Source organism: Salmo salar, chromosome ssa01 (genome assembly GCF_905237065.1).
Source record: "Salmo salar chromosome ssa01, Ssal_v3.1, whole genome shotgun sequence".
Classification (NCBI taxonomy): domain Eukaryota; kingdom Metazoa; phylum Chordata; class Actinopteri; order Salmoniformes; family Salmonidae; genus Salmo; species Salmo salar.
Window position 1 is genome coordinate 66,344,061 of NC_059442.1, and position 72,089 is coordinate 66,416,149.

Genomic DNA, 72,089 nt, shown 5'->3' on the forward strand with positions numbered 1-72,089 from the left:
TGAATTCTCTCTTTTGTTCCCTGAAAATCAGTTTCAAATAGCTGCAATGTGATGTGACGTACACTTCATATGACGGTTGAAGGTTGTTTGTAATTTTTCAGGCAGTAGAGATCCTAACAGATGACCATTACGGGAACATGACTCTATCCAAACGGACACCAGCTTCACTGAGTCCTCTAAAATATGTTATTTGCTTGATACAGATTCATAAGTATGTCCTCCATCATCTGTGCAAGACTACATTGACATCTGAAGAGATTTCATTATATGTTCCCCTTCATTTAGTAATGATACATTACGGTCATACAATATCATAAGAATTAGAGCACGTATAGTATCATAAGTCTTAGACGGTGGTACAATACAAATTGGATAAAGTAACATATCATACATTTAAGTCATTTAGTAGACACTCTTATCCTGAGTTAATACATTTTCATATTGGTCCACCTTTGGAAATGAACCTACATCCCAGGCGTGGCAGTGCCATGCTCTACCAACTGAGTCACACAGGACCTTGGAGGAACGTCCTTGGAGGAAATAGTCTTTATCTGAGACCAGGTTGCTTGTTGCATCATTCTAATCTAATCAACCTAATAACTATGACACACCCCTCACTATTGTCATTGGTTGCACTAATTTCACTGTTTGTCTACTTAACCTGTTTCAAGCATTCATGACATCACCGTGAAGAAGGCACAGTGATGTCGAAACATTGGTGGTTTACACAATAAATTACTGGGAGTTTATATATACAGTGCCTTGCGAAAGTATTCGGCCCCCTTGAACTTTTCGACCTTTTGCCACATTTCAGGCTTCAAACATAAAGATATAAAACTGTAATTTTTTGTGAAGAATCAACAACAAGTGGGACAAAATCATGAAGTGGAACGAAATTTATTGGATATTTCAAACTTTTTTAACAAATAAAACACTGAAAAATTGGGCGTGCAAAATTATTCAGCCCCTTTACTTGCAGTGCAGCAAACTCTCTCCAGAAGTTCAGTGAGGATCTCTCTCTCTCTATATTAATAAATATATATATATATATATATATATATATATATATATATATATATATATATATATATATATAGAGAGAGAGAGAGAGAGAGAGAGAGAGAGAGAGAGAGAGAGAGAGAGAGAGAGAGAGAGAGAGAGAGAGAGAGAGAGAGAGAGAGAGAGAGAGAGAGAGAGAGAGAGAGAGAGTTAAATGCAGAAGACACATTTCGGTTTAATGCATTCAGCAACTGACTAGGTATCTCCTTTCCCAATCTTTGGAATGCTAGACAGTTGTGGTATGTTTTTTTTACTACACTCATATAGCAGTCAATATAAACTGAAACCCATGAGCATACAACATATTAAAGGATAAGAGCAACACAATACAAAAATAAGAGTAAAAAATTGCATCAATAATGTCCTGAAGTCTTAAAGCGACTCATTAATCAATGAGCAGAAATATGGGACTGGTGACCTCATGTACTTTTCAGTTCTAGACTTGAATATAGTCAGTTTGTTTTGGTTGCGGGTGTTCCTGCCTGTCACCATGATTCGGGCAGGGGGTAGCCAAGCTCTGAATTTAGATTTTAGGAGGCAGGAACATTACACCCACCCATCCTCCCCGACCAACCTCCTATTGTTTCTGTCTTAAAGGAGACGTTCACTTTATTTCAACCAAATCTATATTGTAAATGGCATGCTATTTAAGTGCCCAGATACTTTCTTTGCAATCTCACATGTTTTTGAGAAACTTTCCCCATCAGTGATATACTTCCTCATGCTCGTTCAGCAGTTCTAGGGGCACAGAAAAACACCAACAAAGGCTCCAAAAACACCCAAGTACGTCATTTTCAAAACGGCAACGCTATTAGTATAGTGAAGCAGGTCTTTATAGATGTTTTATTAATCAAATTGTGTAATTTCGAACATTATCTGCAATGTTATTTTCCATGGCTTTAGATATGTGATTATAAGAGCGTTGTACTGTTGAGGTACGCTATTTTGCCTGATTATGCCTTTTCACTGAAGGTAATTAGACGTTCTCCACTTAGATAGTGGGCCATGGTATAATCCAAGTTGTGGCAAAGAGGGAAGATCCTATAACGCTGCGTTCATGACATCTCATATACCAGCACACGACAAGGAAAGAATCCACTTGAACACCCCTCCAACTGGTAATTACTAGTGAGAAACTCGTCATTCATCCTCGTGCTCTGAGTTTCCCAATTCCACCTCTCTGATGTAATTTGTCAACAAAAAAGACAGCAAGCATGGCAGCATATTCAGTAGTTGTTGTTTATTGTAATTGATTTGATTCCCATTGGGGACCAGTATGGAAAAACGTATGCACTTGGATAAGAATGCCTGCTTGAATGGTAAAAATGTTTGCTTTTTATGTGTGTGGTCAAAAAAGAGCCTTCTAATGCCCGTGATGTTTGATGATATTTCCTAGTTCAAGCACTAACTCGTATTTACGACTTCACAACTGTTAATTACCACCTTCACACTTGGTTATGAACGCGGTTTAAATATGTTTGGTAACTTTTGCCAGTTTTGGAATTGCTCTTGGGGAGGCTGGTCAGAGCCTGGTAGACCCTGCACCTGTGCCAACCAAGTATGCTAGGATACAGTATATTGGCATATGGCAGGAATAGCTGTTTAGGCCTAATCCTTTTTATTTTGGACTCTTTCAGGGTTTTTGTTTGTTTTTTTGAAAGTGTTCCAAAATATTTTTGCCAACCTCAATTTTGTATCACTTACCAATTAATAAACCTAACTTTGTGTCATGACTAGATTTAAACAGTGTGCACCTTTTCAAGGGATGATAGGGCGCTAGCAATGTAGACACTAGTGTAGGGACCTACAGTAAGAACTCACTAGGCAAAAACTGGTTAAATCAACATTGTTTCCACATCATTTCAACCCCAAAAAATCTATCTATGTGATGATGTTGAATCATTGTGGAAAACTGATTGGGTTAACAAAAAGTAACTAATGTAAGGGCATTTCAGGGTTTTTCCACTCAACTTGTAACCATCTTTTTTTATTTCACCTTGAATTCATGTTAGTTGACAATTTAACCAAATGTAAATGTTGAACTGATGTCTGTGCCCAGTGGGGATGTTCATTGTATTGCTCTGATTATTGTGGCTGTCCAGTATACTTTATTTCTTCCCTTGGTCCCTCCCTCTCTTCAGTCTCCCTGACTCGGTTGCAGCGCGAGAGACGAGATGGATAGTCTCTGAACGTTTGCGATCAATCCAGTGGTAGACTATAATGGTTGAGAGCTATCCAAAACAACGCAGTTGTGAATTCATTATAATGTTCCTGTGTAAACTTGTCTACCTTACCTCATTGAGATAAAACTTAGTAAATGTTTTATTACCAGAATGGATATGGAATGGTCATGAAGAGCGCGCAAAGGAGTCGCATTGATTGATTCATCGGATCGTGAATGTGAGTAACATCAATATAATTTATTGCTCTGTGAGAATATGTTAGTGGATGTAAATCAATTCATGGGTACATTTAACAGTTTTTACCCAGATATGTAAACCAAACTATGTTTGTTGTCTTACTGTGGCATAATCATGACAGCATTATCTCGTAGGCTACTTCTATTCCACCTAGAAATATGAACCCTATTCAGAAGTTGTACTATAGCTTTCACTCCAACTTGTGATGTATTTTATAAAAAATATAATGGAACCTGCACTTGCTTCTGAGAACCAAAGATTTAGCAGAAATTACGTTTTTTATGAATTTGCTTATACTGAATTGATTTAATTGATTTCAATGCCCCTGCCAGTATTGATCATTTAGTGACAGTGACCAATTTGGTGAGCTATTAACATTTGAAAGTAATTTTCTTGGAATTGAACTAGAGTTTCAGCACATGAAGAGGAGCTAGTTAGTTTAAGGATTTGTGTATGTACTCCAACAAGAGATTGCATTAGAAGACATCTAAAGACAAATCGCTGCTCTTGGGTTGAACTAAAAGTATACAGATTCAATGAATATTACATCCACTAACATATTCTCACTTTACACTATCAAGCCCAAGTTAAATGCCAAATTGCACTTTTACCTCCACAACCATGATATATTACAGTGGTGCCTGGTCAAATAGGAGCTGTGTCAGAGTTGTTTCTAAGCTCTTCTCCTGAGGCAGACTTATTTTTCCTCAGTGAACAGCTGCAGAATATCTCTCAGTGCCATTCCTTGGGATTTAATCCACTCCTAGTCCACCAGACACCAAACTACAAAAGGCTATTTCATGAGGCGAAATTAACAAGTTAACTAAGAAACAGTTCAGAATGTCCTTATTGTCCTCAGCAAATCTTCTTTCTCACAATAATTGTTTACTTTATGTCGGACTGCACAGGCTTAGGGTAAACGCACGCACGCACGCACGCACGCACACACACACACACACACACACACACACACACACACACACACACACACACACACACACACACACACACACACACACACACACACACACACACACACACACACACACACTCTGTCAGGCTGCTAGGCAGGATGGCAATACCATATCGTATTACAGTAATCACCCACCAGTATCCAGAGGTGTTTGATGTCTGAAGCAGGGGTACGATCTGCCAGATGTCAGCGCAAAATGTCCTTCTGACATTTTGTCCACTTCTTCTCCCCCTCTTGTTCGGGAGCTGTGGTAGACTATTGCTCAGGGCTCTGACATGAGGCCATGGCAGATAGACAGATGACCTTTGGATAAACCTGTCTCTGTTGACTCATGTTGACATACACTTAATGTACCTTTGAGCAAAGAATACAAAAAGTTGTGTCTTGCTCAAGTGCGCATCCACAGAGTTTTCCACCTTGTCAACTCGGGTATTCGAACCAGCCCCAATGCTCTAACTGCTAGACTACCTGCCGAGAGGGGGGTGGGGAAGTTGGTGGACCTCACCTTAACTCTGTCTCCCCAGACCCTGTTTTTCCCAGTATGCGTCATACCCTGGAGGATGACTCACTATACTAGAGGTTTCGTGGTCATCCATAGGTTGAGCAAAGGTCTGGAGCTTTTGAGATGCCAAGGCTATGCTTCTCTTGGCACTTGTTTAAAGCATGCAAAGAAAGATTGCTATGGTGAAGCTTACCCTGCCATCCAGGGCAAATTGGGGGAAAATACTTCCAGTCATTTTAGGAATAGCTTTTGTTTGTGTGCGCCCGCCAGTTTGCCTTGGAGGACCACACTCAGAACCATAGCAGTGGTGATGACGGTGTGTGTCTCTAAGCAGTTTCACAGTGAGACCAGCCAACCACACCGCTGACACCAGTCCAGGGAGGAGGAGGTGCCAGGTGGAATGATAGACTATCTGATAGAAGCTTCAACATCACTGTTACTTTATATCTTTGGTGTGAGACTTTGCATCTACACAGTGCCACCTTCGTCGAGTACAGTAATACGTACAGTAGACCTCCTTGGAAAGCTTCTGCTCTTTTCAATCCTCCATGTACTGTAGCTACATCCTGGGATTGATTCACTCTTAGAAAAAAAGGGTTCCAAAAAGGTTCTTCGGCTGTCCCCATAAGAGCAACTTTTTTGGTTCCCGGTATAACCCTTTTTGGTTCCAGGCAGAACTCTTTCCTACATGGAACCCTTAAAGCTTCTATCTGGAACCAAAAGGGTTCTACATTACCTAGAACCAAAAAGGGTTCTTGAAAGGGTTCTCCTATGGGGACAGCCAAAGAACCCTTTAAAAGAAAATTCTAAGAGTGTACCCAGCAAACTGGGAACGTTCCCATAACATTAGCTAAGATTCCCATTAAGTTCTAGTTAGGGCTTTATCAAACATTAGGATGATAACGTCCTAAATATAATTTTTCTTCAAAAAATGTTTTGAATGAAACATCCTTGGAATGTTCTCCTAACATTCACTAAAATGTTGTACACAACATCTGTAACAACCACCACAGAACATTCCCAAAAATGTTATCATTAGGCTTCTAGGTAATGTAATAACACAATGTACAGTAATGTTTTCCCAGTAAACCAAAATTGGTTCTGTGAAAGTTCCCAAAACATTCGTTAGGTTACGGAAAATGTTCTCATAACACAAAAACTGTCCAGACGTGCTGATGATTATACAATGTTTGTATAAAACATTCACCTGATGTTGCAAGAACGTTTCTAGAACACATTTAATCTGTTCTTTAAAAGGTTCCCAGAATGTTTCATTAGGTTGTGGGAAATGTCTGGTGAGAACATTGTGGGGACTTCACATAAGATATGTTCCCAAAACATTAAAACCGTCCAGTTGTGTGGATGATTCTACAATTTTCTTTTAGAGTGCAAAACACAAAAACAAAATCAACATGTGAAGTTCATAGGAGCATATCATATTGGATGTCAAATGAAAGCTAATAGTTTTAGATACATCTTTCAACTATTCTCTATCTTACAAATGAGGCTTCAATAATGGCTTTGATTTCTGGTCAAACAGATGGAAAAGGGGTCTGTCACGGTTGTGTGGAGAGACGGACCAAGGTGCAGTGTGTTCGGAGTTCCACATAATTTATTACTGAAACTTACCAACAACAAAAGATTTAGATGCACTATTGTAAAGTGGTTGTTCCACTGGATATTATAGGTGAATGCACCAATTTGTAAGTCGCTCTGGATAAGAGCGTCTGCTAAATGACTAAAATGTAAAAATGTAAATGTAACAAAAGGAGACAAACAACGAACCATGATGACAGAGGTGCTACATGCACTAACTCAAAACAAGATCCCACAAAAACCAGTGGGGAAATGGCTGCCTAAATATGATCCCCAATCAGAGACAACGATAAACAGCTGCCTCTGATTGGGAACCATACCAGGCCAACATAGACATAAAACAACCTAGATAACCCACCCTAGTCACACCCTGACCTAACCAACATAGAGAATAAAAGGCTCTCTATGGTCAGGGCGTGACAGGGTCTTAAAAAACATCTACCAGGAAAAGTCTTAAAAGGTATCAGAAATACATCAAAATACAATATTATTGACTTAAAGACCCCTGGCAACTAATATCAACACATATTTAATTTTGGAGAAATTGTTTACCTTCTGTAAATGTAAGAAATATTGCCATGTGCATTGTAATTCCGTTACCAAAAACCCACATATTTTAAAGTTATTTTCTCATTTCTCTCCCTCATGAGGAAGGATAATAATAGTTCACAGAAGTAACACATATGGTAGACCTACCAATTAATTATAGTGATTTTACTGATATAAATGTTGTTTATTAAATATTAAGTGATTAAAACTCATGATAACCAAAAACTCTGAAACAAAATTACTGCAACTGAATTACTACAATGGGAAATCATAATAGTCACAAACCACAGTTGGGTCACCAGTAGTAAAATCACTGTGGAAACCAAGCCAAGCCAGTAAAAAAGCCATATTACAAACTATGTTTTGATATTTGCATTGTTTGCTATATAGCCCATTCGTTCATTTGCCATCGTGATATACAATAAGGCCGTGACAACAAAAAGTCCACAGCCCCACAGTGGAGGAATAAATTCAACTACACATACGTTTGTTTCATCACAAAACCGGAGAGCAACATCTGTCCGGTGAAGTCCACAAAGCAAATGTTGCATGTAACAAACAGTTATATGACCTGCAGCATGGTCAAGCAAGTTAATGTTTTTTGCAGTTTACTGAACATCTACTGATTTAGAACCACAGTTACCCCAAGTCAGCAAAAAGACACCAGGAGCACTGCCTCTGATATTCCAGCACCATTTCAACTTTAACATTTTAACAACAAATATGCTTAGTTTAATACACTGAAAACAAACGTAAAGATACCTAAAACAATTTAGTCCAATTAATGTTGCTAATGTGGCTGTCCATGGTACTGATTTCTGTCGGTCTGTGAGTGTGTGTGTATGTGTGTGTGTGCGCAAGTGCAAAAGTAAAAAAAAAAAAAAGTGGGACTAGTTTAATGTCAATGCCTTCCTCCTCTCTTTCATGTTGGCATAACGGTCTATGGTTCTATACACTTTTACTTTTTGTTTTCATAGGCTGCCTAGCTAAAATGCTTGCAAGCCTAACTTACTCGCATGGGCAACAATGACCAGTTAAGTTAGCTAGCTAGTTAACGTGAGCCTACTAGGCTACATCTAAGCTACATATTGAACTTCAATTGTCTCAGGCCAGTGGCACAATATATAAATGTATGGTTAGATCAGAATCGCCGTCATAATCATAAGCCTGTAAAGAGAAATAAGTAAAAGAAAATCTGCATCTATGGCTTAGGAAAGGGACGATTTAGCAAGGTAGCTACTGCAGGACCAGAAACAGACAAGTTTTTCTGACAATTATGAAGTTTTGCTCAGGATGAGATTTAATTGGTGTGAAGCCAAATCCAAACTGGCCTCCCTTGGGGGAGCATTTTCATGCGCCAGGACAACACACAGTTGAGCTCAGCTCAATTATTTTGTAAATTTTTTATCAAAGTTGTATTGCACTGTATCCAATGACTTATGAAAGCTTACTTGGTAGGTCGATGTCCTCATTGTGGTTTTGCAGACGTGTTTAATACATTTTATGTACACATTTTATTAGACTACTTATGAAATGCACATTGTTATATTAAGTAACACATGCTTATGTTCCCTCGACTCCAACCTCATTCAATGCATTGAACGGATGTGGGTGGAGCAATGTCTACTGTACATAAGGGTGCAAATTATAAACACTCACAAAAGCTCTGACGAAGGCCTTGAGGCCGATACATAAAGCTTAATAAAGAGCAGTGATATTAGCAAGAGCAGTGTGCAGTTTCTTCTTTTTTCTCATCTTATTCAATTGTTGCCATGCAACTGCGGCAGAGATAGCTCAGATGTACGAGTGCCTTTAGAATTGTTTTGCACGGGAGGCCAAATGCTTGATTGCATGCATCAAACGCTACTGCGGCAAAATGTCATACTCTTTTGTTCCAGACAGCATCAGATACATGAGCTACACATTCTGAGACATAGGGGTGCTCTTTCCCTCACTCGGATGATTTCTACAGTGAGATTTAGCCACTTGTGAATTGACGGAAAATTATGAAAACACAGACGAAAGAGCAATTATTATAAAATAAAAGATATTGGTCAAATATTTTGGGATGCCTGGCTTCCCTTGTCATCCATGAATACACACAACTGTGGGTCACCTGCTACAGTCCGCTCTTCCACTGGCATACTTATGTTCAGCTCATAACTGTTTTCTTTGTCTTTTTGTTGCCTGGTGGTCAAACCTAGAGTGTTAGAACAGTCTGGACAACCCCTCCCTCTCTCTCTGCCTCTCCAATAAATGTCACCTCGCCCAGCTCTTACTGACACCTACCCATGAGCCTCCTCTTTTTCCATTTACTGTAACCAGCATTCTCACCCACTGAGAACCAATCGACACCGGACATCCACAGACGTTGAACATTTGGACCGGATCTATCACAAACGTATGTTTCACAAGTTTGGATAGCACAGTATATAGTACAATACAACAAAGAGAAGTAGAGTATTGTAGAGTAGATTACAATATATTGTACTGTATGCTACTGATTTTATTTTCATTTTATTTCACCTTTATTTAACCAGGTAGGTCAGTTGAGAACAAGTTCTCATTTACAACTGTGACCTGGCCAAGATAAAGCAAAGCAACACAACTACAAAGAGTTACACATGGGATAAACAAACGTACAGTCAATAACACAATAGAAAAGGTTTATGTTTAGTGTGTGCAAATGTAGTAAGATTAGGGAGGTAAGACAATAAATAGGACATAGAGGCACATTAAAGACAATTTAGCATTAACACTGGAGTTATAGATGTGCAGAAGATGATGTGCAAGTAGAGATACTGGGGTGCAAAATAGCAAAATAAAAAAATAAAACAATATGGGGATGAGGTAGTTGGGTGTGCCATTTACAGATGGGTTAGGGTTAGGAGTGGAGTGTTGTATGGCATTGAAGCTCGTGTGGAGGTTTGTTAACACAGTGTCCAAAGAAGGGCCAGATGTATAGAGAATGGTGTCGTCTGGGTAGAAGAGTTGGATCAGAGAATCACCAGCAGCAAGAGTGACATCATTGATATATACAGAGAAGAGAGTCAGCCCGAGAATTGAACCCTGTGGTACCTCATAGAGACTGCCAGAGGTCCGGACAACAGGCCCTCCAATTTGACACACTGAACTCTGTTTGAGAAGTAGTTGGTGAACCAGGCGAGGCAGTCATTTGAGAAACCGGGGCTATTGAGTCTGCCGATAAGAATGCGGTGATTGACAGAGTCGAAAGCCTTGGCCAGGTCGATGAAGATGGCTGCACTGTACTATCTTTTATCAATGGCGGTTATGATATTGTTTAGGACCTTGAGCGTGACTGAGGTGCACCCATGACCAGTTCGGAAACCAGATTGCATAGTGGAGAAGGGACGGTGGGATTCGAAATGGTCGGTGATCTGTTTGTTAATTTGGCTTTCGAAGATTTTAGAATGGCAGGGCAGGATGGAAATAGGTCTATAACAGTTTGGGTCTAGAGTGTCTCCCCTTTGAAGAGGGGGATGACCGCGGCAGCTTTCCAATCTTTGGGGATCTCAGATGATATGAAAGAGAGGTTGTACAGGCTAGTAATAGGGGTTGCAACAATTTCGGAGGATAATTTTAGAAAGAGAGGGTCCAGATTGTCTAGCCCAGCTGATTTGTAGGGATCAAGATTTTGCAGATCTTTCAGAACATCTGCTGTCTGGTTTTGGGTGTAGGAGAAGGGGGGGGTTTCTGCGGGGAGTGCAGAACTGTTGGCCAGGGTAGCCAGGTGGAAAGCATGGCCAGCCATGGAATAATGGTTATTGAAATTATTGATTATCGTAGATTTATTGGTGGTGACAGTGTTTCCTGCTGGAATAGTGCCTCAGCAACCTGGAGAGCGGAAGTTAGAACAGAAAGAGGGATAAAGCGGACATATTTTGAGAATCTGTCAACAACCAGAATAGTGGTAAAACCATCAGAAAGGGGGAGATCCATTACAAAGTCTATGGACAGATGTGACCAAGGCCGCTGAGGCACGAAAAGGGGAAGAAGTTTAACTGCTGGAGCGTGCCGGGGAGATTTGGATTGAGTACATACCGAACATGAGTTGACATAGTGGGCGACATCATGCACCAAGGTGGGCCACCAGTATTTATCGGAGAGTGATTGGAGGGTGCGGGTGATACCTGGATGTCCAATGGAGAGGGAAATGTGTGCCCAGATCAACAGCCGATCTCTCACCTCCGTGGGTGGGTAGATGCGCTCTGGAGGGCAGGTGGCAGGAGCGGGTTCCCTCTCCAGAGCCTGGCGGATGTCCACATCTACGTCTCATAACACGGGGCCAACGATACGGGAGGACCGCTTGATGGGTTGGAGGACACTCACAGGACCCTCCACCGACGTGGAAGCACAGGGTGCAGGAAGCAGGTCTTCCGTCCCCAGGCGGTGATTCTCATCTTTGACCAGGTGATAGTGGGGTTATGAAGTTGGAGCCACGGGAGGCTGAGGATGACTTTGTGTACGGGTGCGGTGATAATTAAGAAGGAAAGGCTTTCCTGGTCCTTGGGCCCCACGCTGAGGGTGAGTGGTGCTGTGATGTGAATAATTGTGTCGGATCTCAGCTGTCTGCACCCCGGAGAGGTGTGTGGCCCCCACCTCCATGGTTCAGGCTCTGCCTCAGGATAGCCAAAGGAGGGAGGCGAGTGGCTAGGTGGCCACTGGCGCTCCTGAAGAATGTTATCCAGACGGATGGCCATCGAGATGAGAGCATCCAACAATAGGTTGACATCTCAATATGCCAACTCCGTCTGGACCTCCTTGCACAGTCTACTGTGGAATAGAGTGCAGAGCACCGGCTCATTCCATTCGCTGGCCCTCTGAACAAAGGTCAAAGACCACCCTGAACAGAGCCATGAACCTCTCATAGGAACCCAACTCATCCTCTCCTCTCTCCCAGACAGCCTTAGCCCACTCCAACGCCCATCCAGTCAGCAGGGAAATGACGGTGGCAATCTTGGACCTCTCGTGGTGGGGGCTCCCGTCTGATAGGCTAATTAGAGGGAGCACTGGAGTAGGAAGCCACGGCATTTCAATGGAGTACCGTCATACTTCTCCAGAAGGGAAAGTCGGGCATCGCTGACCTGGGTGGATGACTGAGTAGGCTGGGGGACTGGCTCACTGTGACGACCTTTGGTAGGAGGCCCTCCGTCAGAGGTATGAAACACCTTGCTGGTGGTGTCGAGGCGGTGGAGAACAAAGAGGACCTCTTTCATGGTCGTACCCAGTTGAGCCAGCTAGTCATGGTGTTGGTGGAGTAGATGACCCTGTTCCTCAACCGTCTAGAAGAGGTTGTAGTCATCTGCTGCTTCTGTAATTTCTGAGCTAGTATTCTGTAAAGACAACGCATGGAGTCAGGAAGCAGGTGCAGATGGTGAGTTTAATAATAATGAACATAGAGCATTACAAAACAAGAGAAGTATCTGGTCATGAAAATAGAACCAATACTGCCTGATGACTGAGGTTTGTGAGGGCTATATGAAGGGAGAGTAATCAGTGTTCTAGGACCGGTGGTTAGTAGACCGGCGACATCTAGCGCCGGAGGGAGGGAGCAGGAGTAGGCGTGACAACTGTACTGTACTCGACTGTACTCTATTGCAATTTTAGAGTAAAAACAAAAAAGATCTCAAAGCATAATTCCGTTACCTTGGAATTGCCCCAATGGATTGTCTGTTGCCTTCTTATGCTTTCCACATTCAGTTGTACTTTCACTGCTTTGGGATACCCCCTGTCCCCATCTGTCCTCTTTCCCCTGTTTTCTTCCCCCTGTCCTCTTCCCCCCTCACTGGAAATGCACATGTTAAACAGTAGTAGGAACCTTTCAACATTTCTCTGCTTGTTATGATGTGTCACGGTCCCACACTTCAACAGAAACATAGAGCTCAGCTCAAAACCACAGCTGGGTGCCAGATGTCTCAGTACTGGACTGCAATGACTGGTCCTGAACTAGTCAAGACCTCATAGATGAAAATAGTGTCCGTTGGGAATTACTCTATTTACACTAGGCTAATTCTCCTTATCGCTCAAGTTATGGGAAATGGAAAACAACATGGCCCTTTAGTCACCTTCAAGCCCCCAAGTTCTTTGTCGTGTCATATGTTATGTTATAGTTGCTGCCGGTAAGTCTTTAGTTGAATAAATATTCAAGCCATATCAATGGGGTTGTGAGTTCATTAAAACCTCTTAAGGATCTACGGGATCGGTGTCCCTATACCTGGATGGTTGTTGCTAATGTGCGCTAATGTGACTAGAATGACATTGTAAGTAACAGCAAACTTTCCAGGACATAGACATGTCTTATATGGGCAGAAAGCAGTAGCTATTACAGTGAGAAAATAGCATACTATTGTTTGAGGAGAGTGCACAACAACAAAAACGTTTTATCGCAGCAACTGGTTTGATACATTCACCTCTGAAGGTAAATAATGCACTTACATTCAGTAAGTACATTGCTCTGATTTGTCATCATGAGGGATAAAATTATCTCAGAGATAAAATGTAGCATAGTTTTGTTTGATAAAATAAATTTTTATATTGAAATGTAGGAACTGGGTTCTACAGTTTGAACCCCTGATGTCTTTCTCTTGTATTTCAAAGATCATGGAACCAAAAAAATATAGAAAACATTTATATATTTTTTAATCTTTTACTGGATCTAATGTGTTAAATTCTCCTACATTGATTTCACATTTTCACAAACTTCAAAGTGTTTCCTTTCAAATGGTATCAAGAATATGCATTTCCTTGCTTCAGTTAGATTTGGGTATGTCATTTTAGGCGAAAATTGAAAAGAAATGTCCAATTGTCACGCCCTGACCTGATAGAGACGGTTTATTTCTCTATTTTGTTAGGTCAGGGGGTGGGGTGGGCATTCTATGGTTTATATTTCTATGTTTTGGCCAGGTATGGTTTCCAATCAGAGGCAGCTGCCTATCATTGTCTCTGATTGGAAACCATACTTAGGCAGCCCTTTTTCCCTCCTTGAGTTGTGGGATCTTATTTTTGTACTGGTCGGTATAGCCTGCAAGACGTGATTGTCGTTTATCATTGTTTATTATTTTGTTTAAGTGTTCTGATTTAAAAGAAATTCAAGATGAACATTTACCACGCTGCACCTTGGTCTGCTCCTTTGGACAGCCGTTACACCAATCCTTAATTAATTTACAGACACAACAATCATACTGCACATGTCAGGAGTTCAAATATTGAAGATTATTGTTGTTCTATCTTCCTTCAATTATCAGACATGACAGTGAAACCCATATTTCAGTAGAGAATCACTCTTTTTCTGTAACTAAAATAATGGTGGGAAAAGGTAACCAAATCTGACCCAATGAGGTAAATTAATCAGACTTACAGATCTCTGTGTTCTTCTAAGAACACATTTTGATTTCCCTGCCAACATCTAGTCAGACTGGCTGTGGGCCAGGCCTACAACTAAGTACACTACCTGGATGCACTTATTCTCAATGGAGGATGATGAATGCTGTTATTCCAAAGCACTTCATGCCTTATTACCACTGCGCCTAGTTTTTACTTATGGTTTTGCTCTTGTGCAATGGTTCAGTGTTTTTATGCTGTCTCTTCCCCATTTCCAGAGAATAAAACTCTCTGGTCTACTGCCAATAGCCCCTCACAGAGTCTACTGTACCAAGACATTCCTCTGGAAGTGGTAAACATGTAGATAGCTATATAACTCTTCTGTCTGACTGCTCTGCTAAGTCTCTGGAACAACAGAGTATTAACAGATAGATGGACTGCACAACAGTCAGGCAAGAGTGATCTACATTCAGTCAATGGGAGAGGAAGGAGAAATGTAGAAGGGGTACAGTATATGGGGTATAAGGGGAGAGAGGGAATCACCTTGGCCTGGGCTTTGTGGTGGAAAAGAGAAGACTGCTAGATATTGGAGGCAAAATTTTTCATTTAATATTATATCTGAAATAATGACATTATTTATAACCTACTCTCTGTAACATTTTATTTCCTACATCTTTTTAGAAGTCAATCCTCCCCAAAGCAGATCTTTGTGAAGGCTGTGAATACTGAATATATAATATTTTTCACACTCCTATTCAAGAACACGAAGATGGATGAAGTCGAATACTTTAAAGGAAGGAGACATCCACTATGACAGCACATTTTGTATTTGAAAGCCTACCTAGGAATCCCTCTGGGCTGCTGCCTGTCACATTGTCCCACAGCACAGAGAAGGGGTGAAGAGGGGTGTGTGTGTGTGTGTGTGTGTGTGTGTGTGTGTGTGTGTGTGTGTTTGTGTATGGATGTGACTTGACTTTTTGGAGATTTTGTTATGTTACATCCTTATTCTAAAATGGATTAAATAGCCCCCCCCCATCAATTTACGCACAATACCCCATAATAAGCATAAACTCTTCATTTTAAAATTTCTGCAAATGTTTAAAAACAAAAAAAACGGAAATATCACATTTACATACGTTTTCAGACCCTTTACTCAGTATTTTGTTGAAGCAAATTTGGCAGCTATTACAGCCTTGAGTCTTATTGGGTATGACGCTACAAGCTTGGCACATGTGTATTTGGGGAATTTCTCCCATTCTTCACCGCAGATTCTCTCAAGCTCTGTCAGGGCCACTCAAGCTCTGGCTGGGCCACTCAAAGACATTCAGAGACTTGTCGCGAAGCTACTCCTGCGTTGTCTTGGCTGTGTGCTTAGGGTCGTTGTCCTGTTGGAAGGTGAATCTTCGCCCCTTTCTGAGGTCCTGAGCGCTCTGGAGCAGGTTTTCATCAAGGATCTCTCTGTACTTTGCTCCGTTCATCTTTCCCTCGATCCTGACTAGTCTCCCAGTCCCTGCCACTGAAAAACATCTCCACAGCGTGATGCTGCCCCCACCATGCTTCACCGTAGTGATGGTGCCAGGTTTCCTCCAGACGTGACGCCTGGCATTCAGGCCAAAGAGTTTAATCTTGGTTTCATCAGACCAGAGAATCTTGTTTGTCATGGTCTGAGAGTCCTTTAGGTGCCTTTTGGCAAACTCCAAGCGGGCTGTCCTGTGCTGTTTACAGAGGAGTGGCTTGCGTCTGGCCACTCTACCATAAAGGCCAGATTGGTAGAGTGCTGCAGTGATGGTTGTCCTTCTGGAAGGTTCTCTCTCCACAGTTTCTTTATCTGTTAATCAGTTATGTGGAATAGAGTTCCATGTAGTCATGACTCTATGTAGTACAGTACGACTCCCATAGTCTGTTCTGGACTTGGGGACTGTTAACCTCTTGGGGCTAGGTGGGACGCTAGCGTGCCACCTGTGGTGCACTCCATCAACAGCAGGTGCATTTCAAGAGCGGCAAATTTGAATCCAAATAAATGTCAAAATTCAAATTTTTCAAAAATACAACTATGTTACACCATTTGAAAGATAAACATCTCCTTAATCTAACCACGTTTTACGATTTCAAAAAGGTTTTACGGCGAAAGCATAAATTTAGAGTATGTTAGGACAGTACATTTACAAGAGTTGTGTGTAATGTTTTGTCAAGTCAAAGACAGGGTCACCAAAACCATAAAACCAGCTAAAATGATACACTAACCTTTTACAATCTCCATCAGATGACACTCCTAGGACATTATGTTAGACAATGCATGCATTTTTAGTTCTATCAAGTTCATATTTATATACAAAAACAGCGTTTTACTATGGCATTGATGTTGAGGAAATCGTTTCCCTCCAATAACCGGCAGTCAAGTCAGCGTCAGAAATTAAATAATTAAAATTAGAAAACATTGGTAAAATATTATATTGTCATTTAAAGAATTATAGATTTACATCTTTTGAACGCAATCAACTTGCCAGATTTAAAAATAACCTTACTGGGAAATCACACTTTGCAATAATCTGAGCACTGTGCCCAGAAAAATACGCGTTGCGATACAGACTAGACGTCATGTTGGGGAGATCTAAAATCGAAAATACTATGTAAATAATCCATTACCTTTGATTCTCTTCATCAGATGTCACTTCCAGGTATCACAGGTCCATAACGAATGTAGTTTTGTTCAAAAAAGCTCATCATTTATGTCCAAAAATCTCCGTCTCGTTAGCACATGATGTAAGCCAGCCGGACTTCTCGTCATGAACGAGGGGAAAAAATATATTTCCGTTCGTTCAAACATGTCAAACGTTGTATAGCATAAATCATTAGGGCCTTTTTAACCAGAACATGAATAATATTCAAGGTGGACGAATGCATAGCCTTTTATAACGTATTGGAACGAGGGTACCCAACATGAAGTAGCGCGCCAGGTGTCTAATGGGACATCACCGTTCCATGGCTCTTGTTCGGTCAGATCTCCCTCCAGAAGACTCAAAACACTTTGTAAAGGCTGGTGACATCTAGTGGAAGCAATAGGAAGTGCCAAAATATTCCTAAACCCCTGTGTTTTTCAATGGGAGAGGTTTAAAGTCAATACAACACATCAGGTATCCACTTCCTGTCAGAAAATGTCTCAGGGTTTTGCCTGCCAAATGAGTTCTGTTATACTCACAGACACCATTCAAACAGTTTTGGAAACTTTAGAGTGTTTTCTATCCATATATAATAAGTATATGCATATTCTAGTTACTGGGTAGGATTAGTAACCAGATTAAATCGGGTACATTTTTTTTTATCCAGACGTGCAAATGCTGCCCCCTAGACCCAACAGGTTAAGAGACCTCTGGTGGCATGTCTTGTGGGGTATGCATGGGTATCTGAGCTGTGTGCTAGTTGTTTAAAAACTTCTTAAGGATTGGCGTTCCGTCAACGGGACAGTTGTAAATCACGCAGTGCATTATATCAAGATTGCACATTTTAGAGTAACAATAAATGTCGGTACATAGAAGTGTCTTATATCAGCTGAAAGCTTAAATTCTTGTTAATATAACTGCACTGTCCAATTTACAGTAGCTATTACTGTGAAAAAAGACCATGCTATTGTTTGAGGAGAGATCCTAACAACAAAACAGTTTCTTCAACGCGATAGGTTTGATGAATTCACCTCTGAAGGTAAAATGTGTACTTACTTTCTGAAATCTTGCTCTGATTTATCATCCAAAGGGTCCCAGAGATAACATGAAGTGTTGTTTTGTTAGATAAAATCCTTTTTCATGTCCTAAAAAGGTCCATATAGCACGCACGATCGCTTTTGTATTTCCACTCTTTTAATTTGCTAAGAAAGGAATCTGGGAAAATCTCACCCTAAACATTGATTGAACGAGTCAAATCACATTCGTATCTATTCCTCAGAGATCCTAGAATGTAACAAGACTTCACCATTTCATTAGCCGTATCCTATAGGACACCATATTTGGTCAGAGAGCGATGCCTTCATGTCACGCCGATGACGCGGGCGGCCATCACTTGAACAACTGTATCTTTCTGAAATAAGCACCAATCGGGGTCAAGCTAGATAGCCAATGAGCTGGGCTTTACAGGACTATCCCGAAACCATATATATGTCGTAAAATGTAGCTTCTAACCTTCTACGACAGCATGCCTTTTCATTTTGGACAAAAATTACAAGGATATTCAGAGTTATGAAGTTATGAAAACTGGTTGTTTTGCAAATGTTGAACTTATAATATGGCTACTAATACTTGGAAAGCAAAATCAAACTCCAAGAATACAGATTTGACGATATTCTTGCAGAAAAATGGAATATGAATGCGAACGTCTCCTTCACGATTTGCCCAAATGTACCTGGGGACTTCACACTAAAAGTCTTGAGGATCAGTCATACTCCAAGTTATCCATCTGAAACTTTGCACATACACTGCTACCTTGCTTCAGGGCCTGAGCTACAGGCAGTTAGATTTGGGTATGTCATTTAGGCGAAAATTGGGAAAAAAAAGGGTCTATCCCTGTCATGTCCTGACCAGTATAAGGGGTTATTTGTCATTGTAGGTTGGTGAGGGCGTGGCAGGGGTGTGTTTATTTTGTGTTGTCGGGTTTTTGGGGGTATTGTTCTATGTTTTGTATTTCTATGGTTTTTCTATGTTGTATATTTCTTTGTGTTGGCCGGGTATGGCTGTCAATCAGGTACATCGTTGTTGCTGATTGGGAGTCAAACTTAGGTAGCCCTTTTTCACCTGTCGTTTGTGGGAAGATGTTTTTGCATAGCTGTGTGTGTAGCCTGCAATACTGTGCGTTCGTTCGTTCGTTTTCTTGTTTTGTTTTGTTAAGTGTTCAATAAAAGTTAAGATGAGCACTCAACCCGCTGCGCCCTGGTCTACTCCGTACGACACGTGTTACAATCCCTAAGAACAGACAGCTCAGTGCTTTCAACAGCTCAATACCTCTCACAAAGACAAGTAATGATGAAGTCAATCTCTCCTCCACTTTGAGCCAGGAGAGATTGACATGCATATTATTAATGTTTGCCCTCTGTCTACATCCAAGGGTCAGCCATGCTGCCCTGTTCTGAGACAATTGCAATTTTACTATGTCGCTCTTTGTGGAACCTGACCACACGACTGAACAGTAGTCTAAGTGCTACAAAACTGGAGCCTGTAGGACCTGCCTTGTTGATAGTGCTGTGAGGAAAGTAGTGCAACACTTTATTATGGACAGACTTCTCCCCATCTGAGCTACAGTTGTATCAATATGTTTTGACCATGACAGTTTAGTCACCTCAACTTGTTCAATTTCCACATTATTTTTTACAAGATTTAGTTGGTTTAGGGTTTAGTGAATTATTTGTCCCAAATACATTGCTTTTAGTATTTGAAATATTTAGGACTAACTTATCCCTTGCCACCCATTCTGAAACTAACTGCAGCTCTTTGGGGATCTTATCCCGATATCGGGATTCATTGTCAAGAGACCACGGCGGGAAATTCAAAAACTGCAAGAATCTAATAATTTCAATTTCTCAAACAATCAACTATTTCTCACAATTTGAAAGATAAACATCTCCTAAATCCAACCACATTGTCCGATTTCAAAGAGGCTTTACGGCGAAAGCATAAAGTTAGGTTATGTTAGGAGAGTACATTGAAAATAGCTGTGTGTAATGTTTTGTCAATTCAAAGACAGGCGTCACCATAAGCGGATAACCAGCTAGAATTATGCACCAACCTTTGACAATCTTCCTCAGATGACACTCCTAAGACATTATGTTACACAATACATGCATTTTTTGTTCCATCAAGTTCATATTTATATCCAAAAACAGCATTTTACCGAGCGGTGAAAATCAGATTTTTTTTCTCTCAAATGCTTCCGGTGAACAACGTTACAAATCACAAAATTACTATTCGATAACATTGGTAAATTATATTATTGTCATTCAAATATTCATAGTTTAACATTTCGTAAATGCTACTGTAATGCCAGATTTCAAAATAACTTTACTGGGAAATCACAATTTGCAATAAACCGGGTGCTGTGCTAAGAACAATAGGCTAGGCTATACAGGTTAGCACCATCTGTAACCATGTAATATCAAAATTACTATTGTCAATATTCCCTTACCTTTGATTATCTTCATCCATTGGCACTTCTAGAAATCCCAGGTCCACTACAAATGTGGTTTCTTTTGACAAAGTTCATAATTGATGTCCAAATAACTCCAAGTTGTTCCATGTTGTTAGCGCTTCGGTAGGCTACTAAAAAGTAGCGCGGGGGGAGTCACGGCGAAAAGTAAAAAAATAATCTATTTACATTGTTCAAACATGTCAAACGTTGTTTAGCATCAATCTTTAGAGCCATTTTTAACGTGAAACATCAGTAATGTTTCAACCCGACCTCTCCTGTGTCTTGAAAAACGTCTTTGAAAAATGTATCGCATCACATGATTGCGCAGGTGCAGCCAATAATGAAGTGACGACATCCCAGGGAGGTCAACTTCTCTTCCTTGTCATCCGGTCTCTGTTCATCATAGACGCTTCAAACAACTTTATAAAGATCGTTGACATCTAGTGGAAGCCGTAGGAGTTGCGAAATGAATCCTTTCTCACTATGGTATCTATAAAACAATGACACTAAATAGTACAGTCACAAAATTCATTTTTTTTTGATCTATTTTTCACAGGTTTTTGCCTGCAATATGAGTTTTGTTATACTTACAGACACCATTCAAACTGTTTTAGAAAATTCAGAGTGTTTTCTATCCGAATGTGTTAATAATATGCATATCCTAGCTTCTGAGTTGGTGTAGGAGGCAGTTAAAAATGGGCACATATTTTTTTCAAAATTTCTCAATACTGCCCCCGAGCCTCAACAGGCTAAATTTTGCAGTAATTTAAGTTGCTGTAGTAGCTGACGTGTATAGTGTTGATTCCTCTGTGTAAATAGACACATTGGCTTTACTCAAAGCCAGTGGCATGTCGTTAGTAAAGATTGAAAAAAGTAAGGGGCCTAGACAGTTGCCCTGGGGAATTCCTGATTCTATCTGGATTACGTTGGATAGGCTTCCATTAAAGAACACCCTCTGTGTCCTGTTAGACAGGTACAGTTGAATTTGGAAGTTTACATACACTTGTTGGAGTCATTAAAACTTGTTTTCAACCACTCCACAAATTTCTTATTAACAAACTATAGTTTTGGCAAGTCGGTTAGGACATCTACTCTGTGCATAACACAAGTAATTTTTCCAACAACTGTTTACAGACAGATTATTTCACTTATAATTCACTGTATCACAATTCCAGTGGGTCAGAAGTTTACATACACTAAGTTGATTGTGCCTTTAAACAGCTTTGGAAATTCTAGAAAATGATGTCATGACTTTAGAAGCTTCTGATAGGCTAATTGACATCATTTGAGTCAATTGGAGGTGTACCTGTGGATGTATTTCAAGGCCTACCTTCAAAGTTAGTGCCTCTTTGCTTGACATCATAGGAAAATCAAAAGAAATCAGCAAAGACCTCTGAAAAGAATTGTAGACCTCCACAAGTCTGGTTCATCATTGGGAGCAATTTCCAAACGCCTGAATGTACCATGTTCTGTACAAACAATGGTACGCAAGTATAAACACTATGGGACCACGCAGCCGTCATACCGCTCAGAAAGAAGATGCATTCTGTCTCCTAGAGATGAACGTACTTTGGTGCGAAAAGTGCAAATTAATCCCAGAACAACAGTAAAGAACCTTGTGAAAGATGCTGGAGGAAACAGGTACAAAAGTATCTATATCCACAGTAAAATGATTCCTATATCGACATAACCTGAAAGGCCGCACAGCAAGGATAAAAGCCACTGCTCCAAAACCTCCATAAAAAAGCCAGACTACTGTTTGCAACTGCACATGGGGACAAAGATCGTACTTTTTGGAGAAATGTCCTCTGGTCTGATGAAACAAAAATAGAACTGCTTGGCCATAATGACCATCGTTATGTTTGGAGAAAAAAAGGGGGAGGCTTGCAAGCCGAAAAACACCATCCCAACCATGAAGCATGGGGGTGGCAGCATCATGTTGTGGGGGTGCTTTGCTGCAGGAGGGGCTGGTGCACTTCACAAAATAGATGGCATCATGAGGTAGGATATATTGACGCAACATCTCAAGACAGTCAGGAAGTTAAAGCTTGGTCACAAATGGGTCTTCCAAATGGACAATGACCCCAAGCATACTTCCAAAGTTGTGTCAAAATGGCTTAAGGACAACAATGTCAAGGTATTGGAGTGGCCAGCACAAAGCCCTGACCTCAATCCTATAGAACATTTGTGGATAGAACTGAAAAAGTGTGTGCGAGCAAGGAGGCCTACAAACCTGACTCAGTTACACCAGCTCTGTCAGGAGGAATGGGCCAAAAGTCACCCAACTTAATGTGGGAAGCTTGTGGAAGGCTAACCATAACATTTGACCCAAGATAAAAATATTTTAAAAGGCAATGCTACCAAATACTAATTGAGTGTATGTAAACTTCTGTCCCACTGGGAATGTGATGAAAGAAATAAAAGCTGAAATAAATCATTGTCTTTAATATTATTCTGACATTTCACATTCTTAAAATAAAGTGTTAATTCTAACTGACCTAAGAAAAATATTTTATTGTGAAAAACTGAGTTTAAATGTAATTGGCTAAGGTGTATGTAATCTTCCGACTTCAAATCAAATCAAATTTATTTTTATATAGCCCTTCGTACATCAGCTGATATCTCAAAGTGCTGTACAGAAACCCAGCCTAAAGCCCCAAACAGCAAGCAAAGCATTTGAAAGAAGCACGGTGGCTAGGAAGAACTCCCTAGGAAAAACTCCCTAGAAAGGCCAAAAACCTAGGAAGAAACCTAGAGAGGAACCAGGCTATGAGGGGTGGCCAGTCCTCTTCTGGCTGTGCAGGGTGGATATTATAACAGAACATGGTCAAGATGTTAAAATGTTAAAATGTTCATAAATGACCAGCATGGTCAAATAATAATAATCATAGTAGTTGTCGAGGGTGCAACAAGCACGTCCGGTGAACAGGTCAGGGTTCCATAGCCGCAGGCAGAACAGTTGAAACTGGAGCAGCAGCACGGCCAGGTGGACTGGGGACAGCAAGGAGTCATCATACCAGGTAGTCCTGAGGCATGGTCCTAGGGCTCAGGTCCTCCGAGAGAAAGACAGAAAGAGAGAAAGAGAGAATTAGAGAGAGCATATTTAAATTCACACAGGACACCGGATAAGACAAGTGAAATACTCCAGATGTAACAGACTGACCCTAGCCCCCGACACATAAACTACTGCAGCATAAATACTGGAGGCTGAGACAGGAGGGATCAGAAGACACTGTGGCCCCATCCGATGATACCCCCGGACAGGGCCAAACATAACCCCACCCACTTTGCCAAAGCACAGCCCCCACACCACTAGAGGGATGTCTCCAACCACCAACTTACCGTCCTAAGACAAGGCCGAGTATAGCCCACAACGATCTCCGCCATGGCACAACCCAAGGGGGGGGGGCGCCAACCCAGACAGGAAGACCACGTCAGTGACTCAACCCACTCAAGTGACGCACCCCTCCCATGGACGGCATGGAAGAACACCAGTAAGCCAGTGACTCAGCCCCTGTAAAAGGGTTAGAGGCAGAGAATCCCAGTGGAAAGAGGGGAACCGGCAAGGCAGAGACAGCAAGGGCGGTTCGTTGCTCCAGCCTTTCCGTTCACCTTCACACTCCTGGGCCAGACTATACTTAATCATAGGACCTACTGAAGAGAAAAGTCTTCAGTAAAGACTTATAACCTCTTACATCTAGACGTTCCGCTAGCGGAACACCTGCTCCAATATCCAATGATAGGCGTGGCGCGAATTACAAATTCCTCAAAAATACAAAAACTTCCATTTTTCAAACATATGACTATTTCACAGCATTTTAAAGACAAGACTCTCCTTTATCTAACCACACTGTCCGATTTCAAAAAGGCTTTACAGCGAAAGCAAAACATTAGATTATGTCAGCAGAGTACCAAGCCAGAAATAATCAGACACCCATTTTTCAAGCTAGCATATAATGTCACAAAAACCCAGAAGACAGCTAAATGCAGCACTAACCTTTGATGATCTTCATCAGATGACACACCGAGGACATTATGTTATACAATACATGCATGTTTTGTTCAATCAAGTTCATATTTATATCAAAAAACAGCTTTTTACATTAGCATGTGACGTTCAGAACTAGCATACCCCCCGCAAACTTCCGGAGGAATTTGCTAACAATTTACTAAATTACTCACGATAAACGTTCACAAAAAGCATAACAATTATTTTAAGAATTATAGATACAGAACTCCTCTATGCACTCGATATGACCGATTTTAAAATAGCTTTTTGGTGAAAGCACATTTTGCAATATTCTAAGTACATAGCCCATCCATCACGGGCTAGCTATTTAGACATCCGGCAAGTTTAGCACTCACCAATATCAGATTTACTATTATAAAAGTTTGATTACCTTTCGTTGTCTTCGTCAGAATGCACTCCCAGGACTGCCACTTCAATAACAAATGTTGGGTTGGTCCAAAATAATCCATCGTTATATCCGAATAGCGACGTTTTGTTCGTGCGTCCCAGACACTATCCGAATGGTAAAGAAGGGTTGCGCGCATGGCGCAATTCGTGACAAAAAAATTCTAAATATTCCATTACCGTACTTCGAAGCATGTCAACCGCTGTTTAAAATCAATTTTTATGCCATTTTTCTCATAGAAAAGCGATAATATTCCGACAGGGAATCTCCTTTTCGGCAAACAGAGGAAAAAAATCACAAAGACGGGGGCGGCCAGGTCACGCGCCTAAGCCCACAGTCCCTTGATCGGCCACTTGAGAAAGGCGATAATGTGTTTCAGCCTGGGGCTGGGATGACGACATTCAGGTTTTTCCCGGGCTCTGAGCGCCTATGGACGACGTAGGAAGTGTCACGTTAGAGCAGAGATCCTTTGTAAAAGATAGAGATGGCAAAGAAGTTCCAGAAATGGTCAGACAGGCCACTTCCTGTAAAGGAATCTCTCAGGTTTTGACCTGCCATTTGAGTTCTGTTATACTCACAGACACCATTCAAACAGTTTTAGAAACTTTAGGGTGTTTTCTATCCATATATAATAAGTATATGCATATTCTAGTTACTGGGTAGGATTAGTAACCAGATTAAATCGGGTACGTTTTTTATCCAGCCGTGAAAATACTGCCCCCTAGCCATAAGAGGTTAAAGGTTGAGACTGAGTCTGCGTCTCTCACATTGGTAGGCAGACCATTCCATAAAAATGGAGCTCTATAGGAGAAAGCCCTACCTCCAGCCGTTTGCTTAGAAATTCTAGGGACAATTAGGAGGCCTGCGTCTTGTGACCGTAGCGTACATGTAGGTATGTACGGCAGGACCAAATCGGAAAGATAGGTAGGAGCAAGCCCATGTAATGCTTTGTAGGTTAGCAGTAAAACCTTGAAATCAGCCCTTGCCTTAACAGGAAGCCAGTGTAGGGAGGCTAGCACTGGAGTAATACGATCAAATTTTTTGGTTCTAGTCAGGATTCTAGCAGCCGTATTTAGCACTAACTGAAGTTTATTTAGTGCTTTATCCGGGTAGCCGGAAAGTAGAGCATTGCAGTAGTCCAGCCTAGAAGAAACAAAAGCATGGATTATTTTTTCTGCGTCATTTTTGGACAGAAAGTTTCTGATTTTTGCAATGTTACGTAGATGGAAAAAAGCTGTCCTTGAAACAGTCTTGATATGTTCTTCAAAAGAAAGATCAGGGTCCAGAGTAACGCCGAGGTCCTTCACAGTTTTATTTGAGACGACTGTACAACCATCCAGATTAATTGTCAGATTCAACAGAAGATCTCTTTGTTTCTTGGGACCTAGAACAATTATCTCTGTTTTGTCCGAGTTTAAAAGTAGAAAGTTTGCAGCCATCCACTTCTTTATGTCTGAAACACAGGCTTCTAGCGAGGGCAATTTTGGGGCTTCACCATGTTTCATTGAAATGTACAGCTGTGTGTCGTCCGCATAGCAGTGAAATTTAACATTATGTTTTCGAATGACATCCCCAAGAGGTAAAATATATAGTGAAAACAATAGTGGTCCTAAAACGGAACCTTGAGGAACACCGAAATTTACAATTGATTTGTCAGAGGACAAACCATTCACAGAGACAAACTGATATCTTTCCGACAGATAAGATCTAAACCAGGCCAGAAGTTGTCCATGTAGACCAATTTGGGTTTCCAATCTCTCCAAAAGAATGTGGTGATCGATGGTATCAAAAGCGGCACTAAGATCTAGGAGCACGAGGACAGATGCAGAGCCTCGGTCTGACGTCATTAAAAGGTCATTTACCACCTTCACAAGTGCAGTCTCAGTGCTATGATGGGGTCTAAAACCAGACTGAAGCGTTTCGTATACATTGTTTGTCTTCAGGAAGGCAGTGAGTTGCTGTGCAACAGCTTTTTCTAACATTTTTGAGAGGAATGGAAGATTCGATATAGGCCGATAGTTTTTTATAATTTCTGGATCACGATTCGGCTTTTTCAAGAGAGGCTTTATTACTGCCACTTTTAGTGGCAGTAATAAACTGTAACTCTTTATCCACAATTTTTCAGGGGTTGTAAAACCATAACACATACGTTTTTCCAGCAGTAGACTATGATTGGTAATTTCAAAAGCCACACTGAAGTGAACAAAACAGCCCCCACAATATTTCTATCATAAATTTCTCTCAGCCAATCATCAGTCATTTGTGTAAGTGCTGTGCTTATTGAATGGCCTTCTCTATAATCGTTCTGAAAGTCTGTCATTTTATTAATTGTAAAATAGAATTGTATCTGGTGAAACACCATTTTCCCAAAAGTTTCTAAAGGTTGGTAACAGAATGATTGGTCGACTATTTGAGCCAGTAAAGGGGGCTTTACTATTCTTAGGTAGCGGAATTACATTTGCTTCCCTCCAGGCCTGAGGGCACACACTTTCTAGTAGGCTTAAATTGAAGATATGTCAAATAGCATTGCCAATATCATCCGCTATTATCTTCAGTAATTTTCTATCCAAGTTGTCAGACCCCGGTGGCTTGTCATTGTTGATAGACAACAATACTTTTTTCACCTCTTCCACACTGACTTTACGGAATTCAAAATTACAATTCTTGCCGTTCATGATTTGGTCTGATATAGTTGGATGTGTAGTTCAAGTGCATTTGTTTCTGGCATGTCATGACTAAGTTTGCTAATCTTGCCAATTAAAAAATCATTAAAGCAGCTGGTAATACCATTCGGTTTTGAGATGAATGATGGAGCTAAGTTAGCCTTTTTTCACAAAGTTTCACTGAAGCGTTTTACTTTCATTCTTTAAGTAATATATCTTTGTTTCATAGTGTAGTTTCTCTTCTTTTTATTCAGTTTAGTCACATGATTTCACAGTTTGCCAATCGGTTGTGCAGCCAGATTTATTTGCCATTCCTTTTGCCTCATCCCTCTCAACCATAAAATGTTTCAATTCCTCATCAATCCACAGGGATTTAACACTTTTTTCAGTCATTTTCTTCATGGGTGCAAGCTTATTAGTAACTGGGATATGCAATTTCATAAATGTGTCAAGTGCAACGTCTGTTTGCTCCTCATTACACACAACGAACCAACAAGTATTATTTACATCATCAACATAGGAATCACTACAAAACTTATTTTATTACCTCTTATACACTATATTATGCCCAGCCTTTGGAACTTTGGTTTCCCAAGATATGATTTGTCATCTCCCGTCTGGATTACTGCAACTCGCTGTTGGCTGGGCTCCCTGCCTGTGCCATTAAACCCCTACAACTCATCCAGAACGCCGCAGCCCGTCTGGTGTTCAACCTTCCCAAGTTCTCTCACGTCACCCCGCTCCTCCGCTCTCTCCACTGGCTTCCAGTTGAAGCTCGCATCCGCTACAAGACCATGGTGATTGCCTACGGAGCTGTGAAGGGAACGGCACCTCCATACCTTCAGGCTCTGATCAGGCCCTACACCCAAACAAGGGCACTGCGTTCATCCACCACTGGCCTGCTGGCCCCCCTACCTCTGAGGAAGCACAGTTCCCGCTCAGCCCAGTCAAAACTGTTCGCTGCTCTGGCACCCCAATGGTGGAACAAGCTCCCTCACGACGCCAGGACAGCGGAGTCAATCACCACCTTCCGGAGACACCTGAAACCCCACCTCTTTAAGGAATACCTAGGATAGGATAAAGTAATCCTTCTAACCCCCCCCTTAAAAGATTTAGATGCACTATTGTAAAGTGGTTGTTCCACTGGATATCATAAGGTGAATGCACCATTTTGTAAGTCGCTCTGGATAAGAGCGTCTGCTAAATGACTTAAATGTAAATGTAAATGTATATGGCTACTATATTGTGATCACTACATCCGATGGGTCTGGATACTGCTTTCTAGCACATTTCTGCAGCATTAGCACAGATGTGATCAATACATGTTGTTGATTTCATTCTTGTGCTGTTTCTAACTACCATGGTAGGTTGACTGATAACCCGAACCAGGTTTCAGGCACTGGTTACAGTTTGAAGCTTTCTCTTGAGTGGGCAGCTTAAATGAAAGCCGGTCAATATTTAAATCACCCAGAAAATATACCTCTCTGTTGATATCACATACATTATCAAGCACTTCACACGTTATCCAGATACTGACTGTTAGCACTTGGTGGTCTATAGCAGCTTCCCACTAGAATGGGCTTTAGGTGAGGCAGATGAACCTGTGGCCATATTACTTCAACAGTATTTAACATGAGTTCCTGTCTAATCTTTACAGGAATGTGGAAAAAACAGCAACACCTCCACCACTGGCAATTCTGTGGATTGGGCATGGAGAGAGACCAGGGGGAACAGTCAGAGGGACAAACACTGACAGTTGGAATATGTGATGGAATGGAGTAGGGAGTGGTGTGCGTGCGTGCATGTGTGTACCTTGGTGGAAAAATGTGTGTGGGCAGTGACACAGGGAGAGAGACCTACTCTAATGGGATCCTGGAAGCTGAGAAATTAAAACATGAGATTTGGGGCTGAAGGGTTTCGATGGCCCTGAGTCTGTAGGCATCTGGCTTGTCACTGCATATCATTAAAAGGTGGAGATCTGCTGCATCCCTCATGGCTGAGCTATTTTTTCAGTTTTCGGTTGTGTATTCAGGTTCATTCAGTGCCCTCCTTTGTGTGGTGGGTCAGGCGGGTTTTACATTAACTCATTCCTCAGCAGCAGGGTTGAACTCTAACCCAGATGGAGTGGATCATAGGGATGCCTGTCCACATCCCATTAATCACACTTGCAATGTCGAGTGGTAACAACCTCTGTGTGTGTGTGTGTGTGTGTGTGTGTGTGTGTGTGTGTGTGTGTGTGTGTGTGTGTGTGTGTGTGTGTGTGTGTGTGTGTGTGTGTGTGTGTGTGTTATTTTACCAGGGAAGATATTGAGACCTAGGTCTCTTTTTCAAATGTTCCCTGCACATTACAAATATACACATACAAAAACACAGTAATGGGAAGCACATGTAAAACATCACAAATCACGCAGAAAAACGAACATTCCTCCACAAATAATTCCCAAATCAATACTCTAAACTGCCCGAACGGCACCAGAACATTAAGATGAAATGTATCTAGAATGTTGTTATTGTAACAATGACGCCGGGAGTCAGGTGGTGGAGTGACACCATAAATTCTGAGCGTACTCCGCCCAGAGAAGGAATTGGGCCCACTCCCCCTGCCAGTGACTCCTCAGGAACCTCCCCAGCTCCTGTTTAATCCTCTCCACCTGCCAGTTAGACTGAGAGAGATCGGGATAAAATGTCAGGATTTTGAGAATTTGTCCACAACCACCAAAATGGTGGTGAAACCATCAGAAGGGAGATCAGTGACAAAATCAATGGACAGATGAGACCATAGACGCTGAGGCACGGCAAGGAGTTTCCCTGCTAGAACGTGCCGGGGAGATTTAGTTTGTGCACATACGGAACAGGAGTTGACATAGCGAGTGACGTCCTGCGCCAATGTAGGCCACCAGTACTTTTCGGAGATAGATTGAATAGTGCGGGTGATACCTGGATGTCCAGCGATGATAGCTGTGTGTGCCCAGGTCAGCAACCGATCCCTTATCTCCGTAATAATGTATATTTCCTCAGGAGGGCAGGTAGCGGGTGCGGGTTCCCTCTCCAGGGCCTGGCGAATGTCCACATCTACGTCTCAGACCACAGGGGCTACGACTCGAGAGAGGGGAATTATGGGTGCACTCAGGGCAGGAACCTCTCCCGAATTGTAGAGATGGGACATCGGCTTTGGTGTTCTTTGAACCTGGGCGATATGTCAGAGTGAAGTCAAATCTAGTGGAAAAAAAGGGCCCACCTTGCTTGGCGTGGGTTCAGCCGCCTCGCTGTCTATATGTACTCCAGGCTCCGATGGTCAGTGAGCATGAGAAATGTGTCCTTGGCATCCTCAAGCCAGTGTCTCCACTTCTCTAATGCCAACTTCACCGCCAGGAGCTCCCATCGCCGTCATCATATCATAGTCCCTCTCTGCAGGGGACAGTTTTTTAAAGTAATATGCACATGGAAACAATTATGTGGATTACCTTGTCGTTGGGACAGGAAATCCCCCACACCAACTTCTGTAGGAGCCACTTTCACCACAAAGCGTAGGATCTGGGTGTTTGAGCAACGGGGCAGAGGTGAAACGTCCCTTCAGTAGGCAGAAGGCTTCGTCAGCTGCAGAACTTCACCCCAATTTACAGGGACCACCCTTGAGGAGAGAGGTGAGAGGAGAGCGCTAATGTTCTCGATGAAGTGGCGGTAGAAGTTGGCAAACCCCAAAAACCATTGTAACCCCTTTATTGTGGTTGGGACTGGCCATGACCTGGCAGCATCTACCTTCTTACCATCCATCATCACTCCTTGCGGGCTGATCTGGTAACCCAGAAAGGAGACAGCCTTCTGATGGAATAGACCAGGATGTCGTCGATATAAACGAACACCTGGCATCCGAGCATGTCCCGAAACACCTTGTTAATGAATGCCTGTAACACTGACGGAGCAGTCTGGCCATCCTGCCGTAGTTGGAGTAGGCGCTCACTCCCCTCTCTGCCCTCTGGTGGATGATCAAAGATTCCTCTGAACAGAGCCATTAACCCCTCATAGGAATCCAGCTCCTCCTCTCTCCATGACAGCCGTAGCCCACTCCAACACCCGTTCCGTCAGCAGGGAAATAACCATGGCAACCTTGGACCTCTTGGTGGTGGGGGCTCCCATCTGATGAGCAAAATAGTGGGATCCCCGCTGTAGGAAGCCACGGCATTTGGATGGAGTCCCGTCATATTTGTCCGGGAGGGACAAATGGGCATCGCTGATCTGGGTGGACTGCTGGATCAGCTGGGGTGCTGGCTCGCTGGGTCGACTCGTGGTAGAGAATCCTCCGCTTGTTGGATGTGACGCCCCACGGGTAATGTCGAGACGTTGAGGAACGCGGAGGACTTCATCCATAGCCGAACCCCTGATGCTCCAGCTGGTTGCGGTGTTGACGAAGTAGATGTCCCTGTTTGCCGACCATCTGGGAGGTCTTGATTCCCCGCTGCTTCCATTTGTTGAGGCAGTATTCTGTAACAATGACGCTGGGAGTCAGGAAGCAGGTGCAGTTGGTGAGTTTAATAGAGAACATAGAGCGATACAAAACAAGAGACTCGTCTGGACATGAATACAGAACCAATACTGCCTGAACGGTGATGCTAGGGAGTGCTAGATAAAGGAGAAGTAATCATGGTAGTGATGGGGCGCAGGTGTGCGTAATGAGGGTTGCCAGGACCGGTGGTTAGTAAACGACGTCGAGCGCCGGAGCGAGGGTAGAGTTGACATTTATAGCAATACGGTGTATTAAAACTAAACCTTGTAAACAAAAAGGGAGTAATGTATAGATCTACGGGTCATTAGCAAAGTCCAGCCAACCTTTTGATACAGGTTGCAGTGATGACTATCGAAATTGTAATGCGTGCGTGCATACGTGTGTGTGTTAGCAGAATCTTAGAATCAGGACAGCAGCACACAGCCAAACTATGAATGAGATGCTACGGAGTATGCCACCCCGCACTGACCCTCAACCCTCCAACAACACAAACACACAGAAGAGAGCAGTTGGTGAGTGCCAACTCTCAAGCTGTGTTTGTGTGTGTAGACTAAACAAACTCTTGGATTTGACTCCCTGAAATCTCTGCAAAGGAGGCATGCCAAATCATCACCTCACCAAAAGACTCACTCTGACCCAGATATCTGCCAAAGACAGGACCAAGCAGGGTTGAATATTCCAGCTTTCATCTTTAAATCTCCTCTCCTTCCACCATCCCCACCAGTACCAGTACCACCACTGTCCTCTCATCCCATAGACACAGTTTATGTATGCTCTGCTTGCTTGCTGGATACTGCATACTGGACCTACACCTTGTGGAGATGACCTCAAACACATAGCATTGTTTGAGTCGTTGTATTTTTAACTCAGCTCAAAAGCATATAGACATTGTGAGTAATATTGACTCACATAAACTTTTGGAACATTGAGCACTCATGGGGGATACAAACATATGTTAGGATATACACAAGGATTTTAGGTTATGGTATAAATCACTGGGGGTGTGTGTTACTTTATCAATCGTTCCATTCCACACTCTGCCTGTTTCCCACACAAGTTCCGTCACAGATCGATTCCAGACGCTTTTATTCCCATGGGGTTAATAATGCTGGTCTTGCCCTCTCCCCCCTCTTCTTGTCGTCTCTCTTCAGAAATCAAGCCTACAGTTTGGGATGTTGGCTGCTGGCTCTGGCAGACAATAACCTTCCACAAGCTTTAAAGAGAGGACAGGAGACCCCCTTCCTTCCTTCATCAGCAACAGCAGGACCAGGAGAAGAACACATTCAGCTGAGACCTTGAAAATAGGATACAAACCTTCATAGGCTATAGACCATCACATAATGATAGGGGAGAGTGGGGTAAGTTGAGCCAAAGGGGTAAGTTGAGCCAAAGGGGTATGTTGAGCCAAAGAGGTGAGCTGAGTCAAAGGGGTAAGTTGAGCCACTCTTGTTTCAAGGACACTATGCACAGAATTAATTATTTGACCAAATATTTAGGAAGAGGTCATCATTTCATGGAGTATGTGAAGGAAGAAACCACACAGAAAAAGTGGTAAGCAAGTTAGATAAAAAAATTATTTTTACCAACTCAAATGAATGTATTGTGTTAGAGGTTTCATGATACTTGTATCTAAACCAATGTAGATAATTTTAAGATTGTTCTATACATCAGTTGGGGTCTCAATATGAGGTTCTAAACCTAGCATGAAAGTGCATTATTGTGGCTGTGTGGGCTAATATAGTAAAAATGATTGCTTGGTATAAGTTGAGCCAATGGTTGAGCAAATTGAAGTGTTTTCTTCCAAGGCGTAATGCAAGGCATTATCCTTGGGATATGAGATAACAAAAGGGCCTGGACTATGTTAAAGGTGTAAAAAAAATGACAGTGTTTGTTAGGTGTTAAGCCTGTGTTAAAAGATGCTTAAAATTATTAAAAGACAAAAAAGTGATTGTGGTTGTGATGAATTGTTTTTGGGAAATAAAGATAGATATTGTTTTATAAAGGTAGTGGTCATATTTTATTCAGTACAGATTTGTAGGTGGCTTAACTTACCCTGCCCCGTGGCTCAACTTACACCATACCTGTGGTAAATTGTGCCAAGTGGCCACTTTTTTTGGACAAGATATGTTCTCAAAACTAATATTTACACAAATTCCGATTATTTCTAGGGATGCACAACATCCTGAAATATATGTAGAAATCTTTGTTAGAAAGGATACTATATATCCCTTGAGGGAGTGATGCTGAATGTAAGAAATTGCTCAACTTACCCCACTCTACCCCACATTGAATAAGCCTTTTAACTAAATCTATTTATAATTGCTGTATGTTATAGGTTGTATGATGACACATCGCTCAAGTAGAGTGTAACCTAACATTTTTGACAGCCAGTGCTAGAAATATGTGACTATTTAAAATCACTGAAGTGTTTAGTGGCCTCTGTTTAATGATAGAACAACCATAATGCAATGAGGAATAACACTGTAAATTCATTGAATGTACCAAGTGTAATTCACTGTTACTGGGCTGGGATTTCATTTCAACATCCAGAGGGATTGTTCATTTGTATAAACTCTGGAAAGAAAAGAAAACAGAATGATTTATGGTTCCAGGAAGTGTGATGGAAGTGTTTTTAAAGAATTTTGTCAGTCCTGTGTCTGGAATGATTCAGCACACAGGTCCAGTAATAATACTTGCATTCTCTATCTAAAAGACTGCCGCGCTGCTTGTCCACCTGTATCAATAGTACTGTTGATGTCACAAGAAAACCTTTAATCTCCAAATCATAACATTTTCTTGGATCAACCTTTCATTTACCCGTAGAATAGAGGGAAATGTGTTCTAAAATGTTAAGGTTTATTTTAGCCTATAGGCAAAGGACTTTGATAAATAAGCCCTAAATTCAGAAGATGAAGGTACAGACAGACCATTTTGCTTTCACCTTGGAAGCTTTTGTACCCACTGTTTGATCCTTATACCTAAAGCAGGAAAGCATTACCCGACAAGAACACACTCTCTGCTATGAGCTTCCTGAGAGGTTGTGATAAGTAATTAGAGGGGTCAGACTTGCTAGTGGAGGACGCAGAATTAATGTTACATTAATTCAGCTGTGAGCTGTTTATGACAAAGTCCACAAAACACTACACCATTGAAGGGGAAAACCAATCACAGAATAATTGACCATTTCAGTGTTCAAAATGTTCCTCTGTTTTAAAAACGGTTAAAAAAGAAATATAATTATCTCTGGTTTGACAGGAGAACACTACTGAAGGCCAGACTGTGGTGCTACAGTACCTGTTGTGCCTACAGCAACATTTGGAGCAGCCATGATGGATAAACCCTCTACTGCTCCTCCACACACCTCCCATCCCACAATAGATGTGCCTTGACGGCCCCGATCCCTCCCCTCTGACATCTGCATCCCCCTCTCCACAGCCCTGTTCCATCCTGTCTACATAATGTCTCTTACAGACTACAAAAATGGTGCCATTCTTCAAACGGACTACAAATATGGCCAACTCTGCCCAATGGAAGTTGACAACTACAGGAAAAGACCCACAATGCCTTGTTTGGACGATGTGGATGACGGTCACATAAGCCTGACCAGTGTCCTGGAGGTGAGCCGGGTTCCTCTGTGGCCATTGGGCCCCCTGAGGAGTGTCACAAAGGTCAAGGTTATCAGCTTCCTGCTCGGACTGACGTTGACCTTCCTCATCATGGCTTCTTACGTCTTGACCTTGGATAAAAAGGGTCTGATGCTGACACCGCCACCGTTCCACCTCAGTGCTATAGTCAACCCCAGCAGCACCATCTCCCCTAACCTGTCCTCTACCAAGGACTATGTCAACATTAAGCTCCTGGTGAAGTGCATTACAGCTAAGCTTGAGTTCAGCCCAAGGAAGCTGCCTCTTCTGAAGGACGTTGTCAATAGTGACTCTCATGTGAGTATGTGTCTGGCCTGTTGTTTCATGTGTGCTATTTTGTTTCAGTGCAGAAATTCTTTCAATCATAATATCAATTAAGATAATAGCATCATTACATTGTCTAGGACTGTTTGAAAAGTATTTGACGTTGTATCTGTTTTGCACTTCCCAGTTGTTTTCCATTATTCCTCGTCAGTTCCTCCCCAATATCAAGAGTCCATGCTGGTATGAGGAGCTCTCTGGGAAAACCAAAGTGGATCCTTACAGGAAAAACTTGTATGCAGTTCGCTCCAAGAGCTTCCGGACTGTCTGTGACTACCTGAGGAATAATTTCCAGGAACACTTGTCCCACAGTGTCGACGACAAGCAATACCGCCTGCGCTGTCTGCCCTATTTCTACATCATTGGCCAGCCCAAATGTGGCACAACGGACCTGTTTCACCGACTGCTGCTACACCCGGAGGTCAAGTTCACCACCATGAAAGAGCCCCACTGGTGGACAAGGAAAAGGTTTGGTAAGCCCTAGTCCCCCTGTCTTCACGTAGATAGAGCTGCCCAAAGAATTTGACTTCCATTGATTTGGATGGAAAACCTTTACATTGGCCTCAACAGACTTTTCACCCTGCCAAAATACATTTCCAGGGGGAACCACCAGTAATGTGTGGATGAACTTATTTCTATTAATATTCATATTACATATATTTTGAGATAATACATTGTGCCTCTTTTCCCAATGACTGTGCCTAAATGTACATGATGTACACTAGTAACAATATAACTGAATGAAAACCCAAAGAGTTCCCTCTGTTTTGATCATCTCCGCTTATAATTTCCCCTACAGTTATTTTTCAATACCTTTGTACAGGGTGAGTAAGTGTTGTTCTAGGCCTCTACTGTAGTGTGCGGGTGATAGATGAGACCAGGTCCAGCCCCTCCAGCCTAGTGTCTGTTGTAATTCCTTTAATTGAATAGAATGCTTCATGGTAGAGTCTGAGAGGCAGCGTAGGTGTCGGATCACACTCTAAGGAGAGCCATACTGTAGATCACACAGAGTGCATTGATTGCCGACTCCATCGCCAAGTGGATATGTGGGCGTTCAAAGCAGTGGGGGAAATGGTTGAAGATGTTGATCTTTCTGCTGACAATGGATCAGAAAGGCAGCTACATCGGGTCTCCTGTGGCGACATAGTCGGAGGTCTTAATCTTCTCTGAGCTCTGACTGGTGTGAAAATATGGAAGGAACTTACAGTCAAAATTATCACCTTACGCTGGCAGAGAAGTTTTGTTGAAAAATATGATTTGCTTTTGAGAGGGTCTAGAGTTATTATAGATCATAGATGGAAGTGGTAGTAAAATAAGATTGAATGATGAAGTCATTGACCATGATGTTGTTTTCCCTTGTTGTGCAGGTATCATCCATCTTAAAGACGGCCTCCTGGAGCGCTTCCCTGTGGAGGACTACCTGGACCTTTTTGACCTGGCTGCCTACCACATCCAGCAGGGAATACTGGGGAATACCTCTGGAGACGACAGCCAGCGACACCTCATCACAGGTAACACACAGGTCGTCATATATGTACTGTAGGTCATTTATATATACAGGACACATCTTGAATAATAATTTAGATAATTTGAAAGTCTTTATAAACTCTTGGGTTGCACTCAACAAAGTTAATCGTAGAGGCTGGCATCTTCACTCTTTTCAAGAAAGTTAGTCATGGAGGATGCCGTCTTACTCTCTCTCTCTCTGTGTGTGTGTGTGTGTGTGTGTGTGTGTTTGTGTGTAAATAAAAAAAATAAAGAGAACACTTAAACAGCACAATGTAACTCCAAGTCAATCACACTTCTGTGAAATCAAACTGTCCACTTAGGAAGCAACACTGATTGACAATAAATTGCACATGCTGCTGTGCAAATGGAATAGACAACAGGTGGAAATTATAGGCAATTAGCAAGACACCCCCAATAAAGGAGTGGTTCTGCAGGTGGGGACCACAGACCACTTCTCAGTTCCTATGCTTCCTGGCTGATGTTTGGTCACTTTTGAATGCTGGCGGTGCTTTCACTCTAGTGGTAGCATGAGACGGAGTCTACAACCCACAGAAGTGGCTCAGGTAGTGCAGCTCATCCAGGATGGCACATCAATGTGAGCTGTGGCAAGAAGGTTTGCTGTGTCTGTCAGTGTAGTGTCCAGAGCATGGAGGCGCTACCAGGAGACAGGCCAGTACATCAGGAGAAGTGGAGGAGGCCGTAGGAGGGCAACAACCCAGCAGCAGGACCGCTACCTCCGCCTTTGTGCAAGGAGGAGCAGGAGGAGCACTGCCAGAGCCCTGCAAAATGACCTCCAGCAGGCCACAAATGTGCATGTGTCTGCTCAAACGATCAGAAACAGACTCCATGAGGGTGGTATGAGGGCCCGACGTCCACAGGTGGGGGTTGTGCTTACAGCCCAACACCGTGCAGGACGTTTGGCATTTGCCAGAGAACACCAAGATTGGCAAATTCGCCACTGGCGCCCTGTGCTCTTCACAGATGAAAGCAGGTTCACACTGAGCACATGTGACAGACGTGACAGAGTCTGGAGATGCCGTGGAGAACGTTCTGCTGCCTGCAACATCCTCCAGCATGACCGGTTTGGCGGTGGGTCAGTCATGGTGTGGGGTGGCATTTCTTTGGGTAGCCTGACTGCCATTAGGTACCGAGATGAGATCCTTGTGAGACCATATGCTGGTGCGGCTGGCCCTGGGTTCCTCCTAATGCAAGACAATGCTAGACCTCATGTGGCTGGAGTGTGTCAGCAGTTCCTGCAAGAGGAAGGCATTGATGCTATGGACTGGCCCGCCCGTTCCCCAGACCTGAATCCAATTGAGCACATCTGGGACATCATGTCTCGCTCCATCCACCAACGCCACGTTGCACCACAGACTGTCCAGGAGTTGGCGGATGCTTTAGTCCAGGTCTGGGAGGAGATCCCTCAGGACCATCCGCCACCTCATCAGGAGCATGCCCAGGCGTTGTAGGGAGATCATACAGGCACGTGGAGGCCACACACACTACTGAGCCTCATTTTGACTTGTTTGAAGGACATTACATCAAAGTTGGATCAGCCTGTAGTGTGGTTTTCCACTTTAACTTTGAGTGTGACTCCAAATCCAGACCTCCATGGGTTGATAAATTGGATTTCCATTGATTATTTGTGTGATTTTGTTGTCAGCACATTCAACTATGTAAAGAAAAAAGTATTTAATAAGATTATTTCATTCATTCAGATCTAGGATGTGTTATTTTAGTGTTCCCTTTATTTTTTTGAGCAGTATATATATATTATGTATACGTTTATGTGAGGAGGAGGTGTTGTGTGATTCAAATCAAATGTTATTTGTCACATGCGTCAAATACAACAGGTGTCAACCTTACAGTGAAATGCTTACTTACAAGCCCTTAACCAACAATGTAGTTGCTCCCTTGTGGCTCAGTTGGTAGAGCATGGTGTTTGCAATGCCAGGGTTGTGGGTTTGATTCCCACGGGGGACCAGTATGTAAAAAAGGAAAAAAATGTATGAAATTTATGCATTCACTACTGTAAGTCGCTCTGGATAAGAGTGTCTGCTAAATGACTAAAATGTTAAAAAAAAATGTAGTTTCAAGAAAAACCCCAAAAAAGTAAGAGGTAAGACTAACAAATAATTAAAGAGCAGCAGTAAATAACAATAGTGGGGCTATATACAGGGGGTACCGGTACTGTGTCAATGTGCAGGGGCACCGGTGTTGAGGTAATTATGTACATGTAGGTAGAGTTATTAAAGTGGCTATGCATAGATAATAACAGAGAGTAGCAGTAGGGGGGGCAATGCAAATAGTATTGGTAGCCATTTGATTAGCTGTTCTAGAGTCTTATGGCGTGAGGGTAGAAGCTGTTTAGAAGCCTCTTGGACCTAGACTTGGTGCTCCGGTACCGCTTGCGAAGCGGTAGCAGAGAGAACAGTCTATGACTAGGGTTGCTGGAGTCTTTTACAATTTTTAGGGCCTTCCTCTGACACTGCCTGGTATAGAGGTCCTGGATGGCAGGAAGCTTGGCCACGGTTATGTACTGGGCTGTACAAACTTCCCTCTGTAGTGCCTTGCGGTCGGAGGCCAAGCAGTTGCCATACCAGGCAGTGATGCAACCCGTCCGGATGGTCTCAATGGTGCAGCTGTAAAACCTTTTGAGGATCTGATTACCCATGCCAAATCTTTTCAGTCTCCTGAGGAGGAATAGGTTTGTCGTGCCCTCTTCACGACTGTCTTGGTGTGCTTGGACCATGTTAGTTTGTTGGTGATGTGGACGCAAAGAAACTTGAAGGTCTCAACCTGCTCCAATACAGCCCCGTCAATGAGAATGGGGTCGTGCTCGGTCGTCCTTTTCCTGTAGTCCACAATCATCTCCTTTGTCTTGATCACGTTGAGGGAGAGGTTCTTGTCTTTGCACCCGGTCTCTGACCTCCTCCCTATAGGCTGTCTCATCGATGTCGGAGATCAGGCCTACCACTGTTTTGTCGTCAGCAAAGTCAATGATGGTGTTGGAGTTGTGCCTGGCCGTGCAGTCGTGAATGAACAGGGAGTACAGGAGGGGACTGAGCACGGGGACCCCGTGTTGAGGATCAGCATGGTGGATGTGTTGTTTCCTACCCTTACCACCTGGGGATGGCCCGTCAGGAAATCCAGGATCCAGTTGCAGAGGGAGGTGTTTAGTCCCAGGGACCTTAGCTTAGTGATGAGTTTTGAGGGCACTATGGTGTGGAACTCTGAGCTGTAGTCAGTGAATAGCATTCTCACATAGGTGTTCCTTTAGTCCAGGTGGGAAAGGGCAGTGTGCAGTGCAATAGAGATTGCATCATCTGTGGATCTGTTGGGGCGGTATGCACATTGGAGTGGGTCTAGGGTTTCTGGGATAATGGTGTTGATGTGAGCCATGACCAGCCTTTCAAAGCATTTCATGGCTACAGATGTGAGTGCTGTGGGTCGGTAGTCATTTAGGCAGGTTACCTTCGCTTTCTTGGGCACAGGGACTATGGTGGTCTGCTTGAAACATGTTGGTATTACAGACTCAGACAGGGAGAGGTTGAAAATGTCAGTGAAAACACTTGCCAGTTGGTCAGCGCATGCTCGGAGTACACGTCCTGGTAATCTGTCTGGCCCAGCGGCCTTGTGAATTTTGACATGTTTAAAGGTCTTACTCACATCGGCCGTGGAGAGCGTGATCACACAGTTGTCTGGAACAGCTGATGCTGTCATGCTTCTGGTTGGGGTATGTACGTACAGTCACTGTGGTTTGACGATGTCCTCGATGCACTTATTGATAAAGCCAGTGACTGATGTGGTGTACTTCTTAATGCCATCGGAAGAATCCCGGAACGTATTCCATTCTGTGCTAGCAAAACAGTCCTGTAGTTTAGCATCTACTTCATCTGACCACTTTTTTTATAGACCTAGTCGCTGGTGCTTCCTGCTTTAATTTTAGCTTGTAAGCAGGAATCAGGAGGATAGAGTTATGGTCAGATTTGCCTAATGGAGGGCGAGGGAGAGCTTTGTAAGTGTCTCGGTGTGTGGAGTAAAGGTGGTCTAGAATTTTTTTCCCTCTGGTTGCACATTTAACATGCTGACAGAAATGAGGTAAAACGGATTGAAGTTTGCCTGCCTACTAGGAGCGCTGCCTCTGGATGAGCGTTTTCCTGTTTGCTTATGGCAGAATACAGCTCATTGAGTGCGGTTTTAGTGCCAGTCTTTGTCTGTGGTGGTATGTAGACAGCTACGAAAATTACAGATGAAAACTCTCTCGGTAGATAGTGTGGTTTTCATCTTATCATGAGATACTCTACCTCAGGCGAACAAAACCTTGTGACTTCCATCGATATCATGCACCAGCTGTTGTTTACATAAATGCATAGGCTCCCGCCCCGTGTCTTACCAGAGGCTGTTCCGTCCTGCCGATATAGTGTATAACCCGCCAGCTGTATGTTCTTAATGTCGTTGTTCAGCCACGACTCGGTGAAACATAAGATATTTAATGTCCCGTTAGTAGGATATACATGCTTTCAGCTTGTCCCATTTATTTTCCAGCGATTGAACGTGAGCAAGGGCAGATTAGCCACTCATTGCCTGATCCTCACAAGGCATCCCGATCTCTTTCCGCGAAACCTACTTCTTCTTTTCCAGCGAATCACGGGGATCTGGGCCTGGTCGGGCATCCGTAGTATATCCCTCGCGTCCGACTCATTGAAGAAGAACTCCTTGTCCAACTTGAGGTGAGTAATCCCAGTTCTGATGTCCAGGAGCTCTTTTCGGTCATAAGAGATGGTAGCAGCAACATTACGTACAAAACAAGTTACGAACAACACGAAAAGACAAACAAAATAGCATGGTTGGTTAAGAGCCAATAAGACACCAGCCATACCCTCCGGCGCCATCTTTGAACCCTTTTACAAACGTCATTCAGTATTCACTGCCAATTCAGAACCTTTTAACATATTGGAGCAGGAATGTGACCCTGATTAACACCAGAATACTTATTTTCTCCTCTCCTATGGACATTTAAGATTTTGACATATTTAATTTGATAAAGCCAACATAAGATTCAGTGTTATGTAGGAGGCTACTACTGCTGTGTTATATTCACTTTTAAGTGATATGACATTATACAACAGGTGGGTCTAATCATGGATGCTGATTGGTTAAAACCATGTTCTAGCCGGTGTCTTTTCCACAAGGCTATGATTTTCAAATGCCTATTCACTGTTGCATCTCACTGCACAATCCATTGTCTCATCAGTCCAGCCAGACAATTTCTAAAGTTGATCTCCTCTATAAAAAGCATATAGACATTATCTCCCATGTCTTTTAGACTAGAATTTGGTTTTCAACAGCAGAGATTTCTATAAACCTTGCTGTCTGTTTCTCCGACATTTGCAACATTGTTTCAATATTGAAATTTGATCTCCAGCTGTCCCAGAGTAATGAACTTGCCGGGAGTCAGGATGAGACAGACAGGCAAGAGGATTTTTTTAGCCAGTCGAAATCATGGATCAGCATCCTTTTTATGGATATATACAAAGACATGTCAATACAAAAGCAGAAAAAAAAGAAACAAACTGCATCTAGTTTGCTATCTTTCCAGCTTCAGTTTGAAGTGATTGTGTTGTTGTGTAGTTGGCTAGCTCCTCTGAACAGTGTCCTGGCACATTTTCTATGCCAGGTGCAAATCAAGTCTGAGCTCATTAAGCACATTTTCATCAACAGTTTTTACTGTAAAAAAGAAAAATCACGACAGCTGTGATAGAAGCAGGAAGTTTCGGTACAATTGCATAAATGCAGACAGATAATTTGTTTGTTCGACATGGTGGGATCTTTTTGTGTCGGTAAAATGTTTTATGCGAGAAATGGTGGTGGAAATGCCTTTATGTGCAAATACTGATATATTAACCATCATATCGAAGTAAACTGAGTTACATGATGACATGGTGTGTGGTCCTCCTCCCACTACGACTCGAGAAACCATGCATTTATTAGGCTATAGATTAAATAAATGATGAACTTCACAGGGTGGTGAAAGTGCACAGTATGAGCATGATGCTGATTTCCAATAAATGTTGAGGGTCTTATTCTGGTGACATGAAGATCGATGCTTGAGTGCTGTTTGACAAATACAAATATTCTTGCTCTTATCCATAACAATCTCATCAAGTAGATTAACCTACCCGCAGAGCCTACCCACACTGTATCTGCAAGCTGTTGGCTAGAGAGCACGGGACAAGACTAGATTAGGTACATTTGCTATTTAACGCAACAGTTTGTGAAAATGCGATTTAAACACATTGAACTTTAGATTTTTTTCCGGTACATGAAAACATAAAGCTGCAATATGTTACTTTTTGGGCGACCAGACCAAATTCACATAGAAATGTGTGTTCTAGATCTATTATTCTCATTGACAGCAAGTCTAAGAAGCGGTAGATCTGTTCTTAGTGCACTATTTATTTCTATGATTCCAGTTCTTAAGTTTTGTTTTTGCATCTTTACTTGCGGTTTTGAACACCAGCTTCAAACAGCTAAAAATACTATATTTTTGGTCATGGAACATACACTTCTCAGCAGTTTAGATGGACCAATAATGGCGCTGGAGGGGATGGCTGCTGTTTTACAGCTCCGAACCAATTGTGCTATTTTGTTAGTTTTTTCGCAGTGTTTGTAACTCATTTTGTACATAATGTTGCTGCTACTATCTCTTATGAACGAAAAGAGCTTCTGGATATCAGAACAGCGATTACTCACCTCGAACTGGAAGAAGAGTTTTTTCTTTAATGACTCCGACACGAAGGATATACTGCTTTGTCAAGACAAGGCCCAAATCCCTGTCATCAGCGTGAAGAAAAGGAGGAAAAGGGGGAAGAGGGCAGGGTGCCTCGTAAGAATTCACAGACGAGTAGGTAAACCACCCCTACCCTCTGGAAAACAAACAGGATGATCTATGATTAAGACTATCCTACCAACAGGAGATTAAAAAGTATAATATCTTATGTTTCAACGAGACGTGGCTGAACGACTAAATATTATAGAGCTGGCTGGCTTCTCTGTGCATCAGCAGGACAGAGCAGCTACGTCTGGTAAGACGAGGGGTGGGGGTGTGTGTCTCGAGGTATTGCTCACCTGAGGTAGAGTATCTCATGATAAGCTGTAGACCACACTATCTAACAAGAGAGTTCTCATCTATATTTTTCGTAGCCGTCTATTTACCACCACAAAATGAAGCAGGAAGTACCAGTGACTCGCTCAATATGGAAGTGGTCAGATGATGTGGATGCTACGCTACAGTACTGTTTTGCTAGCATAGACTGGAATATGTTCCGGGATTCATCCAATGGCGTTGAGGAGTATACCATCTCAGTCACAGCTTCATCAATAAGTGCATCAGCGACGTCGTCTCCAAAGTGACCATACGTACATTTCCCAACCAGAATCCATGGATTACAGGCAAAAGCCGCACCGAGTTAAAGGCTGGAGCTGTTGCTTTTAAGGAGTGGGACTCTAATCCACATATAAAAAATCCCACTATGCCCTCAGACGAACCATCAAACAGGCAAAGCATCAATACAGGACTAAGATTGAATCTTACACTGGTTCTGACGCTCGTCAGATGTGGCAGGGCTTGAAAAATATTACGGACGACAAAGGGAAACCCATTCGTGAGCTGCCTAGTGACGCGAGCCTACCAGATGAGTTAAATGCCTTTCATGCTCGCTTCGAGGCAAGCAACACTGAAGCATACATCAGAACACTAGCTGTTCTGGACGACTGTGTGATCACACTCTCCGTAGCCGATGTGAGCAAGACCTTTTAACAGGTCAACATTCTCAAAGCCGCAGGGCCAGATGGATTACCAGGACGTGTACTCAAAGCATGAGTGAACCAACTGGCATGTGTCTTCACTGACATGTTAAACCTCTCCCTGACCGTGTCTGTAATACCTACATGTTTCAAACAGACCACCATAGTCCCTGTGCCCAAGAAAGCGAAGGTAACCTGCCTAAATGATTACCGCCCCGTAGCACTCACGTCGGTAGTGATGAAGTGCTTTGAAAGGCTGGTCATGGCTCACATCAACACCATCATGCTGGAAACCCTAGACCCACTCCAATTCACATACCGCCCCAACAGATCCACAGATGACGCAATCTCAATTGCACTCCATACTGCCCTTTCCCACCTGGACAAAAGAAACACCTATGTTAGAATGCTGTTCATTAACCTCTCTAGGGGGTGTGGGACGCTACCGTCCCACCTGGCCAACATCCGGTGAAATTGCAGAGCGCCAAATTCAAAAACAGAAATACTCATAATAAAAATTCATAAAACATACAAGTGTTATACATTGGCTTAAAGATGAACTTCTTGTTAATCCAACCGCAGTGTCAGATTTCAAAAAGGCTTTACGGCGAAAGCATACCATGTGATTATCTGAGGACAGCGCCCAGCACACAAAACATTACATACAGTTACCAGCCAAGTAGACTAGTCACAAAAGTCAGAAATAGCAATAAAATGAATCACTTACCTTTGATGATCTTTGTATGGTTGCACTCACAAGACTCCCAGTTACACAATAAATGTTAGTTTTGTTCGATAAAGTCCCTCTTTATATCCAAAAACCTCCGTTTTGTTGGCGCGTTTTGTTCAGTAATCCAATGGCTCAAAGGCAGTCACAACAGGCAGACAAAAATCCCAAATAGTCCCGGTAAAGTTTTTAGAAACATGTCAAATGATGTTTATAATCAATCCTCAGGTTGTTTTTAGCCTAAATAATCGATAATATTTCAACCGGACAATAGCTTCGTCAATATAAAAGAAAAACAAGAAAGGCGCAGTCTCGGTAGCACGCAGACACAACTCTGGGGACATCCCACTATCCACTCACTCAAAGTGGTCATTCTCCCTCATTTTTCAGAATAAAAGCCTGAAACAATGTCTAAAGACTGTTCACAACTAGTGGAAGCCACAGGGAACGGAATCTGGGTCCTATCCCTTTAAATGGTGGATAGGCTTTCATTGGAAAAACAGCCATTTCAAAATAATGGCACTTCCTGGATGGATTTTCCTCAGGTTTTTGCCTGCCATATCAGTTCTGTTAACCTCTTACATCTAGATGTTCCGCTAGCGGAACACCTCGCCAATATCCAGTGATAGAGCGTGGCGTGAATTACAAACTACTCAAAAATCCCCAAACTTCAATTTTTCAAACATATGACTATTTTACACCATTTTAAAGACAAGACTCTCATTTATCCTCTTACATCTAGATGTTCCGCTAGCGGAACACCACTCCAATATCCAATGATAGGGCGTGGCGCGAATTACAAATTCCTCGAAAATCCCAAAACTTCAATTTTTCAAACATATGACTATTTTACACCATTTTAAAGACAAGACTCTCCTTTATCTAAACACACTGTCCGATTTCAAAAAGGCTTTACAACGAAAGCAAAACATTAGATTATGTCAGGAGAGTACCCAGCCAGAAATAATCAGACACCCATTTTTCAAGCTAGCATATAATGTCACAAAAACCAAAACCACAGCTAAATGCAGCACTAACCTTTGATGATCTTCATCAGATGACACTCCTAGGACATTATGTTATACAATACATGCATGTTTTGTTCAATCAAGTTCATATTTATATCAAAAAACAGCTTTTTACATTAGCATGTGACGTTCAGAACTAGCATTCCCACCGAACACTTCCGGTGAATTTACTAAATTACTCACGATAAACGTTCACAAAAAACATAACAATTATTTTAAGAATTATAGATACAGAACTCCTCTATGCACTCGCTATGTCCGATTTTAAAATAGCTTTTCGGTGAAAGCACATTTTGCAATATTCTGAGTAGATAGCCCGGCCATCATGGCTAGCTATTTTGACACCCACCAAGTTTGGCACTCACCAAACTCAGATTTACAATAAGAAAAATTGGATTACCTTTGCTGTTCTTTGTCAGAATGCACTCCCAGGACTTCTACTTCAACACCCAATGTTGTTTTGGTTCCAAATAATCCATAGTTATATCCAAATAGCGGCGTTTTGTTCTTGCGTTCAAGAAACTATCCGAAGGGTGACGCGCCGGCGCGTATCGTGACAGAAAATTTCAAAATATTCCATTACCGTACTTCGAAGCATGTCAAACGCTGTTTAAAATCAATTTTTATGGGATTTTCCTCGTAAAATAGCGATAATATTCTGACCGGGAGACGTATCCGTTCAAAGACTGAAAGAAGTAAAATGGAGTCGTCACATGCACGCGCACGCCCGTGTCATTGTTCTCAGATCGACCACTTTCCAAATCCCCTACTGTTTTTCGCCCAGGGACTGCAGAGCCATCATTCCCCGTTCTGGTGCCTTTTGAGAGCCTATGGGAGCCTTAGAAAATGTCACGTTACAGCAGAGATCCTCTATTTTCCATAAAGAGGCTATAGAAGGCCAAGAAATGGTCAGAGAGGGCACTTCCTGTATGGAATCTTCTCAGGTTTTGGCCTGCCATATGAGTTCTGTTATACTCACAGACACCATTCAAAAAGTTTTAGAAACTTTAGGGTATTTTCTATCCAAATAAAATAATTATATGCATATTCTAGTTTCTGGGCAGGAGTAATAACCAGATTAAATTGGGTAAGTTTTTTATCCGGCCGTGAAAATACTTCCCCCTATCCTAAACAGGTTATACTCACAGACATTATTCTAACAGTTTTGGAAACTGTAGAGTGTTTTCTATCCACATCTACCAATTATATGCATATCCTAGCTTCTGGGCCTGAGTAGCAGGCAGTTTACTTTCGGCATGCTTTTCATCCGGAGATGAAAATAGTGCCCCCTACCCTAGTGAGGTTAACTACAGCTCAACATTCAACACCATAGTGCCCACAAAGCTGATCAGTAAGCTAAGGACCCTGGGACTAAACTCCTCCCTCTGCATCTGGATCCTGGACTTCCTGATGGGCCACCCCCAGGTGGTAAGGGTATACAACAATACACCTTCCACGCTGATCCTCAACACGGGGGCCCCTCAGGGTTGTGTGCTCAGTCCCCTCCTGTACTCCCTATTCACCCACGACTACGTGGCCAAGCACAACTCCAACACCATCATTAAGTTAGCTGACGACACAACAGTGGTAGGCCTGATCACCGACAACGATGAGTCAGCCTATAAGGAGGAGGTCAGAGACCTGACAGTGTGGTGCAAGGACAACAACCTGTCCCTTGATGTGAGCAAGACAAAGACGCTGATCGTGGACTATAGGATAAGGAGGACCGAACAGGCCCACATTAACATCAACAGGGCTGAAGTGGAGCCAGTCTAGAGTTTCAAGTTCCTTGGTGTCCACATCGCCAACGAACTATCATGGTTCAAACACACCAAGACAGTTGTGAAGAGGGTACGATAGCACCTTTTCCCCCACAGGATACTTAAAAGACTTGGTATGGGTAACCAGATCCTCAAAAAGTTCCACAGCTACACCACCAAGAGCATCCTGACCGGTTGCATCACCGCCTTGTATGGCAACTGCTCGGCATCTGACTGTAAGGCACTACAGAGGGTAGTGCGTACAGCCCAATACTTCACTGGGGCCAAGCTTCCTGACATCCAGGTCCTATATACTTGGTGGTATCAGAGGATGGCCCAAAGAACTTTCAAGACTCCAGTCACCCAAGTCATAGACTGTTCTCTCTGCTACCGCACGGCAAGCGGTACCGGAGTGCCAAGTCTAGGACCAAAAGGTTCCTTAACAGCTTCTACCCCCAAGCCATAAGACTGCTGAACAATTCATCAATTGGCCACCCAGACTATTTACATTGAGCTGTTACTTTTGTATTTTATTTTGTATTTTTTTTACTTTAGTTTATTTAGGAAATATTTTCTTATCTCCATTTCTTGAACTGAATTGTGGGTCAAGGGCTTGAAAATAAGCATTTCACGATAAGGTCTACAACTGTTGTGACAAATAGAATGTGTTAGCTGAAATTGGCTAGCTAGCAAGCAAGGGATAAGAACGTTGCCATGCTGAACATTTAGAACAAATTACTGGGTGACATCCAAAGACATACAACAAAAAGACTTCATAACTGGGTTGCATCTCTGGCAACCTAACCGATATAATGAACAACCAGCTGGCTTGGTTAGCAACCCTACATTTGTGTCGGGACTATATCTTGTGGAAGGATGAAATAGTTTAAATAAATTCATAAAAATGACGTTTTTAATGAAAATAGGAATATGTTGGTAATCCGTTGTATGAAAGTGATAATTCCCTCAAATCCGGTGTCTGGAGGATATATTTGCACAGTTTGCCTCCAAACACCAGCTTCTCTGGCATTATCACTTAAATGGGCATCACACTTCTGTTGGATTGACAGGTGAAGCAAGCGCATCCACGATGTGGGACAACCAAGCCTGGAGCTATCTCTATGACAACCGGGTGGATGGGGAGCCTCCTTTCCTGGCCCAGGACTTCATCCACACTGTTCAGCCCAACGCTAAAATCATCGTCATGCTCAGAGACCCAGTAGAGAGGTACAGATGTGGGATCATAATTTTACCAGTTTCTCACAGTAGGAAATAATCCTGCAGCAACTGCAGTACACTATCATGTGGATTATAATTAATAGACATTTTTGTCAGGGTTGATCCGCTTTTGTGTTTGTGCAAATCAAGTCTGAAATGTTAAAGTGGAAATTACAAACCTTAGTATCCTTTTTAAACATTGAATACACTATTCTCACACACCAGGGTGATCAAATTAAGTCCTACATCTGTAGAACTCGAGAATGTCTGGGCTTGCTGTCACATAGTTTTCACTATAGGAATGTCTGTGCATTTGGTCAATGTATCTGATGAAAGTATGTTTTCTGGATTGTGTCTCCCTGTGGTTTAGGTTGTATTCAGACTACCTGTACTTCAACATGGCTAACAAGTCAGTGGAGGACTTTGACCAGAGGGTCTCAGAATCCTTACAGCTGTTTGAGGCTTGTTTAGCAGAGAGCTCAATGCGTTCCTGTGTCTACAATACTAGACTCTCCAATGCCATGCCGGTGAGTGGAACATATAAATGAATAAAATAATACATATGCCATTTAGCAGACACTTTTATCCAAAGCGACCTGCATGCATATTTTTATTCCTGGCATTGGAAATGTACAACAGTCTCTTACCATAGGTAGTCAAAGTAAATGCATTGGAATGCAATATTCTGTTTATTGTGTCACTATCTTTGGTGGATAGTGTATTGTCTAGATGGGAAGTAATGTGCAAGAGCAAGAAGAAACACTCATTTTGACCGCATTTATTAAAAGAGCATTATCCCACAGGGCACAAAGGGCAGTTCAATGTCTAGTTTTGATTTACGCTTGGTTGAGTTGTCAGCTAATGTGAATTCAATGTGAAATCAACCAAAAATGTCAGCATGTCATTGGAGTTGGGTTAAAATGTGGGTACAAAAAGTACTAAATCCCCATTATGTTGATGACTTTTTACAAACCCAATCTTTTTGCAAATCCTCGTTGATTCAGCATCATGACATTTTTTTGTTTTGTTGAAATGACATGGGAACAATGTGGATTCAAACCGTTTTTGCCCAGTGGGATGTCATCAAAGTACTTACAAAGTTATTCAGAGATGGCTTTGTCTATGCCAAATTGTGATACATTTTCCAGGCCTTAGCTAGATTGATTCCATGCCAAATTGTGATCCATAACTCAGGCCTTTATTTTCCATGTCTAATAGGATATTTTATTCAAATCACGGCTACTTCCTCGAGGCTGGTGAAACTGTGTTGTGACATATGCCACTGATTTGATTAGTGAGGAACTGTGAAGTTTCCTTTCAGAACTGATTGAACTGAGATGCACTTACTGGAAGTTATTTAGGAAGTAGTCTCTAGAAATATTGTCATTTATTTTCAGAAAATACATTTTCTTGCTGTTTTAACTATTTTACTACATTGACATTGGCTCAGTTTTATACAGGTATGTGTGCTTTGTTTAGTTTATGATGATCCCCATTAGCTGTTGCACATGCAGCAGCTACCCTTCCTTGGGTCCACAAGCTTTAATGCTGTAAATATTTCCTTATTGGACAGAGTACAGCAATGCGAAGTAAAGGCTTGCCAAATGACCTCTGTAAATTATAAACCGTCCAGATGCTGTAATGTACCGAGCAGCATTTCCATGGGGTTGAGCTGAGCTAGCTCTGTCTGTACCCTCGTCACTCAGTAGCATACCAGGTTGGCTGCAGCTGTCACAGCCTGGGGCACAGCTAGTTTACATAGGAAAAGCACAAATCATGATACCCACAGCCAGAGATAAACACTACTGTTCACACTGTTCTACATACCTCTCAGCCTGATTTGTGGTAGTAATGTTATTATATTGGTGCCAACATGGTGTTCAGAGGAGTACCTTTGGAGATCCGTGTGTACCTATTAAGGTAAATAAATATGAACAAAGTATAAGTTCTTTGACATACAGCAGCGTCATGGATGTCGACCTAAAGTAGCTCCCTGTTTACATTTGACTTCTGAATCCATGCTGTTGAGCTTATGATAATTAAAAAAATATTTCAGCCTAACTCGATGTCAACATGTAGTTAATCTCAGACAGTGCCTCCTCTCTCGCTGCTGTATCTACAAAGTATAATTACTTTTGTCGGTTGGTCTCTAGCACTCTCTGCAGGTAAGCTTGTGTACTTCTATTGAGTCATGCTGTAACTCTTTATCACCAGTATTCCTATAGCATGTAGCTTGTTCTCCACCTTAACAATGTAGCCTTGGTAGAATAGTTATGTAAATGGAATGATAGTCTAATGTTCAGTGTTTGTTGTGGTCCTCTCCAGGTCAGACTGAACCTGGGACTATATATTGTCTTCCTGCTGGACTGGTTGACTGTCTTCCACAGGAATCAGATCCTAGTTCTGCAGTTAGAAGACTACGCTGCCAATCTGAGACTCACCATAAATAAAGTCTTTGACTTCCTAAACGTGGGTACGTACTGGAAAAACACAGTTATCAGCTTGAATTCTACATCAACATCCTAGGTTTGTTCAGCGCTAGGACACAATATTGTTGATGCATGTACATGTCTGCTTCTTCCTCTGTGTGCATTTCAACATCTGGGGCCTCATTTATCAAAAGTGTGTGTGGATAAAAAATACTCTATACCTTGACTGCGCCACAAAGGTTGGTATATATTAATGTTGAACATGATGGGAAAGTGTGCATATCTCCGCACAAATCTCAAATGATGTGTGTACACAACTTCTAGAAGGTTGATCAACTGAATTGCAAGAAAATAAGCTTTATTGTTCATTTGGGGGGAAATGGGGAGGTGTTTGATGCTTGAGAATTATTATAATGGTAAGCAAATAAAAAATATTAAAACAGATGCATCTGCCGTTGGTAAGGAGATCGCATTGCAGCATGTCATCTAATATGTTTATTTTACTTGTATTACATAGGCCTGAATCATAATCATATTGCAGTACATGTCTCTCCCTACTGGGCAAAAACTGGTTGAATCAATGTTGTTTCCATGTCATTTCAACCAAAACATTCAATGTGATGACATTGAATCAACGTGGAAAGCTGATTGGATGTAAATCAAAACTGGTATTTGAACTGACATCTGTTCCCAGTGGGTCCTTTTCTGACATAATTGGTTTAAATTATTCCTGCTACACAACAAATAGTAGGCTACCATTTATCAATCAAGCATGCTTGAAAGTAAATAGAACGGTAGCGTTGACAGTATGTGAAAGTATGGTTATACTACAGTATTGCTGTGCAATAGGATTAGGAGTGTGACATCATAGCCTATTTAATCTCAGAGCCTATACCAAGGCAGACGATAGAAACACAATAATCTATTTATAAACAAAATATTGAACAACAATTTGTCTTTTGCATAGGGCCTTTATCTGAGCAGATCGAGGCAGCGCTCACCAAGAGACCCATGTCCAACACACGGAGGGCAGCAGACAGGAGCTTGGGCCCCATGTTGCCCAGCACCAGGGACCTCCTCAAGGTGTTCCACCAGCCATTCAACCACAAACTGGCCACAGTCCTGGACAACAAGGCCTTCCACTGGACAGAGACATGAGGAATGTCTTAATCAGAGATGGATACAGTCCTGAGGAGTAAGTTCCTCATGGTCCTATGAGTCCTATGAGATAAACTGTCAAGTGGGATAAACCATGGACATGGCATGTCACAATGGGCGAATGTATAGACAATAAAATGGCTGAGGTACTGAACAATGCATCTGTTTAGTACTTTTTAAAATAACCTCTATTTAATTAGGCAAGTCAGTTAAGAACAATTTTTTTTTTTTACAGTGACAGCCTACCCCAGCCGACGCTGGGCCAATTGTTCGCCGACCTATGGGACTCCCAATCACTGCCAGTTGTGATATAGCCTGGAATCGAACCAGGGTCTCTAGTGACACCTCTAGCACTAAAATGCAGTGCGTTAGACCTCTGTGCCACTCGGGAGCCCTACTTGAAGTTGAAAGGATATCATTTTTGTGTGGTTTCCCTCTGTGATTTCCTTTCGCTTGCCGTTCGTGATGATGCATTTGACGGCGGTGCATTTACATGCTGGTGAAGAGTTCGCTTTTTGTAGGAGACTCCTGGAAAATGACTGGGATAGAGCCAGGTGGACTACTCCCTCTAGTGGGGAAGCTTTGACATGACACATACTGAGAGTGAAAAGAGAGCCTTCACAATGCTAATGATTGATCATTTTATATACTGTATGCCCATGTTTCCCATCTCCAGTCCTTGAGTACCCCTCCTCAGCACACATTTTTGTTATAGCCCTCGGCAAACTCAACAGATTCAAATAATTGAGGGCTTGATGATTAATAGACAAGTTGAATCAGGTGGGCTTGTCCAGGTCTACAACAAACGTGCAGTTGGGGGTACTTGAGGACTAGAGTGGAAAACACTGCTGTATGCCACTGGGCATTTCAATTGCAGTCACTGTGAAATAATTCTGTAAGAAACAATATTGGAGCAAACAACACAATGGATTTTATCAGATGACGTTGCCTTCAAGTAATGGAAGGTGATGCCAAAGAAACATTTCCATCCTGGATGGACAATAAAGTTTTATTCTATTCTATTCTATTCTATTAATCTTTAAAAATAAATATGAAACACCCTGTTTCTATGGCCATACAATGTTCATTTTAACTACATTAAATGTATTAAATGTTGAAAACGTAAACAAATGGTCATAAGCTGCTTTTTTCATATGAAATTAGTGTTTGAGCATAGACGCCATTCTATACTGTACTCCCCTAGACACACATTGGTACACGTCCTCACACCAGAGGGCAGCAGAACCACAGTATGGAATCTATAATTTCCCAACATCATGTAAACATATCTTCTTAACCAAAGTCTGGCCTGTTTGTTTCTAACAGATATTTTCCAGTATTTTCTATGTTTTTACACACTCTGAACATGGACAGATTTTACGTAAAATCAAGCATTAAGCCTAGCTTACCAGCCACCCACTTCAATCTCTAGTCAATTTTGAGTGTCTCAGCACAGGCGTTGAAGTGTTTTTGAAGTGTTCATTGTCATATTAGAGTCCTTGACTTAATGCTTAGGGACAGTTAGAAATGTACACCCCCTCATAGAATTAACTCAAAATAATGTTTACGACCACAAATAACAACAACTGTAGTGACCCTGTGTTTATAAACGTGGATATCGATTGCTGCTTCAGCATGCTTTTGTGGCACAGTGGATGCCACGCAGGGTTACGGGCCAGAAGGTTAAGGGTTAGCCGACCACCACGGATGACCTCACTCTCCCTGCCTGTTTCATTAGGCCTACACTATGATCAGAGCCAGGTGCAGACAATGATCAGCTAAGGGGAAATCAGATTTTAAACATTTTGATGCCATATTTATAATTACAGTAACAGGTTTCTGTGCCACACTAAAAGAAAAGGTTCCTAGAGGCACCTTTAGGGGTTACTCAGATTGCAACACTGACAGAACCCCTAAAGGTGCTTCCGGGAACCTTTTTCCATGAGGAACCTTTCAAATGACCTTTTAGGGTGTTAAGGTTCCTGTAGGAACCTTTTTTATGTCCGATGTATTCCACTATGAATAATAATAATAATATTGACAATAATAATAAAAATAATATTGAGTGGAAAACTTGTAGTCACATTAATTTTATTGACTTTAAAAGTCACAGAAAAATCTGGTCCCTCTCTTCAGTGTCACGCCCTGGCCATAGAGAGGGTTTATTCTCTATTTTGGTTAGGCCAGGGTGTGACTAGGGTGGGCATTCTATGTCCTTTTTTCTATGTTTTGTATTTCTTTGTTTTGGCCTGGGATGGCTCTCAATCAGGGACAGCTGTACATCGTTGTCGCTGATTGGGAGCCATACTTAGGTAGCCACCCACAAAACCCTTTGGTTTTGTGGGTGGTTAATTTCTGTTTAGTGTTTTGTAGACCTGCCAGAACTGTTTGGCTGTCATTTTCTCTTTGTTTATTGTGTTCTCAGAATATATATTAAATGATGAGTACTCACCATGCTGTGCCTTGGTCTACTCCATTCAACAGCCGTTACAGAACCACCCACCATCAACGGAACAAGCAGCATGGGAAAAAAGGAGTCGTGGACCTGGGAGGAAATCCTGGAAGGGGCAGGACCATGGACAAGGCCGGGAGAATACCGCCGCCCGCCGGAGGAGATAGAGGCAGCGAAGGCTGAACGGCGTTTCTGGGAGGATCAGCTGGCACGGCAAGAGGAGGCTGAGAGGCAGCCCCCAAAACATTTTTGGGGGGAGGGCACACAGGGAGATTGGCGGAGTCAGGTGATAGACCTGAGCCAACTCCCCGTGCTTACCGGAAGCAGCGTGGTACTGGTCAGGCACCGTGTTATGCGGTGAAGCGCACGGTGTCTCCAGTGCGCGCTCATAGCCCGGTGCTCTATAGGCCAGCCCCTCGCAAGTGCCATGCTAGAGTGGGCATCGAGCCAGGGCGGATTGTTTCAGCTCAGTGCGTCTGGTCTCCAGTGCGCCGTTTCGGCCCAGGGTATCCTGCGCCGGCTCTGCGTACTGTGTCTCCGGGGCGCTGGGAGGACTCAGTTCGTCCTGTGCCTGCGCTCCGCCCGTGCCGGGCGAAAGTGGGCATTCAGCCTGGAAGAGTGGTGGCAAGCCTACGCACCAGATCTCCAGTGCTCCCCCACAGCCCGGTCGATCCTGTGCCTGCTCCCAGAGCCATGCCTCTTGCATGTCTCCCCAGCCTGGTGAATCCTGTGCCTGCGCCCAGAGCCAGACCTCCTGCAAGTCTCCCCAGCCTGGTGAGTCCTGTGCCTGCTCCCAGAGCTAGGCCTCCTGCATGTCTCCCCAGCCTGGTGAATCCTGTGCCTGCGCTCAGAGCCAGGCCTACTGCAAGTCCCGCCAGTCCGGAGCCACCAGAGCCGCCTGCCAATCCGGAGCCGCCAGAGCCGCCCGCCAGTCCGGAGCTGCCAGAGCCGCCCGCCAGTCCGGAGCCGCCCGCATGTCCGTCGCCGCCAGAGCCGCCCGCCTGTCCGGCGCCTCCAGAGCTGCCCACCTGTCCGGCGCCGCCAGAGTCGCCCGCCTGTCCGGGGCCCGCAACGAGGGTCCCCGGTCCGGGGTCGGTGGCGAGGGTCCCCACTCCAGAGGCGCCACCTAAGTGGGCCTAGCCGAAGGTGGAACGGAGTCCACGTCCCGCACCAGAGCCGCCGCCGTGAGGAAGGACCACCCGGACCCTCCCCTTTAGAGTCAGGGTTTTGCGGCCGGAGTCCGCACCTTTGGGGGGGTACTGTCACACCCTGGCCATAGAGAGGGTTTTATTCTCTATTTTGGTTAGGCCAGGGTGTGACTAGGGTGGGCATTCTATGTCCTTTTTTCTATGTTTTGTATTTCTTTGTTTTGGCCTGGTATGGCTCTCAATCAGGGACAGCTGTACATCGTTGTCGCTGATTGGGAGCCATACATAGGTAGCCTGTTTTTGCTTTGGGTTTTGTGGGTGGTTAATTTCTGTTTAGTGTTTTGTAGACCTGACAGAACTGTTTGGCTGTCGTTTTCTCTTTGTTTATTGTGTTCTCAGAATATATATTAAATGATGAGCACTCACCACACTGCACCTTGGTCTACTCCATTCAACAGCCGTTACATTCAGCAAAACGTTTGGCATTCGTACAACATTTGTTGGTCATTTACACCCCTCATCAATTCCCAGAACACATTTCTGAATAAACAGCATAGTGCTTTTCACTGATGCTGCATACTCAATATCAAAAAGAAAGTGGACCCCCCATTGCTACTCCCAATTGCATGGAGATGTAGCTCCTCTCCATCCAGGAAGAGTTGGATGTGGCTCTCATCTGCAAAGGGATTCCCCCCTATTCTTATTGTAGGTGATGAGAACTTTACACACTGTAAGCACATTTTTTTTATAAAATGAAGGTTACTCAAGTCATATTTCAAACAGTAAGTTAACAACTGAGCACTCCTTACATAGTACTACTAACTTTGCATTTATTTATTTGTCTGCTGGGAAACATCCTGTCTGTGATGTACAGCCCACTTGGATCTTCTTTGAGGAAGTAGGGGAGGAGAAAAATGGCTGCAATGATCTTCAGACCTTAAATTGGACGGTGTGTAATAATAAGGCTGGATTAGAACAGCTTCATTCTGTTAAGGGTACATTTTACATGCAGTAAAAAATATTTTTGTGAGCCTCCTCCGTGTGTGAGAGAAGTGGCGTCTTGTAAAGATTCAGCAACTCCAAGGCCATACCACTCCTTTTTCTGTCCGCATCCATACCGAATTTGCTTATCATATCAGAGAAAATTTGACAATCAATTTGTTTATTATGCATCATCAATATATCTTGGACTCAGATGACAGTACTGAGCTATGTTACATTAGTTGACCTTTGTTGGTGCCTTGTTGTTGTCTCTTTTTCAGTCCTTTTCATTTTGTGTTGTAGGGAACTTATGTTTGGTCAAATTTTCTGCCACTCCACCTGCATCTTTTCAACATGTAATTTCTGACTGAAGGAATCCGCATCAGACTCAATCTGAAAAACGAATATAAATATGATCAAATATTGATACATACAGCATCGAACACGATCAAAGTCTATTGAAAAAGGCAAAATGATCTAGGATCAGGTCCCCCACCTGTTCATGCAATCTTATTTATGATCTTAAAAACGGATCCGGGATCCATTTTTGAAACGCTGAATATGGGCTGTTATCTGTATACATTTACAGTACATTTACATTTTTGTGCCATCTGGGCTTATTTTTATCCCTTGCCTCCCAAACCTCTTCTGCATTTCCTGTACTTGTGAAACGTGAGCAAGCGGCTGCCATTCTTTTTTGTATTTATTCTTTATCATGCCATGCCATGACTCCTTAAAACATTTAATGTGGAGAGGAGAGGAGAAATGTCATGACAGATTATTGGGACTGAGGTCAGAGGAGCAGACTAGAGATGGTCTTGTTATGCTGCTGGAAATGTGAAGGTTTAACAATGGGAGAAGAAAATATCCAAGCCAGCACATTATGGTCTGGGTAGGCAAAATGGTGTAAAAAGTTTATTAGTGTGAATTAATGTGAGTAGGAAAACTGAAGAGTTCTTACACACTGTATCCCTTCCTGTTCTGGTCTCTCAATGAGGGGTACTTTTGAATGAGCGCTGTGCACACATCCATGTACTGCCAGGTAGTGGGGTACCTAAAGCAAACGAGAAACATACAACATTACATTTAGACTAACAATTCAGTTTGTAATAAAAATTACATTGATCGATTACGTTGATTATCATCATGTAAAAGTTGAGCATGTGCTATGCTATCAGCTGCAGTGATTATAACAACAGTATGGAGGAGAGTATGGAGGACACGGACAGGAGAAGGGCTCAGGGTGACGGACACACATTATGATTCATAATTGAGGAGCTTCTAACATTAACATGAAGCTAAGATCAGTATACTACATAACTATACTCACCAAGTGTAGGTACACATGAAGTCGACCAACACCTGCACAATCTGAGACCTCCACATGCGAGCGCACAGTAGCGCAATGGAGATCATCCATTTTTGTCCCTCAAGTTTTTCTTTTAATACGGCTGGAAATTGTGGAAGTCTAAACACAGATGGCCAGACTCTTTGGCTGACTGATGTGTCCTGTTGCTGGCCATGTGAGATGTCATGCTGAAGGCCAATTTGTGTGTCATTTTGATGGACAGGTGCTTGGTCATTTTGCTGGGCTGTTTGCTGCATTTGTGAACTAACAATAACATAGTTTCTTTGTGCTTTCAGGCTCAGAAAATATTAAATAGTCTAAAATTGGAATAGGATCAATGTGATAGAATCAATGATGCAGATAACAATCATAAATTGACTTAACAATTTATAGCTTTTAGATTCTCAATTCATTTTGTGCATTTTTTTAAACGTTGATTATTGGAACGAGTTGCTCTACCATTTTTTGGTCCAATGACATCAACGTCTCTCCATCAACGTGGTCCAAAACGATCACGGTTCTAGTCAGTGCATATCAGAATAGGAAACACATTTGAAAATGTGAAAACAGAAGTGTGTTGTGCTTAATAAATTAAGAAATCAATGCATTTCCACTAACTGCAATCCAGTGGTGGAGTGAAATGGACACTCTTCCCGCTGAGACCCTGTATCCCTCTATCCCATGGAAATCGATCTCCTCACCCACCGGGCCGTATAGCAATCCATTGTTGACTGTGTTGAACCATGTATGCATGGTGATGGCTGTTGAAATGGCTGTTGAAACTTGAAAAGTTATGAAACTTTTAAAAAGACAATATAGACAGATATACGTTCTATAGATACTCAATAAGTTATGACACATTTAAAAAGACAATATAGACAGATATACATTCTATAGATATACAGTAAATACCAAGGAAACGGTATATTCCACACACTTCTATGAACACAGGGATCTCTTCAGAATGAGCTGTGTTGATGACCAGATAGTCTCCTACATTGTATTGCGTGTTGTTCACTGCAATGGACTTCCTCTGACAGCTTCTCCGAATCTGGCACTTAGTACTGCAAGGCCAGAGTTTGGAAGTGCATGCAGTGGGACATCTCTTGTGTCTGCACAGTGTGTTGTTGTGTTTCCAGAGCAGTTGTTTTGGGGGAGTAAACATAGAAATGTAAATTTTCCTGATTGCTATTCTTTCTTAGGACTCTCTCAGATAGTGGCACAGGTTTAGAAGACATATCTCGTTTGCCATAAAACAAGTTCTCAATCTCATAGTTAATCTGGGTAAGAGTAATTTGCCTCTCTTGAACCAGTTGTTGCAGCACTAGTCTGAGCACTGTGGGTATGGTGCCCTTATGAAGGTCATGCATGACGTCTGGTAGAAACAGATAGGTAATTGGAGATGGCACATGATTCAGCAGAAAGAAGCAACAGGCTTTTTTGATGCCATACATCGATGCGTTGTCTGGATTTTCTTCCACAGTCTGCAAATGGTACTTGCAGTTGTCTGGGTCACGCATGGTGAAATTCCAATTCCTGGATGTCACGTATCAAAGGCTTGAATACCTATTTGTAAGTGTGACTTGTTGTTGATGAACCAGTGTGGAGAGGTATATAGTTTGGAGATGGGAAGTATCCTTGTGGTCAACATTTCCTAATCTAAAGTACACTGTGGTCAATTTGTGCTTGCCAATTTTTAGAATCCATTGGATTGACAACTTCAAATTAATTTACATAGAACTGCAGACAGAGGCTCTTCTTTGTTAGGTTAGGATTTGATTTGAACAATTCACTGTCAGTAAAGTCTTCCATAATTTCATCATTATGTGGCTTTTGGGCTTGATTCAAGGTGGCTAGTTCTGAACGTCACATGCTAATGTAAAAAGCTGGTTTTTGATATAAATATGAACTTGATTGAACAAAACATGCATGTATTGTATAACATAATGTCCTAGGGTTGTCATCTGATGAAGATCATCAAAGGTTAGTGCTGCATTTAGCTGTCTTCTGGGTTTTTGTGACATTATATGCTAGCTTGAAAAATGGGTGTCTGATTATTTCTGGCTTGGTACTCTGCTGACATAATCTAATGTTTTGCTTTCGTTGTAAAGCCTTTTTGAAATCGGACAGTGTGGTTAGATTAACGAGAGTCTTGTCTTTTAATAGCTGTAAAATAGTCATATGTTTGAGAAATTGAAGTAATAGGATTTTTAAGGTATTTGAAAATCGCACCACTGGATTAGACTGGCTGTTGCGTAGGTGGGACGAATTCGTCCCGCCTAGCCCAGAGAGGTTAATTCACCATTCAGTTGGTATTTGAAAAGACAAAGACATCGGACTACCAAAACAAACAATAATCACACTGCAAATCCATCCAAAGACGTTATAGAGGTTAACCTGTTTGAAGATCCATAGTGAGCTTTAAAGGTAATTCAACACATCAGGTATCCACTTCCTGTCAGAATCTGTCTCAGGGTTTTGCCTGCCAAATGAGTTCTGTTATACTCACAGACACCATTCAAACAGTTTTAGAAACTTTAGGGTGTTTTCTATCCATATATAATAAGTATATGCATATTCTAGTTACTGGGTAGGATTAGTAACCAGATTAAATCGGGTACGTTTTTTTATCCAGCCGTGAAAATACTGCCCCCTAGCCCCAACAGGTTAAACATCGTCTTGCTTTGGTCTGAAATACAGACGACAGAACAGGCCGCCCCAATACACCAACCTGAAAGACATGAATTAGACACAAACACAACATAAATAGCAGTTTTTGATCATGCTGACTGGGATATGTTCCGGGTAGCCTTAGAGAATAATATCAACGTATACGCTAATTCGGTGAGTGAGTTTATATGGAAGTGTATAGGAGATATTGTACCCACTGTGACTATTGAAACCTACCCTAACCAGAAACTGTGGATAGATGGTGGCATTTGCTCAAAACTCTCCTCCTACAGTGACAAGTGAGTGGGGAGTGAAGAAGCAGAATTGAAGCGTGGTTGATTGCCCTCTCCTTGTGCTATCGACAGTAATCCTCCCCTGTATATGATCAGTCCAAATGTTTTCCTATGACACTGTAATGCAAGAGTGATTCATATGTTAGTGGTTGTCATAAAATGAGGCTGTCATTAGGTCATCAAACAATACTCATGTCTCGTACCAAGGGTGAGGAGTCACAATTACTGCACATCATTATGTTGGTCATGTAAAATGTCATCCCTGTATGTGGTGGGGACAGGTACATTATGCACTGCTAGTGAAGGACTTATTGTCTTGCTTATGCATAGGGACAAGAGTTTTTCCAGACCAAGTGTCCAGGAGGAAAAAACTTAAGGCCCACAAATAGGGCCAGGAGTTTTTCCTGGTCAGGTCACATGGTCAGTTAAAAAAATCCTGGCTACACTTCTAAATGTCCCATGGCATCCTTACTTAGGATCCTTGCTGTACAGTATTTTCAAAGACTGGTGCCAAAAAAACATAACAATTATTTTAAGAATTATAGATACAGAACTCCTTTGTGCAATCGAGGTGTCCGATTTTAAAATAGCTTTTCGGTGAAAGCACATTTTGCAATATTCTGAGTACATAGCCCAGCCATCACGGCTAGCTATTTAGACAGCCACCAAGTTTAGCCCTGACCAAACTCCGATTTACTATTACAAAAGTTTGATTACCTTTGGTGTTCTTCGTCAGAATGCACTCCCAGGACTGCTACTTCAATAACAAATGTTGGTTTGGTCCAAAATAATCCATCGTTATATCCAAATAGCGGCGTTTTGTTCGTGCGTTCAAGACACTATCCGAAGTGTAAATAAGGGTCACGAGCATGGCGCATTTCGTGACAAAAAAAATCTAAATATTCCATTACCGTACTTCGAAGCATGTCAACCGCTGTTTAAAATCAATTTTTAGGCAATTTTTCTCGTAAAAAAGCGATAATATTCCGACCGGGAATCTGCGTTTAGGTAAACAGACGAAAGAAAACAAAGCATGAGGTCGACTCGGGCACGCGCCTGAGTCTCACAGTACTGTAACCAGCCACTACCCAAACGCGCTACTTTTTTTCAGCCAGAGCCTGCAAAGCCACGATTCAGCTTTTTGCCGCCTTCTGAGAGCCCATGGGAGCCGTAGGAAGTGTCACGTAACAGCAGAGATCCTCTGTAATGGATAGAGATAATCAAGAAGGGCAAGAAATTGTCAGACAGGGCACTTCCTGCATGGAATCTTCTCAGGTTTTGGCCTGCCAAATGAGTTCTGTTATACTCACAGACACCATTCAAACAGTTTTAGAAACTTTGGAGTGTTTTCTATCCAAAGCTAATAATTATATGCATATTCTAGTTTCTGGGCAGGAGTAGTAACCAGATTAAATCGGGTACTTTTTTTATCCGGCCGTGTCAATACTGCCCCCTAGCCCTAACAGGTTAAATCTAGAATTGGCTTCCTATTTCGCAACAAAGCATCCTTCACTCATGCTGCCAAATATACCCTAGTAAAACTAACTATCCTACCGATCCTCGACTTCGGCGATGTCATTTACAAAATAGCCTCCAACACTCAACTCAGCAAATTGGATGCAGTCTATCACAGTGCCATCCGTTTTGTCACCAAAGCCCCATATACTACCTACCACTGCAACCTGTATGCTCTCGTTGGCTGGCCCTCGCTTCATATCCGTCACCAAACCCACTGGCTCCAGGTCATCTATAAGTCGTTGCTAGGTGAAGCCCCGCCTTATCTCAGCTCACTGGTCACCATAGAAGCACCCACCCGCAGCACGCGCTCCAGCAGGTATATTTCACTGGTCACCCCCAAAGCCAATTCCTCATTCGGCTGCCTTTGGGTGAGTTTGACGGGAGTGCAGGGCAGTTGACGGGGATAGGGGTAGCCAGGTGGAAAGCATGGCCAACCGTAGAAAAATGCTTATTGAAATTCTCAATTATAGTGGATTTATCAGTGGTGACAGTGTTTCCTAGCCTCAGTGCAGTGGGCAGCTGGGAGGAGGTGCTCTTATCCTCCATGGACTTTACAGTGTCCCAGAACTTTTTTGAGTTTGTGTTAAAGGATGCAAATTTCTGCTTGAAAAAGCTAGCCTTAGCTTTCCTAACTGCCTGTGTATATTGGTTCCTAACTTCCCTGAAAAGTTGCATATCACGGGGGCCATTCGATGCTAATGCAGAATGCCACAGGATGTTTTTGTGCTGGTCAAGGGCAGTCAGGTCCGGAGAGAACCAAGGGCTATATCTGTTCCTGGTTCTACATTTTTTGAAAGGGGCATGCTTATTTAAGATGGTGAGGAAGGCACTTTTAAAGAATGACCAGGCATCCTCTACTGACGGGATGAGGTCAATATCCTTCCAGGATACCCGGGCTAGGTCGATTAGAAAGACCTGCTCGCTGCAGTGTTTTAGGGAGCGTTTGACAGTGATGAGGCGTTTGACAGTGATCATTTGACCGCGGACCCATTACAGATGCAGGCAATGAGGCAGTGATCGCTGAGATCTTGGTTGAGAACAGCAGAGGTGTATTTGGAGGGCAAGTTGGTTAGAATGATATCTATGAGGGTGCCCCTGTTTATAGATTTGGGGTTGTACCTGGTAGGTTCATTGATAATTTGTGTGAGATTGAGGGCATCAAGCTTAGATTTTAGAATGGCCGGGGTGTCAAGCATGTCCCAGTTTAGGTCACCTAGCAGCAAGAGCTCTGAAGATTGATGGGGGCAATCAGTTCACATATGGTGTCCAGGGCACAGCTGGGGGCAGAGGGTGGTCTGTAGCAAGCGGCAACGGTGAGAGACTTGTTTCTGGAAAGGTGGATTTTTGGGTGGATTTTTTTTCAGTTCTCTGCTGCCAATGACTGGAACGAACTGCAAAAATCACTGAAGCTGGAGACTCATATATCCCTCACTAGCTTTAAGCATCAGCTGTCAGAGCAGCTCACAGATCACTGCACCTGTACATAGCCAATCTGTAAATAGCCCATCCATCTACCTCGTCACCATATTGTTATTTATTTTACTCCTTTGCATCCCAGTACCACTACTTGCACACTCATCTTCTGCACATATGTCACCCCAATGTTTAATTTGCCATACTGTAATAATTTTGCCACTATGGCCTATTTATTGCCTCACCCCCCTTATCCTAACTCATTTGCACACACTATATAGACTTTCTCTATTGTATTACTGACTGTATGTTTGTTTATTCCATGTGTAACTCTGTGTTGTTGTTTGTGTCGCACTGCTTTGCTTTATCTTGGCCAGGTCGCAGTTGTAAATGAGAACTTGTTCTCAACTAGCCTACCTGGTCAAATAAAGGTGGGAAAAAAAGAATAATAATTATCCTTTTATAGAGGTATGTAATACATTGGTGACTGTGCTGTACCTTCTCAGGACAAAATGGAGGCCCTGTTTCCTCTTTCTAATCCATTAGAAATACCCATTCTAATTTACCCAAGTAAGTATGCAAGTACCTTAGGACCAAATGTCTGTATTGTTGTGTCTATGTTTGGACTCACCTGTAAATGTTACTGTATGTCTTGAAGAGAGACTACTCAAAGTTTTCTTGCCCAAATGTCACACAATTCTATTTCTGAAAGTACCACTTACTCTCCATCCTGTCTCATCCAGTAGTGTACTGAAACATACAATTAAGTGCTTTAAGAACAGGAAAATCTTTCAAGTAATTTGAAGGCCACTGAAGATCAATTGATAGGAAGTCTAGACTGCCATTACAGAACAATTTCTAACTTCATACTCCTCTTCAAAACGTTTAAGATTACTTGATAGCTGCTGACAATTTTAAAGAGACATCTAGGACTTATAACAGATCCAGAGAAACAAGAGAACTGAGCACTGTGGTGCGAACAGAGAAAGATTAAAATTGAAAACATCATACAATACAATACCATACAGATTCACAATAAATGTGAATCAGAATTTTGGAAAATTATTAAATAGATATTTATTAGACCATGTTTAATATTTTATGACCAGTCATCTGCCCTCCATGTTACATGAGTGCATCCCTTCAGCCCATCCAAGTCCAAGCAGCAGCTTAGCATGTCTTCTCTGGCTATTATCATGTAATGGTCGATATTCCACTTCTTAACACTATCAGAAATATGGTGTAGCATAGAGCAGGCTAAAGGTGTTGCCATGGGGATAGGAACCACACAATGAGGGGGGAAAACCAACATAATTGATCCAGCTAATCAAACATCAGGCTTCCTTTTGTTTTAGAGTTGTTAACAACTAAACAAACAACCACATTAGTACTGCTTTAATTGCACGTGAAAAAGTGTATGAAAGTGAGTTTCTATCTAGTTAGGTTTAGGATGAGAAAGGCATCAAATACATATCATGATGATGATGATGACGGTGACGATCGTGATGATGATAATGATGACGATTGTGATAATGATGATGGTGATGATGACAATGACAACAATGTTGATGATGATTATTATTCCCCTGCTATACTGACATTAATTATGATAATGATAATTATCAGCAACAAATAAGAATAAAAAACCTCTTTGACAGGCACTACAACGACAGTGTGCCAAAAATGATTTTTACAAGGTTAGGAGGCATATTATGTTAGTCATCAACCAAATTCAAATTGAATTTGAAACAATTCTTTGTTAACATTTTAAGTATGACGTCATACATGCTGGGATCAGCCCAACGTTTCTATCTGGTTCAGTGATTCAGATAGCAGTCAGCCCTATTAATTAAATTGTATGGCCCATCACCAGAAGGCTAAGAGCGAGAGACAGACGTGAATCTGACTAATTTTGACAATTGCTATTAGTTTATTACAAAACATATGGAAGTCCCATTCTTTGCATTGGGAAATGTAGTCACGTTTTGAAAAAAGTGATTAGAATTGTGATTTGTGACCATAGTTATATGATATATCACAGATTCATTTCAGGTATTTGGGATATCAGTTATTTGTGCAGTCAAACTGGGGACCCTTGAGTAACCAGTGGTCTGGTGCTTAATTATAACCATAGACCCAGGTAGACTCAGGACAGGAACAGAACAGCCTTTGATTAGGACAGTCAGGTATGGAAACAGGATTGGTCCCAATTATGTCTGTGGTTGCTTTGATTACCCGCCTCGACCACACATGACTTGAAGTAACAATATTCTCATCAAAAGGCAGCATGTCTCATTATCAGGGACAAACAGAAAGAGATAAATCTTTGTATCCCACTGGTCCAGAGCAGAAGTAATCTGTCATGGTTGAACTGTGTGTATGACTTAAATTTCAGCCTAAAGGAATCCCATCGTGCTTCTTAATTTGACTGCACAACAGACCCCAGTCCCAGCGCTGGGTCTGTGTTCATTCTGCTCTCACGTAACATAAAAATTCTGGTAGTGTTCCCCATATCAGATGTACTTATTGTATGAATACACACCATTTTGGGGTGGCGAACTCGTGTGGAAGCTGTCATAGTTGCTCAGCCAGAATCACTTCATCTTAAAGCTAGAATCCTTAGTTGCTTAGTTAGTTGCTACATACATGTTTTGGACTAATACATTCATTATATATACCCATTGATTCTCAAAGAATATAACTTATAAATGCCTCATGAGATTAGTTCAACTGTCGTTTCCCATCAGATCCCAATATATAAGCTTGTTTTACTCCAATGTTTGTAAACAATTCAAATGTAACTAAACACTGTATAGCCTCAAAACATGGTTAAAACTATAATTTTGATATCATGAAGGGTCAGTCCTTACATCCATAGGTCTGTCTATGAATTTGAGAGTGGTTACATTTCTCAAGGCCCATCCCTCAGCTTTTTACCAATACAGAGACGGTTGCCCGCTTTGTAATTGTTTCAATTAAGGATTCTAGCTTTAAGCTTTGTTGAAATGACTCAAGTTCCAGACAAATATTTACACAAAGCCTTTAGGATTTAAGAAGGGTCAGGCATTCTTTGCACAATTTTTTTTTTTGGAACTCCGATAAGAAAAATGACATGTACTTTGAATAAAATTAAAAGCTTAATTCTATTCAAATTTTCTAACAGTAGAAATGTTTCCAAAGCCTCATTAATTTTAATCAGCTCATACTGTCACACAATCTAACTAAAATGAGGACACTCGGCTGTCTGGTATATGCACTACAACAAGATCAACAACTAGTGTTAGCCAGAGCTAGATAAAATCTAATGAGGGAAGAGTAGATAAACCCTCTCAAACTTTTTCAGTTTGTAGTCGTTCATCAAAATTGCACTGATAAACAATGGGGAATAGTAGCCTGCTCTTCTGTCTGCAGCTTGCCTACAACGCATGCTTGTCCCAACCCACATTTTGACAACTGAATGGGAACTTGCCTGCCTGCCTGTCTGCCCATTTGAACAATGCCAAATACATTTGATTGAAAACTAAGAGATAACAGTTGTTCAAGTTCAATATAGCTAGCTAGCAAAGTTATTCACATTTCATGCTAGCTAACCAAATGACACATCTCTAGCTGTAGCCATAGAAAAATTCTGTGGGGGAAAAAGTCAGCCATTCACCTACTCGCCCAATGACATAACATCCTCCCAGCTGCTAGCTAGCTAGATAACTTTATGCTCTGTGTTTTTAGCTTGGTAAATAAATAGCTTCATAAATATATGAGCTAGAATATTAGCCACATTATTACTGACTTGTGATCATTGTCCTTGCTTGTTTCATTGTATTGGACATTCCCATCCGCCCATTTTTGTCCAAAATATTGAGCCATTGAAACTGAAACAGTGCATCCCGAATGACTGGAGGATGCAAAACATGTACCAGGCCAGCTGTGATTTACAACCTGCTAACAATATTTGTTGGACTTCCAAGACATTTATTGGTGAATTATATTAACCACGCATTGAACTGCATCCATCTATTCAGCCAACAATGCCTTACTCTACGACATGGAATTTTCAGTCAAATATAACCTATTTTTTAAACCTATTATGAAGTTGGTTTTGTAGAATAAAGATATTTTTTTTTGTTACTGATGTTATGATTGTCTGTTTGTTTCATATCTGCAAAGTAGTTAAAACTCTGTCTGTTCCACTTTACATTTTGGGGTGGTTGTCATGGTAACATCAGATCGTGTGCAAAAATAAAATGGGCAATAAAATCTGATCTGAGTGTCCAGAGGTCGCATATAGAGTATCAGAATTGTCTCAGGGTTGAGATCCACATACCCTCAGATCTCAGTAAAACAGTATCAATGTCATGATTCCAAGAAGCCTGTGCTTAAATAGCCTACTCTACTGTAACTGGAAGAGTAGGAGCAGGATTTTTCTCACATGTACATGTACCTCAGGATGCATAATATGTGCATGTTAATCTGAGAGTGAGGAATCGAGATGAATAGAGATGGTTAGCGATTGAGGTTAATTGGCTTGGCAAGGGCTGTAAAACAATTCACAGAGCCATTTTAAAGTGCTGCACATTGACATTAAAGGGGTCTTTCAGGTGCAAGGGAATTAACAGAGATGCATGACTGCCTATTCTCTCCCCTGAGTTAAGTCACTCAGTGATTCGCGTGCTTCGTTGTAAATATTGAATGGGGCTGAGCTAAATCTAGCCTATCTACTGAATCATTTGAATATCGCTGCCAGGAGAGGACAGCAAGAACAATCGGAATTTCTCAGTGTATCTGTGGTCATACAAGAATCCATTATGGTAATCTTGTGAAATGTAAATTTGTGCACAGTGTTTGTGTGTGGAAAGTAGCACATATGACACTGCTTTACAGTAGTTAGAGTATGTCAAAGCTTTCTCTGTTACAAGTAGTGGGTCCATGTCAAAACAACCTTTCTTGGAACAGATTCTGATTGTATTTTGTCAATCATTTGAGCCAATCAATTGTATTTTGTCAATCAACACAGACCATCCCCAACGGCAGTCTTAACAGGTATGTGGCAGTCACGGAGTCTACACCTAAACTCACTGTTCAGTAAGCCCATTACTGAGAGTGGCTTCAGAACTAAATAATGGCCAGCCCAGCTTTTATCCTTGCCTCTCTTATCTGTTCATACATATGAGAGTAAATAGAGCTCTGTCTGTGCCAGATCTGTACCTGGAGCATCACAGATGCTTCAATACTATTGTAATGACCTCAATACATCATAAATGAGCGAATGTCCACAACAGTTCTTGAGTTCTCAAATGAAAATGGTTTATTGAACCAAACTCTTACAGGCTACTGTCTGGCCATAGCCCATGCCAAACAAAACCCTAAAGAAACAGCAACAACTAAACACACAGTGTCGAAACAGCAAAAGAGAGAGAACAAAGGAAAAGCCTGGTCTTATAACTTGTGGTGCCCTACACCCTTCGCTGTTCTATTCACATACTGTCATAATGTCTATACACACCATTCACATACTTATTATACAGTGCATTCGGAAAGTACTCAGACCTCTTCCGTTTTTCAAAAATAAATTACGTTGCAGCCTTATTCTAAAATGGATTAAATAAAACAATTCCTAATTAATCTACACACAAACAGGTTTTTAGATTTGCTTGCAAATATATTCCAAATTAAAAGCAGATATACCTTATTTACATAAGTATTCAGACCACAAGGGGGCAAAAGGGGGCAATGCCGCCTTAGTTGGAATATTCTGCCCTCTCAGTTTTGTATCCCTATTCTGTCCCACAATCTGGCCCCGCCGTCATGCCCAACCGATTTGCTGTGTATGCTTCATTCATGCAATTCCCTTGCACGCATCATACACATTTGCACGCATCATACACGCATAGACATTTTACCAGTTGAAAAAAAAGGATTTTTGATTGGCCTTCACAGTAGATTTGACCGTTTAGGTTTACTTTCAAAGTTCTGTACCACAAAGATTTTTTTTTTTAGCTAATGTTAAAAGTTACAGTTGAAGTCAGAAGTTTACATACACTTAGGTTGGAATCATTAAAAAAAAATGACCACTCCACAAATTTCTTGTTAATTTCTAGTTTTGACAAGTCGGTTAGGATATCTACTTTCTGCATGACACAAGTCATTTTTCCAACAGTTGTTTAAAGACAGATTATTTAACTTATAATTCACTGTATCACAATTCCAGTGGGTCAGAAGTTTACATACACTAAGTTGACTGTGCCTTTAAACAGCTTGAAAAATTCCAGAAAATTATGTCATGGCTTTAGAAGCTTCTCAGTGCCTCTTTCCTTGACATCATGGGAAAAACAGAAGAAATCAGCCAAGACCTCATAAAATAAGTTGTAGTGATCCTAACTGACCTAAGACAGGGAATTTTTACTTGGATTAAATGTCAGAATTGTGAAAAACTGAGTAAATGTATTTGGCTAAGTTGTATGTAAACTTCCGACTTC

General features: G+C 42.1%; 1 protein-coding gene across 3 annotated transcripts; it reads left to right on the forward strand.

Annotated features, from left to right (window-relative positions):
- Window positions 1–3,211: 3,211 nt before the first annotated feature.
- Window positions 3,212–54,920, forward strand: LOC106607484 (carbohydrate sulfotransferase 15). 3 transcript variants are annotated; one of them, XM_014204488.2, is made up of 10 exons: window positions 3,218–3,459; window positions 33,342–33,548; window positions 35,446–36,131; window positions 36,286–36,628; window positions 37,523–37,666; window positions 50,059–50,215; window positions 50,577–50,733; window positions 52,532–52,679; window positions 53,603–53,830; window positions 54,029–54,920. In XM_014204488.2, the coding sequence occupies exons 3-9, from the start codon at window positions 35,649–35,651 to the stop codon at window positions 53,791–53,793; spliced, it is 1,623 nt and encodes a 540-aa protein (XP_014059963.2). In that variant the 5' UTR covers window positions 3,218–3,459; window positions 33,342–33,548; window positions 35,446–35,648; the 3' UTR covers window positions 53,794–53,830; window positions 54,029–54,920. The 3 variants fall into 3 exon arrangements, with proteins under 3 accessions (XP_014059971.2, XP_014059963.2, XP_014059957.2); XM_014204482.2 differs by having other exon boundaries at window positions 53,603–54,920; XM_014204496.2 differs by lacking the exon at window positions 33,342–33,548 and having other exon boundaries at window positions 3,212–3,459; window positions 53,603–54,920.
- Window positions 54,921–72,089: the final 17,169 nt, after the last annotated feature.

What these genes read in the sequence shown, in the direction of transcription:
- LOC106607484 (XM_014204496.2), top strand. Translation starts at nt 35,649, where the DNA reads ATGTCTCTTACAGACTACAAAAATGGTGCCATTCTTCAAACGGACTAC. An exon ending in CTCAGAGACCCAGTAGAGAG is followed by an intron (nt 50,216 to 50,576) that starts GTACAGATGTGG and finishes CCTGTGGTTTAG; the next exon opens with GTTGTATTCAGACTACCTGT. An exon ending in GACTCTCCAATGCCATGCCG is followed by an intron (nt 50,734 to 52,531) that starts GTGAGTGGAACA and finishes GGTCCTCTCCAG; the next exon opens with GTCAGACTGAACCTGGGACT.